Source organism: Danio aesculapii, chromosome 19, assembly GCF_903798145.1.
Source record: "Danio aesculapii chromosome 19, fDanAes4.1, whole genome shotgun sequence".
NCBI classification, from domain to species: Eukaryota; Metazoa; Chordata; class Actinopteri; order Cypriniformes; family Danionidae; genus Danio; species Danio aesculapii.
Window position 1 is genome coordinate 34,168,717 of NC_079453.1, and position 50,818 is coordinate 34,219,534.

A 50,818-nucleotide genomic window follows, 5' to 3' on the forward strand; every position below is an offset into this window, starting at 1 on the left:
GACTCTCTCTCTTGCAACATAATTCTTATATAATATATTTTTAAAAGTAATAAAATTTATTATTTTTACTACTTAAAGTAGTGAAAGTATACCACAGTGCTGTTGAATGCTGGATTCTGATTGGCCGATAAACATTCACAGGCCTGCAATTATCTTAAATGAAGAAGGCTAAAGTAGCTCCAGGCAGATCTTGCCCACATTACAGATCCATATCACTACACTGAATGATTTCAGTTTTTTTATAGGCTACAACTGTCCAATCAAATTAATATAGACGGCGTAAAAAACTAGTTCCACACACATGATCTGTTTGAGACAAACCCTGACAAATGTAAATGATTGAAACACAATCATCTGAACAGCCTACAACAAATGTACAAATAAAATAACACACATATTTGTTCACAAAGTATTTAAAGTTTTAATGTTCATGTATTCATTTCATTTTCAAGATGGTATCAATATGGCATTGTCATTTTCACTATGGCTGTAGTACAGACCACATGGAATGAACATTAAAGCACATAATCGGTACCTGAGATTATCCATGTCAGTTTGCATCCTGCTGTTCCAGGAAATAGAAATCATTTTTTTTATTAAATTCCTACAAAATAATAGATTTTCACACTGAAAAGGTTTAATCCAAAACCTTTTCTAGCCCCAGTTAATGTAATCATGGGTTAGCATCATGCACACACTTAATACTGGCTGCGTTTTAATCTAAAACACCTCTGAAATTTGAAGTTTTACACCTGTCAGATGAAAAACTCATAACAAAACTCATAAAACCAAACCTTAAAAGCTCACTGTCATGTCTCACTTTCAGAACATAATGTAACAGCATCCAATAAATAAATAACATCTTCTAGCTCTTCAGAAATCTGCATCCAGTGTAAATTCACAATCCATCACATTTGACATCACTCCAAGTCGCTGGTATTCGGCCACTCGCTTCTCAAAGAAATTCGTTTTCCCCTCCAATGAAATGGACTCCATGAAGTCGAAGGGGTTTTCTGAACAGTAAGCCTTTGAGACAGAAATGATAAAGCACTGTTATAAAACTATAAAGATTACCAGAGCCAAATCTTTAGCCAATACTGATAAAATACTGACTTTGGGCAATCCTAAGTCGGTCAGCAAGCGGTCAGCAACAAACTCAATGTACTGCTTCATCAGAGAGCAGTTCATCCCGATCAAATTGACTGGTAAAGCTTCAGTGAGAAACTCCTTTAAAGCACAAACAGATGTAATTACAATTGGCCTTGAAATAATATTATTAGAGTACTGAAAAATGTACCTACCTGTTCAATGCTCACAGCTTTAGCGATAATGTCATTCACTCGGTCAACAGAAGGTTTTTTCACTAAGTAACTGTACATTAAACAGGCAAAATTGCAGTGTAGGCCCTGTGAAGGTTCAAAAGCCACAATCAATGCATGGATGATTAGTTTTTTACTTAATCTCGACATTTTTATCACTACGCAAGAGGATAAACCTTGATCAAAACATGACCTATGGGTTCTACTGATAACAATAGCATATTTCCTAACCTCGTCTCTGCTGATGAGCTCATTGGAGTAGGTGAGTCCAGGCATTAGGCCTCTTTTCTTTAACCAATAGATGGCAGCAAATGATCCTGAGAAGAAAATCCCTTCCACTGCTGCAAAAGCTACTAACCGCTCACCTGAAAACCACAACAGAACACAAACACTGCTGTTAACAGGTGTGGTAATAAATAATCTATCATTATTATAGGGAAAATAACCTTTTCTACATACCGAAAGTTGAGTTTGTGTCTGAAATCCACTGTAAGGCCCAATCTGCTTTCCGCCTTACACAAGGCATGGTCTGAATTGCATTAAACAAATAGTCCCTGTAGAAAAAGAGGGTTGGATTTAGAAAGAATCATTACTAAACTGAACTGAATCAGCTAAACTGAACTGAACTTAAACACTGAAAACTGAACTGACACTGTTTCAATTTACTATGATCTTCTATGTGAAGCTGCTTTGACACAATATACGTTGTAAAAGCGCTATACAAATAAAAGTAAATTGAATTGAATTACATCAGAATGCATAAAAATAAAAACCAATAGTAGTTCGTTTTAGGCCAAAAATAATTCAAGCATTTCCAGTCATTCTAAATATAATTATCACAAAAAATGTGACTTTATTTCACAATAAATGGCAGATTTAGTCTCCTGAATGAAAATTGTAGAAACCAAAAGGTTAACTGTTTATTTAAACTACCTTTTCATTTTCAGAAAATAACAAAACACCAGATGAACATTTTACAAATCCGATGCACAACTTTTTTGTATTAAAAAAGCTTCTTTCTTGACTTTGAAGACAAAATGTAGATGTAAATGTATGTTTAGTAAAACAAGAGCATCTGTATGCTGTGGTTGCGTTTAAATATTGAATGATTAATTTGATAAAAAAATTAAATTTTGTCAAATAATATCATAGATTTAGATGCGCAAATGCTCTAGCTTAACAACAATTACTGTGATTACATGTCATCATTACTGCTGTATACTTTAGGTCATGATTTACTCATTTGTACACTGTAAAAGAAAAAAAAGATTTTACTGTCCTAAATTGTTGAGTTGAATCAAATGAAATTTTCTAGTCATTCTAACTTACATTAGTCAAACTGACTAAAATATTAAGTTTGGTGAAACCTCATCAACTTATGGGCTGCGCAGTGGCACAGTGGGTAGCGCTGTTGCTTTACAGCAAGAAGGTTGCTTGTTCAAGCCTCGGCTGGGTCAGTTGGCATTTCTGTGTGGAGTTTGCATGTTCTCCCCGTGTTCGCATGGGTTTCCTCCGGGTGCTCCCCCACAAGTCCAGAGACATGCACTATAGGTGAATTGAATAAACTAAATTGGCTGTAGTGTATGAGTGTGAATGAGTGTGTACTGATGTTTCCCAGTACTGGTTTGCAGCTAGAAGGGCATCCGCTGCGTAAAAAATATGCTGGATAAGTTGGAGGTTCATTCCCCTGTGGCGACCCCTGATAAATAAAGGGACTAAGCCGAAAAGAAAATGAATGATCAACTTATTAAAATAAGTTTAAGTAATATAAAAACATTTGTGACGTGACTTTTTTTTATCAATTCATTTTTTACAGTGCATGTAAACAGACCTTAACTGGACTGCGCTGCTATTGAGCGTAATTCATGCTAACAGATAAATGGACATTTTGATGCAATTGAGAACAGTTTAGTTTAGCTTTAAACATTAACACTATATCAAACATTTATCACAAATATGTGATCATTTTATTAAAGGGAAATTACATTGTGACAATTATCATATTCAATTTACCGCCAAGCCCATTTTGGTGCATCAATAAAGACTTTTTCATTTCAGATGCTCTAATAAAACATCAACATTTATTTATTGAGTATGATGATGTGCTTCCAACTGATAAGGAATACTGAGTAAGGGCGGGGATTAACTTGCAGCTCTCCTCTCATCTTTCACTGGCAGCAAACTAATGGTTGGAGGGGCGTCCCTTAGCATGATTCACTCAATCAGTCAAATTTCATTCCAACCCCCATCCTTAAAAGGGTGGCAGAATATTATTAGGGAAATGATTCCCTTAGAATTTCCTACCTGTGTCATTCATATGTCCTCTGAGGCTTTTCATCAAGTCTGGACTCCTTACTTAGACATTATTGATGTTTCTTTAAGCTGCATTTTAAGTTATGGTATGACATAATTGAATTTATGTATTGTATTTCATTATTATTTTATCTTTATATGTTTTTTTTTCATTTTGTTTGTTTTTTATTTTCTTCTTATTATTATTGCTTTTATTTATTTATTGTAATTTTATTATTAGGCATGTATATACGTATTCTGTTTATTAATTAATTAATTTATTTTTTCTTTAGCTTTGCATTGTTAAAATGGGCATTGTCTGTTGGTGTGTTTCCATGTGTTTTGTGATTAATAGTTAAAATGTTAATAAAAATATGCAATAAAAAAATTCATTCCAGAGCGGAAGCAAATGGTCAGATTTTCATTTACAGATTTTCATTTACAAAGATTTTTAGTTGATTAAAATTTTAACTGTTCACCCTAAAGGCCGGTGCACACCAGGATGCTTTTCGCTTACGCTTTTTGCCAACGTTTAGCGCCTCATGGCTAATCAAAAGCACGCCAATGTGATCGTGCACACCACCACTTGGCAGGCGTAAGGGCCTGAAGAAACACTTCATGCTTGTTTTTTGTGCTTTGACGTGCCGCAACAAAAACTTCTCCACCAATCACACTGAGAGGGGTCTGGATGCAGACCTGGTGCAGGGCAATCTGTGCTGCATCCAATGTTTTTTTAAATGGCTCACCTAACTCCACCCCTAACCCTACCCCTCACAGTGACGTCACTCGCTCCATTAAGTGCATTGTGTCTGACATTGCATCGCTGAGTGATGCAATCTCAGCTTGCATTCGTAAAGGCTGCATCCAGATACTTTTGGCACTTCAGTTAAGGTGCCTGGAGCTGCTGAAGTTACAGTAAACACCACTTGGAGGCGCTCAAACGCAAAACAGTTATAGTGAGTCCAGTTTCACTTGCTTTTTTCATTGGTTAACACAAAGAGCTGTTTGATAAACACAACGGCACCTACAATAATGTCAGCAGGAGTTATTATGGAGAAATAAATAGCAAATAGGAATCAATGGTGAGTTTCATTTAATTTTTCTTTCATGACTTGATAGGTCCCATGAAATTAAAATATATTTTTTTAGATGTTAGATGTTTCTGTCTGTTAGTTTTAAGGATATCTATTAGCTAGTGTGCTCTAAAACAGTGACAAAATTTGCATTTAGAAAACATAACTCTGATATAACCATCCAAAGCTTGCAGTTTGTCACTTTTGGCTAAATGGATCAACAATTTTTTTCACGTCACCTCATACTTCAGTTTCTCATCAAATCATCTGACCTATCAAATGCTCTCTAGTATCTGACATGCCCCGCCCCCTTCAAGGTGCTTCTCATTTGCGTTTCATTTGATGCGCTTGATCTCAATCCCTCTCACTGGCAGAGCTGCCTGAAAAACTAAACGTTATTGGCTGTTTTTTTTAGGGGAGGAGCTACGTTATCTCCCACCCGGTCTCCATTTTTCAGTTGAGATTACATCAAACATCGAATAAAAAAAAAATCCTATTTCAAAGCACTTTAGGGGACCTTTAATCTCCATTTAACGTCAAAGGGGTGATTTTGGCATTCACTCTGCTTAAGGCTGATGAAAATCGCTTGGTTTGAATGCATAAAAATGTCTCAAAAGATGCTGACGATAAGTGTGAGTGGAAAGCAACCCTGTGTTTACAAGCGTTAAGACTTAGAATGTGCACTAACAAAATAAACATTGTAAAATTTGATTTCATAAAGACATTTAAGTGTATTTTTATACACTTTTATGCATATTGTGCATATTTCTGTGGCTGAATAAAAACACACGTCTTGCCGTGTTTGCTCATAAACCACATAAGAAAGATGTTAGCAAACACTGTGCAACTGAATCTTGCACCTGCCACCTGTGTGAAAACAATTACAGTTGAAGTCAGAATGTTTCTCCTTCTGTTAATCCTTTTTAAAATATTTCCCAAATGATGTTTAACAGAGAAGGAAATTTTCACAGTAGGTCTGATAATATTTTTTCTTCTGGAGAAAGTCTTATTTGTTTTATTTCGGCTAGAATAAAAGCAGTTTTTAATTAAAAAACATTTTATGGTCAATATTATTAGTCCCTTTAAGCTATATTTTTTGATTCTCTACAGAACAAACCATCATTATACAATGATTTACCTAATTACCCTAACTTGACTAATCAACCTAATTAACCTAGTTAAGCCTTTAAATTGCACTTTAAGCTGATTACTAATTTCTTGAAAAAATATCTAATAAAATATTATTTACTGTCATCATGGCAAAGATAAAAGAAATCAGTTATAATAAATTGTTTATTAAAACTATTACATTTAGAAATGTGCTTAAAAAAACTTCTTATTTACTTTAAATAGAAATTGGGGGGCTATATATACAGGGGGGCTAACAATTCAGGAGGGCTACTAATTCTGACTTCAACTGTATTACAAGCCATATCTGACACTGCTTTCTTTATGTTCATCTCACCTCTCTTTCAGATCCCTGATGTAGGTGTTAATGAGCATGCTGTACATCTCTGAGTGAACGTTCTCAATTAGGATCTGAAAGCCGTAGAAGGAACGAGCCTCGGGGAGCTGCACCTCCTGACTGAACCTCTGGACCTGTCAGAAGATAAGATGTTTACAGAAAAACACTGATCTAGTCAACAATCAAAATTCCTGAGGTTTCACATTGATGAATGAAGGTTAGAAGGAGATGCACTTACCAGGTTCTCATTGACTATCCCATCACTCGCTGCAAAGAAAGCCAATACATGTGATATGAAGTGTTTCTCTTCAGACTTCAGGCCGTCCCAGTGAGTTAAATCCTTTGATAAATCCACCTTTAGAAAACCATTACAGGGATTTGAGTTTTACTCAGCAGAAGAGCTGCATGATATTGGAAAAATCTGATAATGCAGTTTTATTTTTCTGTGATAAATACAGCTATATGAATAGAGTTTCACAAGATGGTTTGAATAGCCCTGTTTGACATCTAACAGTATTCAGGTACAGAAATTGAATAATCAAAATGCAAAAAAAGCCTTTCTTTGTTGCTTCGTCTCATTTCTTGCCAAAATGATCTGCCAATGGGCTTAAGTAAAATAATCTTGTTATAGCTTTGAGTTGAAGATATTTGGACTAGAAACAAGACAAAAATTCAAAGTAAGAAAAACATTTTGTTTTACACAAATCATATCAATTCTTTATAAATAATTAAATACAATAAATCTTTGTTACACCTCCAAACATTATAATTTTTGGCTCGAAATGTTCTAAACTCTCCTGAAATGCTCATTCACAGGCCTTAAAAACAAATGCAAATGATAGACCTTCACCCTATTATGGTTGAACTTGTGTTCTGTAGCTCCTGGGGTCTGTTCTTCATACGTGGATTACTTAATTAGCCAGATTTGGTTATTTACAATCCAAGATTGTTTTGTTCTTCAAAACTCTACTGAGAGTTGTTGTCATAGCAACAGGTCTGGAAGCTCAAACCTACACGGGAGCGGCAGCTTATTTCATATAAACAGGATTAGATCGGGTCATTTTAAGCAATGATAATACTGAAAGTATGTAGCAAATGCTGATATTTTCTTACAGTAGTTATTATTTATTACATATTTATTGCCACATCAGCAACTTATGGCTATTTCGTGGCCAAATGGATATACATTAAACTATTACATGATTAAAAAAAAAAAAATCGTATTATATAAAAAATAAATAAATAAATAAATTACTTAGACAAATATATAAAATATAAATTCAAAGTTAAATATGGTTTTTCAGTTCTATTTTTGATAAAAAATGTAAAACTCTTCCTGGTGGTACGTTTTTAAAAATGTCCATCAAAGCACTCTCCTTATAAAAATCCTGTCTAACGGAATTTAAACTTCTACATTCCAACAAAATATTTCTTACAGTAGTAACCTATAGGCTAAATACACTGGAGAAAATAGTAAAAGAGTTAAAAAAAACTCTGAAATAAAAGAATTTTATTGTAACTGTACTGAATTTAACTGTAACTTGGACTTTTAGATACAAACACGTACTATTATAAGGTATCGAACAGCTTTATTACAATTTGTGTATAATAATAGACATGCACACTATTCAACTGTTTTTTTTTTTTTTAGGAATAACAATTTATGCAGGTGTGCATCCTTTTTTGATGCAAAAATAATTTAAGCCATTATAAGTTATTTCTTACGCCAATTAGGAACTTGAAAAGGCTACTATAATAAAGAAAATATGCTCTAAATATAAAACTAAACAAATTGCTAAATGACAGTGTAAAGCCTGCAGCCCACAATAAATGCTGAAATGTATTGCGTATCATATTTAACAAACCGTGTACTACGAATTTGATGTAATTTTGCTCACATGGATAATTGAACATTAATTAGATGATGTCATTAAACTGCTGTGCCATTAGCCAATAGTTGCATTGCTGATAATAATTTCAAGGATTGATTGATCTGTCCTTCACAGCACACACAGCGATCTCAGATCAGTTCATCCAGACAATTTATTATGATTCACAAAATTGTTTGAAGAACCAAATTAGCCAGAGATCAGTTATCAAGATTTAAAGATCCAGGACCTGCCAAATCATCTTAGATCATGTAAGTGAGGTACGAAGAACAGACCCCTGGTCAACTATAATTCAGATTCAACCTGTGATGTGACCATGGGCATTGCTAGGCCTATTTGGCTGTGGCCCCCCTATATTTCTACTCAGCCCCCTTAAAACTTTCACCAACCAGTTTTACAGTCAACAGTTTTGTTTCATCTGTGATGTAGATTTTCCTGTTTTTGCAGAATTAGAACTAATGATACAACTTTGTATTTATGGTTGTGAATTTGTCAGAATTTAACATTTTGGGTTGATTTTTGAAGTATAAGAGTTATTACAAAACACGTAAGAGCTTTTAATTGTTTGTTTGTTTATTTTACAACAAACAGTTGGCAAACTAATATTCCTAACATTAAATCAAATGTCAATCAAATGTAATGTTTACCTCCTCAACCGTCCAGAAAGAAGCCTGTGCTTGTTTGTACATTTTCCAGATGTCTGGATACTGAATAGGGAAAATGACAAATCGCTTGGGATTTTCTCTGAGCAGAGGTTCATCTTCAACACTGTTTCGGTCAACATCCTTGTGACCGTTCTGCAGAGGAAAAGTGTTATTAGATAAATTGTAATAAAAAAGGATAGATACAAAAACGAATAAAGGAAAAAGTAAAACTAAATTAAATACAAATATATGTATAAACAATTTATACAGTGAGACAAAATATATATATATATATATATATATATATATATATATATATATATATATATATATACAGTTGAAGTCAGAATTATCAGCCCCCTCATTGATTTTTTTTCTTCCTTTTTTAAATATTTCCCAATTTATGTTTAACAGAGCAAGTAAATTTTCACTTCACAGTATATCTGATATATATATATATATTTCTTTCTTCTAGAAATGGTCTTATTTGTTTTATTTTGGCTAGAATAAAAGCAGTTTTTATTATTATTTTTTTTAATACTTATTCATTTTTTTTTTTTTAACATTTAAGGTCAAAATTATAAGCCCCTTTAAGCTATATTTATTTTCTATAGTCTACAGAACAAACCATCGTTTTACAATAACTTGCCTAATTACCCTAACCTGCCTAGTTAACCTAATTAACCTAGTTAAGCCTTTAAATGTCACTTTAAGCTGAATAGAAGTGTCCTGAAAAATATCTAGTCAAATATTATTTACTGTCAAGATAAAATAAACCAGTTATTAGAGATGAGTTATTAAAACTGTTATATTTTGAATGTGTTGAAAAAGTCTTCTCTCTATTAAACAGAAATTGGGGTAAAAATAAACAAGAGGGGCTAATAATTCAGGGGGGTTAATAATTCTGACTTCAACTGTATGAAGTGTTCAGATGCAAAATCCTCTAAACATTTCAGATGGCATTTAGAGGTTTTTGCATCTGAACTCTTCAAGTCATTTTTCTGGTCTTTAAAGTAAAATAAATTAACATAAACAAAGGAGGCTGAGAAAAATGTACATTTTCGATGGAAATTTGAGACAGCACTTAGAGGTTTTTGCATCTGAATATATATATATATATATATATATATATATATATATATATATATATATATATATATATATATATATATATACACACATATACACACACACACACACACACACATTTATATATATATATACACATTTAGAAATAAAGTTGTTAAAATGTAAAAAAAAATAAAGACTCCAGATTGTTTTACAATAACAACAATTCAAATTACCATTAACAAATTTCGAGGTCACTGGTCGGGTATATATTTTATGTAAAACTTTTATTTCTCAAATTTTATTTGGGATGCAGAAGAACCGCATCTTTTTAATTAATGTACTCTATAAAAAATGTAAAAATACAGGGAAACAGGGAAAGTGTATATCATTATTTACTATTATTGTTATCTTTTAGGTCACAAAAATCATAATAAGAAAATACATTCCTATCTAAATCCAGCAGATGGATGAGAAACGGTTGAGTAACGTGAAGCAAAGTGATGACGAATCTGCTTACGAAAAATTTAAAGGACACTTTTTATCTCAGGTGATTTAAAGGACAAGATTCTAATTTTCAGCTATATTATAATACATTTATCTTAAAAAAACTTATACAAATACTCATGCATTCACTTTATCCAGACCTAATATTATTATTTTTAGCTTTAATTTCAAATATCGTGATACGTAACATATGTTGTCAAGTATTTTACTTATACGTTACTGTCAGGCATTACACACACGATACATTCGACTATTTTTATTAACAGACACGTTATTTATTGCGTTATTAACTGTCTTTTTTATGTAATACGCAGGGCTCTTTGTTATGAAAGCTAGCAATCGTAAAATAATCACTCAGGCAGATTCAACATGTACTCGCAGGCCTCAAACTCGTGCTTAAACGCAGTAAATGTGTGTATTTTTACCTGATATCCCGTAATAACCGTCGGAGTGTTGCTTGTGCAGGAGTTCATGTTTATAATGGTGTTTGGTCAGCAGCAGTGAAGCTGCGGTGTCTGCTCGTCGACTGTCATTGAAAATTACATACTGAGACTGAAGCTCCTCCTACACGGTTCCTCTCAAGATAGATATTAACCCTTTCATTCTCGCCTCACAATAAAGCGAATATATTTATTTAGAACCACTCATTGACTCCAATGACCCGCAACTATAATCAAACTCGTAGCCCCATTCTAAAATATGGTTAAATAAAATTGTAAGAAAATATTTAATTGTTTCAATTCGTTTTTATATTTATTATATATATTTATTAATATAAATAATAACAAGTGTCTAGAAATCTGTATTTATTTTAAATCGTTTGGCTGACGTTATATTCCGAGAACAATTTAAGTTGCATCATTAGTTTTTTTTCATTATTGTACTGTAAAGCACATTTAAGTATATTTGGATTATTTTTATACTTTTATTCTACACATTTCTTCTCTAGCACTCCCTTGTGGCCAGAGGTTTCAAAACTGATCTGGTTCAATAAAAATAAAATACTCACCGGCCACTTTATTACGTACAATTGACATTGACTTACTCGTATCAAGCTGGACCCTATTTTGCCTTCTGAACTGCCTTAATTCTTTGTGACGTAGATTCAACATGGTACTGGATAAAATTCCTTAGAGATTTTGGTCCATATTCACATGATAGCATCACACAGTTGCTGCAGATTTGTCAGCTGCACATCCATGATGCAAATCTCCCATTCCACCACATCCCAAAGGATGTACTCTATTGGATTGAGATTTGGTGACGGTGGAGGCCATTTCAGTACAGTGAACTCATTGTCATATTCAAGAAACTGAACTGAGATGATTCACGCTTTATGACATGGTGTGTTATCCTGATGGAAGTAGCCATCAGTAGCTGGGTGCACTGTGGTCATAAAGGGATGGACATGGTAAGCAACAATACTCAGGTAGGCTGTGGCGCTGACATGATGCTAAGTTGATACCAATGGGCCCAAAGTGTGCCAAGAAAATATCCCCCACACCATTACACCACCACCACCACCAGCATGAACTGCTAATACGAGGCAGGATGGATCTATGCTTTCATGTTGTTGATGCCAAATTCTGACCCTACCATCTGAATGTCGCAGCAGAAATCGAGACTCATTAGACCAGGCAACGTTTTTCTTTCCAATCTTCCATTGTCCAATTTTGGTGAGCCTGTGAGAATTGTAGCCTCAGTTTCCTGTTCTTAGCTGACAGGAGTGGCACCCGGTGTAGTCTTCTGCTGCTGTAGCCCATCCGCCTCAAGGTTGGATGTGTTGTGTGTTCAGAGATGCTCTTCTGCATACCTTGGTTGTAACGAGTGGTTATTTGAGTTACTGTTGCCTTTCTGTCAGCTCAAACCAGTCTGGCCATTCTCCTCTGAACTCTGGCATCAACAAGGCATTTGTGCCCACAGAACTGCTGCTGAATTTTCACTTTTTCAGACCATTCTCTGTAAACCCTAGAGTTGGTTGTGCGTGAAAATCCCTGTAGATCAGCAGTTTCAGAAATACTCAGACCAGCCCATCTGGCACCAACAGCCATGCTGTTCAAAGTCACTAAAATCACCTTTCTTCCCCATTCTGATGCTCAGTTTGAGCTGCAGCAGATCGTCTTGACCATGTCTACATGCATTGAGTTGCCGCCATGTGATTGGCTGATTAGAAATTTGCGTTAACAAGCAGTGTATGTATATTTATATATACTGTATATGAACAGTCAGCAGTCTTGTGCAGCTTGTATATTAATTTATGAATTCAGTCCTAATCTAAGCTTCAATGCTTTTAATTTCACATTTCTCTCACTCTCTCACTCACACACCAAAAAGCAGTAGGATGTGCACAGACATGTATTAAATTAAGATTTAATTACTTTTACAAGCACAATTTTACAGTCAAAAACAGGCAATGGTCCATTAGTGCCTCAGACAAAAGGTGTATTTCATCACTAAGGGGCATGATCTTATAAAACAGCTGTTATAATCAAACTCAGACGACATGCTAGACACACTAGAGGTAAAACATGGATCTGAAATAATACACACTGTTTGATTTGACTGTTTTAGATTGAGAGCAAGTGCCTTGCAGCATTTAATCCGATTGCGGTGAAATGTCCTTAAGTTAAATGTCTAAAAACTCAGAGCAGATTTCGGTTTTTAGTTTTAAAAAATATACAATAGAGAAACCAATTCACACCTGCCAATCTTTTAAAAGGGACACTGCAAATTATTACAGCACACTCAACCATAGAGCACTATGAAATATATATATATATAACCTTTGGAAATACTGTCACGTGACGCACCACATGTAATGAGGAAACCATAATTTGGCATGAGGAGCGACATGAAAGCCCCCTACTTCTAGAAAACCATGTAAAATGCGAAAGAGAAAAAGGACAGATTGCAAAACCAATTGTCACTTGTTCACACACTAATAAGGGTCCTATTTGTGCATCTAACGCTATCCTGATTTGAGACAAATGCATCTTTGTTGAACAGACAACTCATTTACAAGACTTTTAGTAGGTCATCTATATCTATATATGTATACATAATAAAATTAAATTAGTTGAACATCTGTGTAAACTGTGTTTGATTAAGAAACCCAAGGATTTGGGTGCCATCTCCACAGTCATCCATTTTGTTGCATATGTTATTTTATATGTTGTTTTGTTTGTCATTCTTTTTGAGCAATAAGCAAAGTGAGCCTTTTTGTGAGAAACTGAGGTAACAATGTCAATCGGTTAGGTTTTGACCAGTAACATCAAGCTATTTTTGTTTTTTCCTCCCCCACACCAAAACGAACATCATTTTTCCACCCATGACTGTTGGAATGTTGACTCTATTCACATGTCCAGTGGTTAGTGGACGGAGACTGGCTGTGTTACAGGCCAAACTGGACCAATGAGAGGTTTTTCATGGTGTCGTCAAGAGAAATTCCAGCCTCCTGCATCTCAAACCTGGAAAAAAGGGGGAAAAAAACAGACTGTTATTAAATCTGCAGGTATCAGTCAAATTTAAGAGAATGTTTACATTTCCTAGCATGCAAGTCTGAGAATAAAAACTGATAACATGCAACAACTACATGTTATAAAGTCAGAAATGTGAGATATAAAGTCATTTTGAAGACAATTATGAATTAAATTTAAAATATTAAGAGTTATGTTTGTCAAATATTTAGTTATAATCCAATTATATTTGGACTAGTGAAAGAAAAACTACAATGCCACTTATGCCATTTGAGGTTTCTGCAGGTTAGAGTAGAGGTCTGCAGAAATTTGTGAATAAAACGCGGTAGCGGTCGGTAATGCGGTAGCGTTTGGTAATTGGTGTAATTTGAATGGGAGCAGGCTGTCTAACAACAGCGTTCCCGATTGAGATAGAGCGAGTGCGCATCTGCCGTGGTGCTGTATGTGTGTGTGAATGAGAGAGAGCGTGTGCATCCGCTGTGGTGCTGTGTTGCTTGTTATAGGCTGTCTAGACTCTGTAGCATCCAGCTTGGTGTTTTTTGGGAGGCATTTTTAAAAATCACTATATAAATTACATTCTTCCTTGGCTTAATATGTACCTGCTATGTGTATAATAAGAAATAATGCTGATATGATATATGAAACACAATCTGTAGTAGGCAAATATATTGAATGGATATGGTTTGTAAACCTGACTTTGAAAGAGTCAGTGCCTCACCAGTCACAAACCTCAGCGCACGTCACTGTTTAAGGCGGCACTCATGTCTCATCACAAAGGGGCAAACAAAACTGACATTTAGCCTTCAATCCTTGCACAACCTACACTTTTATCTGTTATCTGTCTCTTTTGGTAGTACCCAATTTTAACGTGAGATTTTGAAAACCAGATCTAAACTCAGCGGGAACTGTCAAGTCAGGCAGCGGGTGAACAAAGGCTGAATATACAGTGGGAGCGGTCAGGTGTGGAATAAAACCTGGAGTGAGCGGGACTAAAAATTCAGTCCCGCGCAGATCTCCCAAGTCAAACGTACAAAAACGTCTCGGTGTGCACAGGCCTTAAGACATTATTTGAATAAAAATTTTTGATTTATACAGGGATAAACATTAAGGACTTTTACTAATAGGCCAGTGGAAATTTCTGCACTTGCCCCACTGAAAACATTCAACTTAGTAATATCTTAGCCATTATAAATATTGCGTCAAAAGTTAAGAACTTGTTCTAATAATAAAATGAATGCACAACTTTTAACAAATGTTATTGTAAGAAGGATAATTAAACCATATCGATAAATGGAGTTACATTGAGATAAATTGTTAGTAATTGGATGGGTGTTGGGGGTAGCAAGGTGGCTCAGTGGTTAGCACTGTCGCCTGACAGCAAGAAGGTCGCTGGTTTGAGTCCTGGCTGGGCCAGTTGGCATTTCTGTGTGGAGTTTGCATGTTCTCCCCGTGTTCACGTGGGTTTCCTCCGGGTGCTCCGTTTTCCCCCACAGTCCAGAGACATGCAGTATGATGCCTCATTCACACCATGTCTCTGGGTGGTAACCTGCTGGAAACGCAGGTCTGTGTAGGTCTACAGCACGGAGAATACAACCAGCCTCTGAGTGATCTGAAAGAAGATCACGCGAACTCTCTTGAGCAACAGCCAATAGGAGCACCAGTAAAGTTGCTCTTCATTTGCATAAAGTTGAAGGATTTTTAACCTTGTCACCAACGGTCGCTGTCGCTCACTTAGACGGAGGGCACCGAAAGACACTAACACTTCATTGAAATGAACGAACACTTGTCGCTTTGCCGCTGCTAGTCCCTCATAGTGTGAATGAGGCTTAAGTAAATTGGGTAAGCTAAATTGTCCATAGTTTACGAGTACGAGTGTGTGCATGTGAATGAGTGTTGCTGAAATGCTGGGTTGCAGCTAGAAGGGCATCTGCTGTGTAAAACATATGCTGCAATAGTTGGCGGTTCATTTCACTGTGGCAGGCTATGAAATAGAGGCTAAGCCGAAGGAAAATTAATGAATGAGTATATATGGGTATTGTCCTGATTGTGTAGCTATACAAGGACATAAAATAATTAAGACCTGATAAAATGAATTAAGACCTACAACACAAAATGTAAGTAATTGTAAGCCTTCTTCAGGTCTAAATTTTTGCTTTTGAAATTTAAAACATTTGAAGACACCTTGGCCATTACAAGGACATAAGCCATTAAATCAAGACTTTTAAAATATTATTTAAAGTATTGTGTTCACTAAAGAAATTTGTTTTAGGAAAAAAAAAATGTTTAAATATTAGACTTTTATAAGACCTCACAGAAATGCTTTAACTTTCAACATCACTCTATGGAATTGGTGAAAGGAAAATAGGAAGACAATAACAGTGTGTGAAAAGCACAAAAGGTCAAATGCAGAGCATTCTTAATCACCAGTCATCTGTGGAGATGGTGTAATACACAGGTGGTTGGTCTGTGTCGCTGAAGCTTGCTGGCCCGTCCTGACCGCTTGCCCCCATGTTGCTGAAAATGAGCCAGTCCCCAACAGCGAGCTCTGGGAGAAGGCAACGCTCCACCACCTGGTCCAGTGGGTCACACGATGGGCCCCACAAGCTGCTGGAGAACACTGGCTCATCTAGGGTGAGCGATATCTGAAAAACACAACACATCCAGTTTGAGATTCTCAGGCAACTGGTGTAAATGTGATGCATGTGTATAAACGTATGATTGGAAGGTTGCCTCTCAAAAATATCAAGAAAAATATTAGCGATTTTTTTTCTGAATCTTTTTTTTTTCATGCAATTGAGAATTTGCATCTCAGAATTTTTAGAATTGGGATTTTAAAAATCACAATTCTGACATTATTACTCAGAACTGCGGGATGTAAACACTTAGATATCAGACTTTTTTCAGAACTGCATGACAAATTCACAACTCAGAGAACAAAGAATTGCAAATTCTCAGAATTATTTAGATTTTTCCTAACACACAATTGCAAGTTACAAAGTCAGCAATGAGAAAATTTCATATAAGAAATTAACCACGTTTTTCACCATATAATTGGTAGTCAAAAATTCAGAATCGCAAGTTTTATTCTCAATTATTTCTTATTACCAAGACTCTCCCCCCCACAATTGTACATATATAAATTAATTTTTTTTTAAAAATATCACAATTCTGTTTTTCCTCGCAAATGCAAGTTCATATCATTCAAGTTTAAGGTAAAATCCTGAATTGTGAGATTTAAAATTGTAATGACACATTATAAAGTTAGAGTTGAGGGTTTTGAATTTATTGCCATATCAGCTTCTTCTGGCTATTATTTCATTCCAAAACCAGATCAAATTTACAACATTTTCTAAATATCACATTTTATAATTAAAAAAAAGTTCTATAATTAAAAAATGACAATGAATAAACATCAAAAGCAATAAATAATACACAAGATAAAAATCTAAGACTTTTGTAAGGTTTACTTTGGATAAAAAAAAATCTATCATTTTTAAGGATCTTGTGTACACAAATTCATCATGTCTTGAGTTTAAAAAAAAAAGAAGAAAAGTTCGATTTTATTTTTAAGTTTTATTTTATTTTTTCATTCTGCTTGCCATTGGTTAAGGACAAAACATTTTATTAGTGGCTTTAAATCTGAAAGTGTCAGAGTTGAGATATATACTTGCAATTGTAAAAACAATAGTCATCAGAAATGGACTTTATAACTTGCGAATTGCACGTTTATATCTCAATTCAGAGCAAAATAGTCAGAATTGAGGGTCAAACAGTCAGGAACAGAGTTTACATCTGCCAAATCTGACTTTGTTTTGTCATTTTTACTAATGGGTTAATATAAAGAAATTCTGAGAAAAAGAAAGTTAGAATTGTGAGATATAAACTTGAACTTATGTGCTTCTATATGTGCGACATTGACCTTGTGGACAGAAGGAGTGGAGATAATATTTCCAAACAGCTTCCCCATGAAAGATCCATAAACACCATCGTTCATGTAATACACAAATTCTGGTGCATCGCTAGAGGTCAGCTCATCTAGAATGGCAAAAAACACAATACAAGACCATTTACACCTAATGTTAGGATTGTTTGTTCATTTATGTTTTCCCACATCAGCAACTTATAGCTATTTCATGACAAAATCCACATAAATAAAAACATATTACATCCATATGATGCTTTTTCATAAATCTGTTCAAAAGTGAAGTAGAAAACAAATTTTCCACTGTCTACCATGAAAATACATTCATTCAGATTGCATTCATAGTGTAAATGCTCATGTGGTTGAATGTGTTCAAATAGACCCAACAAACAATCTTTAGTAAACAGTAGTAGCCACCAGTTCCATTTAACTAGTTTGATTTTCAGTCGGCTTAGAAGCAGAACATGGGTTAATTTATTTAATAGTAATCATGTCACACCGTGTGCTCCCTTAAAAGTGATGCAGGGTGTGTTGAAAGATAAAAACAAGGTCACAGGAGATACATCTGAACACATTAATAATAGGTGGACAATGTAATGCTTAACAACTGACCACTTGTGAACGGATCCCTAATAACCTGTTAATAACCGTTATATAGTGCCACATACAGTGCTCAGGGTAAATGAGTACACCCCTCACAGATCCCTTTCAATTGAATATTTTATATAGGATGCTTTACATTAATAAATTTGTGCATATTGACCTTATTCTTCAATGCGGAAGTGCGCGCGTTTTAGCGATTGTTTTGGAACTTCCAATTCAGCTGCCTATGGGAGATATGACTAGGAATAATAAAATGGCAGAAAACGGTCAAACTACTTACTCTACAAACAAGTGTTTGCATGACAATACAGACAAAGTAGAATAAAATAATAAGAAAATATCAGTTTGCAACCCCAAGCAGCAAAACGAGCTGTTTTTAACGTTTAAAAATGAATAGAATTGAATGAGACCGGAAGTCTCGAGCCAAAATGATTCAAATGGCTGCGCCCACTCATACGCGGAGAATAAGGTGAATACATTAGATTGGTCAGTATCAAAATCAAAATGGGAACTAATTTAACAAAATAAATCAGTCCAAAAATAACACCTAAATTAATATTGAGGGAAAATATCAAATAAAATGAATAAATAGGAAAGATCAAAAGAAACATAAAAAATATTTAACATTGTAGGTTTTTTGCAATAACTCATTTAAATTTAAATATTTAATTTTTCCATTCTTAAAGATGTTAGGTAACCAAACTCTTATTTTAATGGATGTAACTGCTTAATAAATAAATTTTTAGAAGCACCAATTTCAATTTTTTTGTCTATATTACCTGAGAAATGGATAAAAATACTCATTTTCGAAATGGGATTTATGCTGAGCACTGTATATGAAATATGATGGGACTCACCGTGAGTGCTGGTATGGAGATCCTGGTATGCTGCTTTTTTGCCAATAACATTGACAGCCAGGGTGAAGCAGGAAAACACAAAGAAATTTCCTGGTTCAGCAATGACGCTCACTCCAGATTCTGAGGGGAAATAAGCCTCAAGCAAGGGCTTGATGACCGAATGTACCTGAGCAAACAGACATGAAATAAAACTTTCAAATAACATTTACATCAATTAATATACATATACAAACAAACAAACAAACAAACATACATACATACATACATCTCCATATCAAAATTACAAATACAACATGCACCTGTTTCAGCTGGAACTCTGAACCACTGAATCCTCCACCAATATCCAAGATGTTCATGTCAAAGCCGAATTCCTTCTGCAGAGAGAGGAAAGATTCAGCACCCAACAGAGATGACATCAATTTCTTAATAACCGCTAAATTCAATCAAATAACCACTCACCCCCATGTCAAATATGCAGCGGGCGTCTGAAAGTGCATGGGTGTATGCTTGGGGATCTTTGCATGATGCTGGTACCTGGAACCTGTTAAAAAAAAAAAACACTTCATTATATGTAATGAAAAGCCACAGTGCATAATTGGGAAGTTGATCAGCAGACTTACGTGACTCCAGCCACACTGACATTCAACTCCTTGGCCAATTCTAGAAGGTGTCTACAGCCCTTCAGTGAGCAACCGATGGTCACACTCGCTTCTTCAATCTGTGCTTCAGTAGACACTTGAAGCAGAAGCCTGTCAAGACAACAGTTTCAGAAATAATTAATTAACAATATAAAAATAATTATACAGTGTTCTCTCGCCACGACGCGGTTTAATTCTGCCTATTATTCTCTGAAAATGTGATGTGCCATTTTGAATAAAAACCTTAAAAAACAGCAACTTACTTGGCCTCAGGATGTGCACGGGCAATTTTTCGAAGCTCTGCCTCATTTTCACACAACAAAAAATTGATGCCAGTCTTAGCTGCATGTTTAATCAGTGATAGCTGCTTGCAAACTCCAGACAGGATGATGTTTTCAGGAGGGACATCATGACTGAGTACCAATGTAGTTTCAGCCTGAAAGAAGAAAACACATCTCTATTAGATGATGTGCCTCAAAATTCAAAAGGATACTTCCGTATACACACACATATATAAAGTGGCTATAGAAAAATCATCATACCCCTTTGAAATAATTACTTTATTTGCCATACAGCCTGAAACCAAAACCACACTCCAAATAACCTTTCCAGCCTTTGAAACGTTTTTGTAGCGTTCTCCTAACCTGCGTCTCTCTACAAATTTATTTTGAAGGTCTTTTGAAAGCATAATGTGAGTAAAGGTATAGATCACATGTGTCAAACACAGTTTCTGGAGGGCCGCAGCTCTGCACAGTTTAGTTGCACATACAATTAAACACATCTGATCAAACTAATTGAGTGCTTTAGACTTGTTTGATACCTACAGATAGGTGTGTTGAAGCAAGGCTGGAACTGAACGCTGCAGGACTGTGTGTGACAGCCCTGGTAAAGATGTTCACAGGGTATGATGATTATATATATATATATATATATATATATATATATATATATATATATATATATATATATATATATATATATATATATATATATATATATATATATATATATATATATATATATATATATATATATATATATATATATATATATATATATATATATATATATATTAGATAGATAGATGTTTTATTTTATATATATATAAATAAAACACAATTCAAAAGCTATCTAATAGCTTTAAATAGCAATAAAATAAAATGCTACCTTATTTGCACAGACAAATCCCACACCAAGTGCAGACAGAAGTTCAATGACTACAGGGCTGCTGTTACAACTGACTGGGTAGAAGGGTCGAACGAGAGGCATGGTGGTCTTCCAGACAACATGCTGTCGCATTAGGGCCCCAAGGTCGGCCACAACAAATGCATTCTTTTCAGCCTGACGACAAAAAATAAATGAATTAAAATCAGTTTAAAAATCAATTGAAGAAAACAAAATCATAATAATTGAACATGGTGGTCAAGTGACAGTTTAGCTTACCAGATTTTGTTCATATATGTGGTTGTCAATAACATTTTCAAGGGTCGTTCCTCCCTCAAGTAGTTCAATGAAGTAGTTTGGTGCATCAACGAATCCTTTCATCTCAACCGTATTCCGCAAATCCGACAATCATAGAGAGTTTACTGAGCCGCTGGGGTATTCTGGGTATGCAACAAACTGTTCAGGTGAAAACAAATGCACAGTAATTTAATCCAACATATTGCATAACAAATAAATACGAGCTCCACAAAATCCTCGTTTCTTAACACTGGATTATATATTTGAATGTTTCTGGACTCTTGTTTAATCACTACATTAAATTCTGTTGTGCCATTTATTTATTGATGTTTTGATGCCTTATCAGCAGAATTGGCTATATTAATGGCAGCACTTACACTAAATATTCAATATATAACTTATAGTCATAACTGTTTCTTAATCATTCATTGTACAAAAATTTACTAGTAACAACAACACTGAAAACTTATAACTTATTAATAAGATATAAAACTTATACAAGTAGTTTCAGTTTGATCAATGATAAATATTCTAAAATTACTTCAGAAGACTCAGTTGTGTAATTAAAATAATAAAAAATAATTACGTTTTACAAGTACATTTATACAATTTAACAAATAAATTACATTAAGGAACTCAAACATTGTTACCATTAAAATTAAGGTTAATTTTTTAAATATTTTTGTTTACAATTTATTAAAAGTGAATCTATTATTATCATTAATAATAATAATAATAATAATAATAATAATAATACCACCACATTGAGAAGTACAATTGACTATGTTTTTTTTTTCTTAATTGAATTTATTATTATTATTATTTTATTTATTATTCTTAATACTACCACTCTGTAAAATACACTTTACTATATAATAATTATAATATTTTCTTTTATTAATTGAATTTATTATTATTATTATTATTATCATCATCATCATCATCATCAATATTACCACTTTCAGAAGTACACTTGACTGCATAATAATTATAATATTTTTATTTTATTAATTGAATGCATTATTATTATTATTATTATTATTATTATTATTATCACTTTGATAAGTACACTATACTGTATAATTATAATATATTTCTTTTATTGATTGAATTATTATTATTATTATATTTTTTATGATTAATACTACCACCAAGTACACTTTACTGTATAATAATTATAATATTTTTCTGTTAGAATTTCTTCAAGTTATACCAAACTTTTAATTTAACAGGTTGTAGTGAAAATCAAAAGGTCCTCATTCAAACATTCTTATATATTTACAGACAAACCTTCACATCAAGCCATAAAACCGCAACGCCAACTCGCATATTTCAAAACATCTATTTTTATGATCAAACTTTGTACAGGAAGTTCAAAGTCACCATAAGGGCATCAATGATCTAAATGTGGTTACTACAGGGTTCACAAGGCTAATAAGCACAAGAGGCAGGGAAAACGAATCACATAACTAGAAAAGACATCACATGAGTCCATCTTTAGAGATGACTGCAGCACAGAGGCTTCAAGAATGTGGCCCTTTTTTATTTTGTTAACTCACAACCAATCAAGATAAATCTCTACAGCTTTGAAGCACAATAGAGCATTTGATGGTATTACCAATGGATTTGTGTGGTTTAAATGGGGGACAAAGGTGTTGCATATAAGCCACCGATAGAGTTATGTAAAACTAAAAACAATCCTTAGATGAGTGCAGAATTTAGTTTTAATGTGCAATTAAATAAATGATGTTATTACATAATTGTCTACAACCAGTGATTTAGAAGTTACGTGTTTAATATTTATAGACTCACATGGACAACGTGGGAGATGGTCCTCTCCCGCTATCAACTAGGATCCCAAGGCGGCTCAGCGTTGAAGTCGAACAGCTCGCGGTAGAGGGCCTCCCCTAGGCCTTCTGGGTAGCGCTTATACACTCGCAGAGAGAGTGGGGAGCCCTGTGGAGTCACAAAAACAGGTGTAGATTTCAGGATCTGATTTACAAGAGCAGCTGATCAATTTAATAATGTTATATAACAACAAAAATGTAGGCAGACAGGTTGGTGCATTTTTTAAATAACTATAGAGATGTAACCACTTTCCCTTACCAGGTGCTTTATATTGGATTATAGTAGACTACAATGCTTTTTAATCAAGTAACTACTTATATGCTGTTGTACTTTGCACTTGACCAGTTAAACAGACCTGGGAAATCTGTTACTCCATGTTCTCGTTTTTAAGCATTAAACAACATTGTCTTATCTGGATCTTCCCGAATGGGATCAATAAATGAAGTAACTTGTTGAACATTTATCAGAGGTCATGGTGTTTGTTTTCAACACCAGCTTAACTCTGTAAAGCCTACAGTTTTTAGTATTGATTAATTAATTCCTATTGGAGTCAAAATTATCAACAAGACCGAAAATATTTAATACATTCTTCAATCTCACAGATGTTTCAAACTTTTTAGAAAGCATATTATTTTTTTATTAGAACGTAACACTCAGAGATGCATCTCATATGCTTATCGTTTAAACAATGTGGCTGTTTACTAAATCTATGTTGTATGTTTAAAGTAAGTTATGTATAATTCTTAAGAATTGGATTCCACCTTGCTTCAAATATATTCATCTGGAGTCTAAGGCAATAAGTTATTCGTTCCATTTCATAAATGTATCTGATTGTTTTGACCCATTGTTCGCCAAGATAACAACAATCATTATATCTCTCATTAAACATTGGATTATGTTTTCATCTTTTTTGAACCTAAATTAAGATATTTCTTTTAAATTTTACATAAAATGCAATTTAGAGCATGTTAATTAAATGACAAAAATGTTGCCATGTTTTATACATGTTTTTTTACAACTTCAGAATAATTAATCAAGATTTACAATAGCAACAAACAAAACATGTTTTTCTGACCAATTGCCATTTTCTGTAAAAATTAAATAAAGAAGCAGTTCTAAATACCGTTACAGTATTAGTATTTAAGATTTGGAAAAAAATATAACTGTTCCATTCAAAACTGTACCCAGTAAATCCAGAAAAACGAATGTTTTCAAGTGATCTCATATCTTAAATGAGAAAAGTATCTTATACGTCAGGCTCTAGGGGGATTAAGTTTAGCTGGTCAATTAAAAAAAAAAAGTTATTATTTTAAAAAGAGAATATTTCCCAATATTTACTAACGCCATGTTACTATGGTACAATAAACATTGATATTGCATGTTAATTCGAGTTTTGGCATGGATTAACGTATCACGAATACAATTGTTCTCAAAGAAGAAAACAAAATCGTAAAATACATAACTAGTCCTATCATAATGTAGGTCGTGACCACATATAAATGTCTTATCTGATAACACCACGCAGTAAATCAGTATATATTTAATAATGTATAACACATTCGTCATTCAATAACCTGATAGGACATGTCGTAAGCGCTTGGGTTTGGTCCACTGTATTAGCTCACTAACTATTTACCCAACTACACCCGTCATTCTCAGACAGTTCGTTATTTTGTATCAATTAACAGGTTTAATTCGGATAATTTGTGAGTTCAAAATCCATTTCTCGTTGTCCTTCACGCAGCATTGCCGTTGCCTGTATAACAAGCGCCACTACAACTAACCGCCATGTTGTGTCACAGCAGACGGCGGATTTTTCCGGGAAGAAGACTAGAACAAAAAACGCGGTACTTACGTGAGATAACGGCCTGAATGATTTGGAAAATCGTCTTCTCTTTTTCGGCGGAATTTTTAAAGAGTTGTGGGGACACAAAAAGAAGAAAGAAAGGAGGCTGAATGTGCCATATGCCTGGGTGAAGAAGGCTCGGTAGAACACGAGAGCGCCCCTGACTGTCGGACTCACGCAGAAATGGTCGGAAGAGGAAGGCGGGCGGTTTGTTTGAGAACAAGGGGCGGGGCCTAACGGTACAAATCCTAGCGTGAAAGCCTGCTTATGATTATTAATCAGGTTACCTGACTGGCTTAACGTCTGGCTCCGGTCCTGAGGAGGAGCCTAGTTTGAATAATATTCATGAGATTAGCTTGTCGCTCAGAGCAGGGGGCGTGGTCAAATGTACTAGAAGAAATTATGTTTTTCTTAGATTCATTAGCAAATTCCTTTAGGTAAAGTACACTCCTTCGAACATGTACGGGCCAACGTGGAGTCTGTTTATATATATACGCTAAACAACTGCCTTATCTTTCCTTTGTTTTCTATTATAGGCACTTTAGCTAGGTTATTCAGCCCAAATTTGGGAAAAAATAGGGACAAACTCAAATAATGGGTTCAATTTTTAAACAAGAACTTCAACCCAACGGTTGGGTTTGTCCATCTTTTAACCACACATGTATTAAAACAACCCAGCGTTTTTGTACTTTTAAGCAAATTTTTGTGGACACATTATGGATATTTTCACAGAATGAAAAGGAGAAATGTAGGTAAATACACCAATATATTTAGATATTTAAATTAGTATTTTGTCACATGAAATAGGTATATTGTACACTATATTTACGGTGAATAATACAGATATACTAAATGTAATTTAAAATGTTTTGTTCTTGCACTTTGTCAGGAGACTGCATTTGTCCTCGAAAATCGGTTGTGTTGTGTCTGATTCATAAAGTACAGGTGCGCAGTTGGCAAAGCTGTCATAACAAACACACCGAATAATACATAAACAAACAAAACACTGTAAGGTGCGATTATTTCCATGGCTGTTTGCTGGGTGAAAGGTTATTATTTTTAGGTTTTTGGTTCTAGCTTTTCTGCCAAAGAATGATAATTCCCTAAACAGACTAAAAAGCTTAATTTTAGACAAATAGCTTGTTATAATGCACATGCTTATTCCTAAGGTCTTGTTTCAGTAAACTTTTTATCTTCAGTTAACTGTTTATCTTCTATATTAAAGCAATAGTTCACCCCAAAATTAAACTTACTCACCATATAGTGACCCTTGGGTGGTATAGCTTCATGAGTTTCTTTTTCTGTTTTATATATATATATATATATATATATATATATATATATATATATATATATATATATATATATATATATATATATATATATATATATATATATATATATATATATATTATATATTTTTTTTATTTTATTTTATTATTATTTTTTTTTTTTTGTCAAAAATGTTGGACATGCTAGCAACTGACTTTCATAAGAAATAAATGGCTATGGAAGCATAGTACCCCATGGACAAAAAACACATCAAATAAACATATCTATATTGTACATTCAAAAGACATCTACTAAGAATAATTAACTTTTTTAAACTTGGTATATAAATGCTCATTTTTTAAAATTATGGTGCAGAACAATAGAATTTAATTCAGTGCTTCTTGACTGGTCTGAGACCCACTTTATATCGTATAGTCTATCAATCAGGCAGAATAAATTTTTAAAGAAACCAGATCTAAAATGCAGTAATTTTGTAAAGGAATGAATTGAGTATAAGCACTTGAGCTGGCTTATTGAATATTAAAAGTCCCCATACCCCATTGGAGCTTTTCTGAATTACCATCTTTGTTTCATTTCTAAAAATCACATTCTGACAAACCACTAAATAGTTAATAAATTAATACTCTTAAACAAAACTGTGCAGCACACATGTAAAAATGTAAATATGTAAAATATGTAAAAAAAAAAAAAAAAAGTAAAAAATTCTCACAACTCACACACCTAAGCTCAATTGAATACAGATATAAAAATTGTTACTCTCTCTCTGTATCCTCCGATGACAGATGAGGACATCATTCAAATTTTGTGAGTACAGCCATACTTTATTGGCTGTGCACCATATTTCTGTTTTGTTTGGCTGTGTGTGCATGCATGTCTATCATAGTTGAGATACTATAATTGTCTTTGGAATCTGTCCAAAAGTAGTCCACAAACACAAATATACATAATTTAATTTATTATAACACAACCTCCCCAGAATAAAGGCACTTTCTCTCAAAAAAGGGCATCGGCTCAATTTTCTAAAATACTCAGCTGCATGTTGATTATAAACTTCCTTCTCATAATTTGTATTTTATAGATATTTTTTGTAAACATATTAAATAAATGATTGTTTCTGCATTAAATGACAAAAAAAAAAAGGTTTAGATGCCTACACGAAAAGCAAATTAAATTTGTGATTTCTTTTAAATAGCTTGTGTAAAAAAAATGGCAAAATAGTGAAGAAATACTGAAAATATTGCGTAACAGCCATAATTATGCAAAAATCAATACCTGTTGATCAAACATGTATTATTGTAACTTTATTTAATTTCTAAAGTAATTAGCAATCAAACTGAAATTTATTTCAATAATTTAAAAAAGACTTGCTGATGATTGCTGATAAGGTTTGAAATAGCGGCAAAGTATAAAGATTTAAAATGACAATTTTCTTTAGTCACTGCACTGTTGTAAATATGCCTGACCATATACTGTAAATCATGGAATATATGCTATCACAATTATATTATTTCACGTTTAAATCATTTAAAAAAACATTTCCGTCTCTGACCCATATAACCCGTGTGTTATTTGAAGATTAAATAGTGGCTTAGCAAGCAAATTTCAACGGACTATAGGCAATGTGTATGCAGTTCAACTGGAAGAACCGTCCGCTCTGCGCATCCTGAACGCAGCTGTCAACTGAACGAAACACAAACCGCCTCCGATCAGCTGACTAGGAGTGTGATGCTGTTTGACGGGTTTTCAGCACAGCGGCTCAATTAACTGTGCTTTCAACGATGTTTGTATAAAATACTTTGCAGGTTTAGCTGATTATCTTGTAGTGTACTTGGCTGACTCATCACATCGGTAAGTAACGCCAAAAATGACCTAAATATCATAGTCGTGACAGTCGTAAACGCTGCTCATTCAATATTTACAGACTTAAAGAAACGCATTTAATTTGTCACGTATACATATACCATGCCAATGATCAGAAATGTTGTCTGTAAAATGTAAATGTGTATATACTATTTAAAGCAGGACATGATGGAGCTATGAGTTATATTGCTCGTGACTGGATATTTAATGGAATGAAATGGAGAAGTGTGAATTTGGTCATATGACCAACCTTCAAAGGACCTCCACAATGTATTTACCATTATAGTTAACCCCCCACGATACATTAATAATGTGTGTGCATGTACGATAAGGTATATACCATGTTTTGACAAATTTAATTATTTTTACTGTATTTGGGATTTACCATTTTTAGGGTTTAATTAAAAGGACAAGAAACTATTTGAAATATCAAACTACAAAAGTGTAATTGTAAATATTTATTCTAATAATAACCAGTATTAACCTCACTGAAATTAATGGAATTTAATTTAACTTTTTTAAATGTACAACTCATGATTGCCTGACAGTTGTCCAGTTTAATGAAATACAATAATTGTGGAACAATTGCATAAACTTTTTTTTAAATGACGAATTATAAGTCTTTCACACAGGGGTTCGTCAACAAAATTCTGAAGGCTAACAATAATTAATAAAAGTTTTCTGACACCAATATAACTTAATAATAGATCATTTAACAATATATATATTTTGACATTTACAAGTACTACACACACACACACACACATGCAGGTTTCAGAGGAAAATGAATAAAAAAATAAATTTAACACTTAAATAAACTGAATATTTAAAAATGCAAAATGAGAAGTTTTTCATACAGTGGATCATCAACAAAATTCAAAAGCCTAAAACATTTTGTAAAAGTTTTTTTTTTTTTACACCTAAGTACTGTGAGGAAAATAAGTATTGAACATGTCGTGTTTTTTCCTGGAATAATATTTCTAAAGGAGCTGTTGACATGGAATTGAACCAGATTTTGGAAAAAACTCAAACTATACGAACATAATAATAAAACAAAACCAAAAAAATCTAAAAAACGAGTTACATGTAATAACAATGTAAAGACCAAAGGAGAAAGTTCTGAACTACTTAACGGTGTTTAATACTTTATATAAAAGGCTATTTTGGTGATGGAAGCTTAAAGACGCCCTCTTTTATGGAGAATGAAGTCACATTAATTGCTCAGGTGTGAGTTTTTTTACAGACTTTAACTGAGTGTAAAATTGATGATGGTTCTGTGGGTCTCGTCTATCAAATCTGATCTTTATTTTTTATTTTATATTGGATTAAAGTCAGGTTATTGATTAGGCCATTCTCCAGCTGGATTTTCTTTCTCCTGAAAGCATTTGAGAGTTTCCTTGGTTGTGTTTTGGATCATTGTCTTGCTGAAATGTCCACCCTGATTTCATCTTTATCATCCTGATAATGTAGATGTTGGACTGAAGCAGCTAATATTAATTTAAGAAGACGAAGGGCAGAGGGTTGCTGAAGGACTACTGAGATATTTCAGTTGTTGTCTAGGCTTTCACTGCCTTTCTACACCTCCCTTTCTTAATGTGTTCAATACTGTTTTCCTTTGTCATTTCATTTTATTACACATAAATTAATTTGTAAACTAAATTTAAACTAAATTTTCTTTGCATATATGGATTTCTTTGGTTGTTACCAACATTCAGGGGAACAATTTCAAGTCAACAGCACCTTTAGAAATATGTGTTCTGGGAAAAATGGTGACATGTTCAATACTCATTTTCCCTGCTGTAACTTAATAATATGTAATTTAACATGAATTATTTTTGACAGCTAAAAGTACTCAACACATACCCAGATTCCGGATGACTCAAAATGTTAATTAAGAAAAAGTAGGCTAATTATATCTCCTTGTAAAAAAGTGTATCTTGCGGTCAAAACACTTGCAGAGTTTGCTCCCTTATAAAAAACTGCACTTTTCAGAAGTATCTCTTTCAGGTCAGAACATATTATACAGTGCTCAGCATAACCGAGTACACACTATTTTGAAAATGAATATTTTTATCCATTTCTCAGTGAATATAGGCAATGTATTTTGGTGCATTTAAACAAAACAGATTTATTAAACAGATATATTACAAATTACAAATTAAAAAAATATATATTTTTATTAAAAAATTAGAACCTACAAAATTTCAAAAAAAATTTTTTTTTTAATCTAATATTTTTCTATAACATATAAATTTGCGTGTACTAGTTTTTAAACTGTTATCGTAAGTTATTTTGCTAGATAAGCTCCAGATTTGGCTTCAGTACTGACTAATCTAATGTATATGCACAAATGTAATATTGTATAGCTTCCTATTAAAATATTAATTTAAAAGAGAGATTTGTGAGATGTGTACTTGTATGTTAAGCACTGTATGTGTTGTCAAGATTGTGTCTTTCTCGTCTGCTCGCACAATTCAATCTCCATCTTTTTAGGACCTTTTCTGTGACCATCTGAGCCGTCATCATGACAGAGTTCTGGTTGATCTCTGCTCCTGGAGACAAGACCTGTCAGCAGACATGGGACAAGATGAACATGGCCACAGCTGAGTCCAACAACCTGTCCACTAACAACAAGTTCAACATCCCTGAACTCAAAGTAAATCCCCTTCTTCATTTACAACACTGGTTTATTTACTAGACATATCTGGCATTTCTCATGTCTAATCAGTTTTAGTGTTTCTCAACAGGTTGGAACTCTGGATGTCCTCGTAGGGCTGTCAGATGAGCTTGCCAAATTGGACTCTTTCGTGGAGAGGTTCCATTTTTTTATTTTTGTCTTGTGTTTTGTTTACAATCAACGACACAACCTCATAGTACATTCTTAAAGTTCATAAAAGTCCCTTCATGCTGTTTTTAAGCTTGTCACAAATTATACAATCTTAAAAATAATGGTTCTTTTATTAAACAAAACAAACCAGCTATGATGAACCTTAAACATGGAAAGAAACTTTCCATTCCACAAATGATTTTTTATAGTGCAAAAATGCACTTTAGATCCTTCATTTTCTTCTCACTTAGAAAAAAAATGGTAATTTGAAGAAGTGTACGCTGGAAAGTTCTTTCGGGAACCAAAATGGTTCTTCTATGGCATCACTGCAAAACCCCCTTTTAACGTTATTATTTTTACATTTACATTTAGTAATTTAGCAGACGCTTTTATCCAAAGCGACTTACAAATGAGGACAAGGAAGCAATTGACACAACTATAAGAGCAGCAGTGAATAAGTGCTATAGACAAGTTTCAGGTGTGTAAAGTCCAGAGAGGCAGTTACAGATTAGGAAGGAAAGTGGAGACTAAACAGTTGAGTTTTTAGTTATTTCTTGAAGACAGCAAGTGACTCTGCTGTTCTGATGTAGTTAGGGAGTTCATTCCACCAACTGGGCAGATTGAATGCGAGAATTCGGGAAAGTGATTTCTTCCCTCTTAGGGATGGAACAACGAGGCGACGTTCATTCACAGAACGCAAGTTTCTGGAGGGCACATAAATCTGCAGAAGTGAGAGCAGATACGAAGGAGCAAAGCCAGAGGTCGCTTCTTTTTAAGAGTGTAGTTCTCTAAATACAGTTTTATATACAGTTGAAGTCACAATTATTAGCCCCCCTGTATATTTCGTCCCAACTTCTGTTTAAGGAAAAAAAAAGGTTTTTCTTAACGCATTTCTAAACATAATAGTTTTATTAACTAATTTCTAATAACTGATTTATTTAATCTTTGCCATGATGACAGTACAGGCCCAGTACAGGGGAGTTCGGGTGGTTTTTTTCTGAGAGTTTAGGAAATACTGTGAAAAATTCCTTGCTCTGTTAAGCAGAATTTGGGAAATATTGGAAAAAGAAAAAAAAATCACAAGAGGGTGAATAAATTTGACTTCAATTGTATATTTATATTTGTGCTGTTGGTGTGTTTTTAATTATTTCTAGTGTGGTGAAGAAAGTTGCCCAGTACATGACCGATGTGTTAGAGGACAGTCGAGATAAAGTCCAGGAGAATCTGTTGGCCAATGGAGGCAAGTGAGAGTAAATACATGCATCACATAAACATTATATTTTATAGGTAGTAATCTAAAACTAACATTTATGGGTCATCGATGAGACATTCCATCAAATTAAATGCACAGAAGTGAATTTAAAAACATTAAAAGCGCATTAAATGCAAATTTATGTTTTATTTTTTCAATGTTTTAATGTATTAAATCTTTTTTGAAAAATAAAATGTCAAACAATGGGTACATAATAATAATAATAATAATATATAAAAATCATGTTACATTGTTATTCAGAACAACAGACATATTTATACAAATGTAAAAAACATGGATAGTTTAACCAATAGTAATTAAAAAATCTAAAATAATAAATGATCATGCTAAGTTTATTATATTTTAAATGATTAAAAATGAGTGCAAAAAGCAGTGTTTTGAAGGAGATTAGCAAAGTGTAAAGTATTAAAAGTATTATTATTTATTAAAACAAATATTTATTTTTCTAAAAATACTTCACAAATTTTTGTTATAAACACTATTTACACTACATTACATATTAATGTGTGTCCTTCCTGAATCATATGTATGATAGTCATCGTTTCTTTTTGTCATTTGCATATTATAATCTATAAAAAAACATAATAAGTAAAGCTTATTACAATTCATTTGATGCTTGTCTTTGACTATATGAAATCCTAGTTGCTCATAGTCTTGTTATTCATAATTTTATGTTCTTGTACGTAATGTTATTTTTATAGTAATATAAATAAAAGTAATTATCATTTCCACAGTTGATCTGGTTACATATATTACCCGGTTCCAGTGGGATATGGCCAAGTATCCCATAAAACAGTCCCTTAAGAGCATCTCGGAGATCATGTCCAAGGTTAGGCATGTTAAAATCTTTATGTTTATAACATGGAGATTGATCTTTCATTAGTTAAATTACATGCTTTGCTTTTGTCATTAGCAAGTGACTCAGATTGACAATGATCTTAAAGCCAGAGCTTCAGCCTATAATAGCCTAAAGGGCAGCCTGCAGAGCCTGGAGAGAAAGAATGTGTAAGTCTGAGGGACTTTTATATTTTCTATTTACTTGCAACATTTAATGATGTTTTAAATCATATCAAGTAATAACATGTCTTGTCCACTAGAGGGAGTCTTTTGACTAGGAGTTTGGCCGATATAGTCAAGAAGGAAGATTTTGTGCTGGACTCTGAATATCTGACTACTCTTCTTGTAATCGTTCCAAAGTAAGTCATTTTACATTTCATTTCAATTCATCTTTATTTCTATAGCGCTTTTACACTTTAGATTGTGTCAAAGCAGCTTAATATAGATGATCTAGTAAATTTAAACTGCATCAGTCCAGTTTTCAGAGTTGAAGTTTAGTTCAGTTCAGTGTAGTTTAAGATTCACTGATGAAAGTCCAAACACTGAAGAGCAAATCCATCGATATTTGAAGATATTTAACATATTTGACTGATATTGACAAGATATTCGACAATAGTTGAAGTCAGAATTATTAGCCCCCCTTTGAATTTTTTCCTGTTTAAATATTTCCCAAATTATGTTTAACAAAGCTAGGAAATTTTCACAGTAGGTCTGATAATATTTTTTTCTTCTGGTGAAAGTTTATTTGTTTTATTTCAGCTAGAAAAAATGAGTTTTTTAAAACTATTTTAAGGTAAAAATTATTAACCTCTTTAAGCCAGATATTTTTTCTGATAGTCTACAGAGCAAACCATCATTATACAATAACTTGCCTATTTACCCTAACCTGGCTAGTTAACCTAATTAACCCTGTTAAGCCTTTAAATGTCACTTTAAGCTGTATAGAAGTGTCTTGAAAAATATCTAATCAAATATTAATATAAGTTATCATGGCAGATAAAATAAATCAGTTATTAGAAATGAGTTATTAGAACTATTATGTTTGGAAATGTGTTGAAAAAATATTCTCTCCATTAAACAGAAATTGGAGAAAAAAATAAACAGGGGTGCTAATAATTCAGGCGGGCTAAAAATTCTGACTTCAACTGCATATCTTGTTTATATTATGAAAGTAAACAGCACCCATCTATTAAATAAAAAAAATAATTAACTGTAAATTTGAACGACTTCAGGTCATCTAAGATGTTTGTGACTTTCCATCACTAGAACATTAAAGAAAAGTTGGTCCTTTGTTGATTCGAGAAATGCAAGTTAATGACTACTGGCACTTTGAGGGTCAAAAAACAATCAAAACACAAATCTAAACAAAATTAGTACTTAAGGCTGTTAATCATACATCGAGATCTTATGAAGTAAAACAATTGGTCTGTACAAGAAACTGGCCATTAATTAAAACATTATCATGACTGTTTCTTTTGTGGAAAATAAAACAACAACAATATTTTGGATAATGTTTGTAATAAAACAGTTTGAAATGCCATTCTTAAGTCGATCCAGACTTTCATAGTGTGGACAGAATACAGTAGTCGATGGGAACTGACTTTGTTGTCTTAGTTTCGTACTAATGTGATTCAAAATACCTTTTTTATATCCCAGAGAGGAAATGAAGTAAGACAGGGTTGGAATTACATTTGGGAGATTCATTTATAGGGTGAACTGTCCCTTTATTTGTTAAACTGCCTTTATACTGTCGTTATTGCCTCTTTTCTCTGTTTTATTACCCCAAAAAGGACAAACTATCCCGAGTGGCAGAAGACGTATGAAACTCTTTCTGAAATGGTCGTTCCAAGATCAACAAAGTGAGTAAACTTGGTGTGTCTGTAACCTAACATCATGCTTGGCTCTTTTGTGCACGTTTGAGCTTGGGCAGACAGTGTTTCTCTTACTGCTGTGACACACTTTTAAAGATAAAGATTAAAAAGTTTTCAGAGCGATGCCATAGTAGAGCCATTTTGGGTTCTCTATAGATACTGTATTAAGTACTCTAAAAGGAACCATTTAGTTGAAGAACATTATTTTGAATGATTTAAAGGTCCTGTGAAGTGCTTTGAAATGTGCATTTTTATTCCATGTTTGACATCATCTCAAGCAAAACACGAAGAGAAGGTGGAATAAAGTGTAGCTCCTCCCCTTTTTATAAAACAGCCAATAGCATTTTGCTTTACCACCGCTCTGCCAGTGAGAGTGGTTGAGCTCAAGCGCATTAAATGTAAAGCGTCTTGTAGGAGGCGGGGCATGTTAGATACTAGAGAGCATTTGATTGGTCAAGATTTAATGAGAAACTGAAGGATGAGGGGACATGAAAAAGACCGTTGATCCATTCAGGTGGGCAAACTACAAACCTTACATGTTTATATCAGTTTTATATCTTCTAAACGTGAATTTTGTCACTGTTTTAAAGCACATTAGCTTATAGATATCCTTAAAATCTACCAATAGTGATACTAACATAAAAAAAAACTAATTTCAATTTTTTATTAAATAACCATTTATTACTGTTCTATGGACGTTAGAGTTTCTGTATGGAACCCTAGATAGCAAAAGGAAGAACCTTTATTTTTTTAAGAGTGCAATACAGGAGTTTAACTGGATTATGAGGTTTCAGAAAACAAAATATTAAACCTATTTGAAATAATCAACTTAACCATGAAAACCAAGAAATCTTCATTCGACATCATTCAGAGCAGAGAATATTTCTAAGACCTTATTAAGAATTGCAATAAATTTGAGAGCAACTCTGAGTATTTCCAGAACTTTTTGCCTTTAAAGGGGTCATGAAATGAGAAATCGGAATTTCCTTGATCTTTTGACTCCTTGACTTATATTAGATCAAAACCATCCTGTCAGTTTCAGAACTCACAACTTTGTATCGAAGTTTAAAAACTACTCATATTGCAGCCACTTTGCCAAATCGACAGGTTAAGGAATGTGTCACTTTATTAATGAATAGTGTGGTTAAACCCCGCCTCTGCAGAAGAAGATCAATGCCTGCTTCCACATCACTGCCTGCTTAGCTCCGCCTACCAATTTACACTTTAATAAGTAACGAGGCAAAACACTGCTCTATATGCAAAAAACCCAAACCATTAAGATGTTCTGAAGACATCTAGAAACATTGCGTTGGCTTCTTTCTCATCCCAGCATTAGAAAATATCTATATAATTGTTTTTAGTGAACATGGTTATCAGCAATGGTTAATTTTTTATATATATAATATATAAAAATATAATTTATATGTAAAATATAATTTTTTATGAATACCGAGACTCTTTCAGTAAGAACTTGGATCTAAAGTAAAATGAATTAAACAATGCACCGTTTATAGACAAGCCACAATTTAATACTTGATTTGGAGAGTTATTAAAAGTAAAAGACAATGTGGTTCTGACTATATTGTATCCTTAAGTAATGTTGCTTCACAAAAGCAACAAGGTTGGTTTTGCTTTGTCTGTCGTTACAGAACGTTCTGACCTCAAAACAGTCACAACATGTTGGCTGTCAAGCATACAGAAGTTTATATCGGTTGGCACACAGTAATGCTTTCGAACTTTGGGATCTAAAATTAGAATCAGTGTTAAAAAGTCGGCGCCAGTGGTGTAGTGGTTAGTGCGTCGACACATGCACTCCGGTGCTTACGGCGACCCGAGTTCGATTCTGCCTCGCGGTCCTATGCCGATCCTTCCCCTCTCTCTACTCCTCATGCTTTCCTGTCAATACTCTCTACTGTCCTCTCAAATAAAGGTGAAAACCCAGAAAAAAAAAGTGTGGCGAAAATTTCATCAGAAAAATGTTGATGACATTATAAGTGAAGAAAACAATTCAGTAAAAATAAGTGGTTCATGACGCCTTTGAAACTCAATAGAGGTATATTAAGTATGGTGAAGAGGCCTATACAAGTTTTAGCTTTTCATTGTCCTCGTTCAGATGTGTTTATATGCCCATAGCAGCTTATTTCTTTGTATTCAGTTGAATGAGAGACAAACGCAGATTTTTCATAATGAGTTTTAATCTGCTTTTCTGTTAGGCTTTTATTCGAAGACCAAGAAAGTGGGTTGTTTAGTGTCACGCTCTTCACGAAGGCCATTGATGACTTCAAACAACAAGCACGAGAGAACAAGTGAGTCTCTGAAGCCTTGCAGTGCTTAAAAGTTCAAATGGAGTTAAAATAAGTTGTAAAACCTTTTTGCTATGAAAGTGTGAGGAAAATGAATGAATGCAATCAATCAATCAACTGGGGAAGTATGGCGATAACAATTAATATCTATTATTTTTAGTATAAACAAAAGAAGGCCTGTCCATTATTCTGATGTCTTTCAGTGAAATCAAAGAGAAACTGACCTGACGTGTCTGATTTATATATTTATTTTCAGGTTCATGGTGCGCGATTTTCTCTACAATGAAGAGGAGATGAAAGCAGACAAAGAGGAGATGACGCGCCTCTCCACCGACAAGAAAAAGCAGTTTGTATGTGTGCAGCTGTCTATGTTGAACATTATATGAAATCTTTCACAATGATGTTGATGAGGAACCTCAAAATCACAGGCAGCTTGAAAGACCCCCGGGAGCCTCGATTAGCTTTCATTTAATGTAAGGGGAAAGAGAAAAAAGTGAGTAATGGTAACCGTGATCAATCTGCTTCTGCACTTCAGGGTCCTTTGGTGCGTTGGCTGAAAGTAAACTTCAGCGAGGCTTTCATCGCATGGATACACATCAAGGCACTGCGGGTTTTCACAGAGTCGGTCTTAAGGTACAGTTTAGAGTATAATTAATTGATACAGTCATGGAAAAAAATATTAAATAGTAAAAATACTTTGTACTTATGATTAAAAGTTTTGTGTTTGAGTACTTCTACTATTACTGATGGCATTTCTTCCGAATTTAAAATTAAATTTTGTCATTCAAAGCATTTTTATTATACTTAAATGGAGTGAGAGCTTTTTTTGTTAGATTAACACAGATTTTTAAAAGAAATCCAAATAAAAACATTTGTTATTCTGCTTAATTGTTTTTTCTTTACAAAAAAAACGAAAAATTACAATATTTTTTTTTTATATTTGGAAAATATTTATAGGATAAGACATATATTATAGGATAGACGTACAATTGAAGTCAAAATTATTACCCCTCCTGAGAATTTTTTTCTTTTTTAAATATTTCCCAAATGATGTTTAACAGAGAAAGGGATTTTTCACAGTATGTCTAATAATATTTTTTCTTCTGGAGAAAGGCTTATTTATTTTATTTTGGCTAGAATGAAAGCAGTTTTTTTAAAAACCATTTTAAGCTCAATATTATTAGCCCACTTAAGCTATGTATTTATTTTTGATTGTCTACAGAACAAACCATTGTTATACAATGACCTGCCTAATTACCCCAACTTACCTAATTAACCTAGTTAAGCCTTTAAATTGCACTTTAAGGCAAGGCAAGTTTATTTAAATAGCATATTTCATAAACAATGGTAATTCAAAGTGCTTCACATAAACAGGAATAAAAGAAACAAGAAAATAAAAATTAAAAGAATTAAAATGAATTAATTTTCTCATTTATTTGATCCTAAAGATCTGAGTGATCTGTTAGGTTTGTATTCAGTGAGCATATCTGTAATGTATTGAGCATGTATTGAATGTATTAAGTGTATTAAGCTGAGTACTAGTGTGTTGAAAAATATTTAGTAAAATATCATGTAGTGTCATCAGGGCAAAGATAAAAGAAATAAGTTAGTAAAACTGTTATGTTTAGGAATGGGTTGAAATTTTTTTTTATTTCTCTTCAACGAATTTAAATAATTCTAATAATTCAGCAAGGCAAATAATTCTGACTTCAACTGTATATTACACACATAACATTTTTTTCAAACTCTTACCTACCTTAATTTTTAACCGAAAAATTCATGTATACTGTTAGAAATATGATGTCCATGTTTATATTTACCAGGTATGGACTGCCAGTCAATTTTCAGGCCATGCTGCTGCAGCCCAACAAGAAGAACGTAAAGAAACTGCGAGAAGTTCTGAAGGATCTTTACAAGCACTTGGACAGCAGTGCTGCTGTTATTGATGTAAGTTACAGTATAGTCAAAAGTCTGAAATAAGTCATATATTTGTGTTACAAGGCAATGTTTATTTGAAAAATATAGTAAAAACTGTGAAATTGGGAGATATTACATTTTGAAGAATACATTTCTGTTTGATTATAGGTGTTCGGTTATAAAATGTTTAGTGCTGGGAAAAAATTTATCGTGATTAATCGCCTCCAAAACAAAAATTTGTTTTGACACAATACAGTATATGTGTGTGTTCTGTGTATATTTATTATGCATATATAAATACGCACATGCATGCATATATTTGGGAAAATGTTTATTTATATTTAGCTAAAAAATATATATGTATATGATACAAATTATTTATACATTTAAATATATTTGCCTAAAATCGGTTTTGTACAGATTTGTATATATTTTTAAATATATTTTTTGTATGTGTGTGTATTACATATACGCAATAAATAAATATAATACACACACACATATCATGTCAAAGCAAACTTTTATTTTGGATGCAATTAATTATGGTGGCTTGAGAAAGTCAACATACTGTTATACTACATCAACTTCTTCTTCTTCTTCTTAGACTATTTTAAGAACGCATCTCCTCCTAGACCATTCAAACTACAAACTACAAACCTCCAAACTATACTGAATTAAGTTGCTATGTCTTTTTCAACTGATCCCACTTACAGTATTTCGAAAACTGACCCGGAAAATTTGGAAAAGTCCCATTGACTTAACATTGGACCAAAATTTCTGTCCTCATAACTTTCCGCCAGACTGTCATAAAGACTTAGGTTTGGGCTCATTTAACTCAGACTAAACTCCATTTAAAAAACTGCCATTGACTTTACATTGGACATACTAACAACATACCAATTCATACTAACAATATACTTATCATGCTAGAAACATGCTAATCATATTAGCAACATACTAATCCATACTAGAATCATACAAATCTATACTAACAATATACTAATCTACACTAGAAACATACTACGACATACTAATACATATTAACAATATAATAATCACACTGGCAACATGCTATTTCATACTAAATTCATGTTAACAACATGCTAATTTATGCTAGAAACATGCTAGCAACAAGCGGTTGTTGCTAGATCGGATATGGATGCAGCCGGAAGTTAACAAGATTTATTTATATTATTTATAAAATTTTCCATTTATTGTATTATATTAACATCTATCCCCACCCCCACCCTAAACCCAACCGTCACAGTACTGTAAAAGTATTAATTATTTATACAATTATACAGTGTCATAAAAAAATGCTGCTATATTAATGTGCATATTGCACTTCAGGCCGGCCGCGTATCCGATCTAGACTTTACCTAATTCATACTAGAACCATGGTAAGTTATGTTAGCAACTGCCTAGCAACCACTGAGAACACCTTAGCAACCGCCTAGCAACATCTTAGTAACCACCTAGAACACCCTAGCAACACCTTAGCAACCACTCAGAACAACCTAGCAACCGCCTAGCAATGCCTTAGCAACCACATAAAACACCCTAGCAACACCTTAGCAACTACTCAGAACACCCTAGCAACCGCATAGCAATGACTTAGCAACCACCTAGCAACACCTTAACAACTACTTGGAACACCCTAGCAACCGCATTGCAACACCTTAGCATCTGCTAATCAACCACTCAGAACACCTTAGCGACCGCGTAGCAACACCTTAGCAATAATTCAGAACACCCAAGCAACTCCTTGGCAATCACTCATAACACCCTAGCAACACTTTAACAATAATTTAGAACACCCTAGCAACACCTTAACCACCACTCAGAACACCCCATCAACAACCTAGCAAGAAAAATGCCAATCCATACTAGAAACCTGCTAGCCTACATGTACAAATCGATCTATGCCGACTGTTTCAAACTTTTTAAAAACTACTTCAATGATTTGTGAAGTTTATTTATAAACTAATTTCGAGAGGATCACGTGCTTATGATTGTTCTCAGCTGCTCCCGCATCAGCTCATGATTGATTCTCCAATCTGATGCTTCCTAACTCACTATAAATAACCAGTTTTCTTATCTCAATATCTTCGTCTTGAAGACCCTCCCCCCCCTTCCCACCCTACTCCCCCTCCTTTCAAGATGGGCGACACGGCAGCCCAGTGATTAGCACTGATGCCTCACAGCAGGAATGTCTCTGGTTAAAGTCCCGACTAAACCAGATGACATTTCTGTGCAGAGTTTGCTCGTACTCCCCGTGTTCGTGTGGGTTTTCTCCGGTTTCTCCGGTTTCCTCCCACAGTCCAAAAACACGCAACCTAAGTAAATTGAACACACAAAATTGATATCATAGCCAAGCTCTTAGCGAGTACACCTCTCCTCAGCCCTCCATATCCGCCATTTAGCTAGAAATAAGCCAGGGGGAGTTCATCAAGATCTACCTGAGCTCAAACTCCCCTTTTGCCCTGCAAACGGGAGGGAGGCTAGGGCTCGAGGATCTCATAAGCTCAGGGCTCTCTTCCAGGACAGCATGCCAAACAAGCTTTATTACAATCATCAGCTAGGTGTGAACTCATTTAAAACTACTTCAAACTTTCAGACGAGGCTTTCTCAAGACACCGTAGAGTTTGTCTACGAACTTTACTTATCTAGTTGCAATTCATCAGCTGCTTTTTGTATTTGTATTGTGTTCTAGGGATCTGTGGACATCCCAGGTCTGAATCTCAGCCAGCAGGAGTACTATCCATACGTTTATTACAAGATCGACGCCAATCTCCTCGAATTAAAATAGACATCAAATTGACCATTTCATCCTTTTTAACCAACACTGACCCTGATAATTTATTAGTAAACACGTATTGTTCGTTCTGTCTTTAGCTACTACTAATCTCTCACTGTCTAATTTATTTATCATTCCAGCAACTTTCAATGAAGGAGTCGGATTTCTCTGTCTGTGTTATTGATTTAATGTGTTTTCAGATGAAGGATTTTCAGGGCTTTAATATTTGTCCTTTTGAGGGCACGTCAGGTCCAACTTTGAACACTCCTCGTTCACTGAGCCAGTAATGGTTGTGCATGGTGTTGTTTTTCATCTTCAGTTGGTGCTCACTCTGTGCCATGCGCGGGTAATGCAGTGATCATGTCTAGTTGTGTTGTGTGAAGAGCTACTGTGTTTGTTTGTGTTTGTGCTACTGTGAGATTAAATGTATTTATATTGTCATTGGGCAAAGGTGAAATACAAGACCACAAGCTGAATGTAAAGACCAATCAAAGTCAATAAACTTAAGTTATAGCACATTATCTGGTGTATTTTATTTTAGAAATAGCCTATCTATCTATCTATCTATCTATCTATCTATCTATCTATCTATCTATCTATCTATCTATCTATCTATCTATCTATCTATCTATCTATCTATCTATCTATCTATCTATCTATCTATCTATCTATCTATCTATCTATCTATCTATCTATCTATCTATCTATCTATCTATCTATCTATCTATCTATCTATCTATCTATCTATCCACTAACTGGTCTCTTTATTAGGTACACCTCTCCAACTGCTTGTTAACGCTAATTTCTAATCAGTCAATCACATGGCAGCAACTTAATGCATATAGACATGTAGACATGGTCAAGACGATCTTCTGCAGTTCAAACAGCATCAGAATAGAGGTGATTTAAGAGACTTTGAATGTGGCATGGCTGTTGGTGGCAGATGGGCTGGTCTGAGTATTTCAGAAACTGCTGATCTAGTGGGATTTTCACGCACAACCAACTCTAGGGTTTACAGAGAATAGTCTGAAAAAGAGAAAATATCCAGTGAGCAGCAGTTCTGTGGGTGCAAATGCCTTGATAATGCCAGAGGTCAGAGGAGAATGGCCAGACTGGTTCGAGCTGACTGAAAGGCAACAGTAAGTCAAATAACCACTCGTTGCAATCGTAGTATGCAGAAAAGCATCTCTGAACACAGAACATGTTCAACCTTGAAGCGGATGGGCTACAGCAGCAAAAGACCACACCGGGTGCCACTCCTGTTGGCTAAGAACAGGAAACAGGCTACAATTCACACAGGCTCACCAAAATCGGAGAATAGAAGATTAGGAAAATGTTGCCTGGTCTAATGAGTCTCGATTTCTGCTGCGACATTCGGATGATAGGGTCAGAATTTGGCTCCAACAACTTGAAAGCATGGATCCATCCTGCCTTGTATCAACAGTTGCTGCTGCTGGTGGTGTAATGATGTGGGGGATATTTTCTTGGCACACTTTGGACCCATTAGTACCAATTGAGCATCGTGTCAACGACACAGTCTACCCGAGTATTGTTGCTGACCATGTCCATCCATTTATGACCACAGTGTACCTATCTTCTGGTGGCTACTTCCATCAGGATGACACGCCATGTCATAAAGTGCGAACCATCTGGTTTCTTGAACATGACAATGAGTTCACTGTACTCAAATGGCCTCCACAGTCACCAGAGCTCAATTCAAGAGCACCTTTGGGATGTGGTTGAACGGGAGATTCGCATCATGGATGTGCAGCCAACAATTCTGCAGCAACTGTGTGATGCTATCATGTCAGTATGGACCAAAATCTCTGAGGAATATTTCCAGTACTTTGTTGAATCTATGCCACAAAGGATTAAGGCAGTTCTGAAGGCAAAGAGGGTCAAACCCGGTACTACTAAGGTATACCTAAAAAAGTGGCCGGTGAGTGTATACATAATGTATAGTGTCATTTTGTGCACTATATGTGTATGGTATAATTTATATTTAAAAATGGCTAAAACGCATTCCTTTCTTGTTTGTTTTGGTGTAAACAATAGACCGGTCTCCACTGACTATCCAGTAAATAAACTGTAACCAGCCCTCAATGACGTAGAGTATGACAAATTTCAAGTTTGGCAAATGCACTCGGCTATTCATGCACAGCTGCGCGCGCGGGACACGCAGATAAAGGCGCGCGCCCGTCTGCATCATTGATTATCGCATGCAGCGTTTCATCATCTTTCAATGGGCTGCGGAGGGAGTCGAGCAGATGCTATTGAGCCGCGATATCAGGAGAGCTGGACCAGAGAGACCGAGTCGACATGGCTCACCAACACTGAGGCTGAAATCCCAAACGACATGATGATGTACAAGAACCGCGCTGTCCGTGGAGAATGTGGCCATCTTATTAAAGACAATGCAAAACTGTCAGGTATGTGTGTTTTTGTGTGCCAAAAGTAATAATATACCATATACTCCGCCTGGCTTAAGTGCAAAAAGTCTTGATTGTTAAAATACTATTAAAAAATACTGTAGTATGCTATAGATTTTTTTTGTAATACTATAATTTTTTGAACACGTGAAGTTAATTGTTTCTGTGGTAATACTACAAATTACCCAATACTATACTACTGTACAGCTATAGGGTATACTACAAGACACCACAGATCACTGTAGTAAAAACTCAAGTATACTTCAGTATTTATTACAGTTTTTTAGATCACTATAGTTAATATTACATTATGATGTAGTATTCATTAACAATATGCAAATGCTGTAACATATACAGTATACTACAGTTTAATATAGTATGATTCAAAACACTGGCTATTTATACTATAACATACTATAGTATTTTTTTATGTGGGGATCCTAAAAAAAGTTTTTTTTTGTCTGCTGGGTCCCAACTTTAATCAAAATATCTTATACACCCACCGGCCACTTTATTAGGTACACCTGTCCAACGCAAATTTTTTATCACATGGCAGCAACTCAGTGCATTTAGGCATGTAGACATGGTCAAGACGATCTGCTGCAGTTCAAACTGAGCATCAGAATGGGGATTTAAATGACAGAGGTATGCAGAAGAGCATCTCTGAATGCACAACACATCTAACCTTGACACGGATGGCTACAGCAGCAGAAGACCACACCGGGTGCCACTTCTGTCAGCTAAGAACAGGAAACTGACGCTACAACTCGCACAGCCTCACCACAATTGGACAATAGAAGATTGGAAAAAAGTTGCCTGGTCTGATGGGTCTCGATGTCTGCTGCAACATTCAGATGGTAGGGTCAGAATTTGGTGTCAACAACATGAAAGCCTGGACCCATCCTGCCTTCTATCAATAGTTCAGGCTGCTGGTGGTGGTGTAATGGTGTGGGGGATATTTTCTTGGCACACTTTGGGCCCATTAGTACCAATTGAGCATCGTGTCAATGCCACAGTCTACCTGAGTATTGTTGCTGACCATGTCCATCTCTTTATGACCACAGTGTACCCATCTTCTGATGGCTACTTCCAGCAGGATAATGCACCATATCACAAAGTATGAATCATCTCAGACTGGTTTCTTAAACATGACAATGAGTTCACTGGATTCAAATGGGCTCCACAGTCACCAGAGCTTAATCCAAAACAGCACCGTTGGGATGTGGTGGAACGGGATATTCGCATCATGGAAGTGCAGCTGACAAATCTACAGCAACTGCGTGATGCTATCATGTCAATATGGACCAAAATCTCTGAGGAATATTTCCAGTACCTTGTTGAATCTATGCCACGAAGGATTAAGGCAGTTCTGAAGGCAAAAGTTGGTCCAACCCGGTACTAGTAAGGTATACCTAATAAAGTGGCTGGTGAGTGTAGGTTCAACAGAAAAAAAAAACAAACTCATAAAGATTTGGAACCACTTCAGGGTGAATAAAGTTACATTTTTCTGAGTGAACTATCCATTTAAATGGTTCACATTCCAGAGGACATCCATTTGTAATATTATGCATCGTTAAATCCATAGACTTTTGGTTCATGAAACTGATGATGTCAATCAGAGCCTAAATAAAGCTATATAATAGCTATAATGCAGTGATGATTCTGACTAGTCAACGTTTTTATTCAATCATCCTCTGATTTGAGGGATTTTTACCATCATCCTTGGTGTGAATGTTCTTTTAAAGAAGCTTCCAGAATTATCACAATATGCTGTGAATTTTGTTATCTGCCCATTGTGAAATAAGATTGTCATCTCCTCCTCAGGTAGAGGATTGGAGGTCAGAGGCAGACGGATGGTTAATGCAGGAACTCAGTGTGTGAAGCAGATTTCCAGCACCAGCACGAACCATCAAAGAGCATCCTGCAGTCATGAGGTGTGAGTCACTGAATAGTAAACCTGGCATATATTCAGGAAACATGACACACTCAAAAGCCTCAGCTGCTTATTGCTTTAAACATCAGGGTTTTGCTAATGGAGCCATTGCTAACAGCTGGGCCAATGTCTGAATAACATCTCTGCTGAAGAAAACTTTAGAAACCATCATAGAATTTGCAAAGGCTTTTGTGAATATAAGGGAAATTATGATGGTAAGTTTTTGCTATCTACACTCACCGGCCACTTTATTAGGTACTAGACCCACTTTTGCCTTCAGAATTGCCTTAATCTTTTGTGGCATAGATTCAACAAGGTACTGGAAATAATTCTCAGAGATTTTGGTCCATATTGACTTGATGACTTGATAGCATCACACAGTTGCTGCAGATTTGTCGGCTGCATATCTATGATGTGAATCTCCCATTCCACCACATCCCAAAGGTGCTCTATTGGATTGAGGTCTGGTGACGGTGGAGGCCATTTGAGTACAGTGAACTCATTGTCATGTTCAAGAAACCAGTCTGAGATGATTCACGCTTTATGATATGGTGCGTTATCCTGCGGGAAGTAGCCATCAGAAGATTGGTACACTGGTCATAAAGAGATGGACATTGTCATCAACAATACTCAGGTAGGCTGTGGCGTTGACATGATGCCCAATTGGTACTAATGGGTCCAAAGTGTGCCAAGAAAATATCCCCCACATCATTACACCACCACCACCAGCCTGAACCGTTAATACAAGTCAGGACAGGATAGATCCATGCTTTTATGTTGTTGACGACAAATTCTGACCCTACCATTGGAAATCGAGACTCACCAGAACAGGCAACATTTTTCCAATCTTCTATTGTCCAATTTTGGTGAGCCTGTGAGAATTGTAGCCTCAGTTTCCTGTTCTTAGCTGACAGGAGTGGCACCCAGTGTGGCCTTCTACTGCTGTAGCCTATCTGCCTCAAAGTTGGACATGTTGTGTGTTCAGAGATGCTCTTCTGCAGACCTCGGTTGTAACGAGTGGTTATTTGAGTTACTGTTGCCTTTCTGTTAGCTCAGTCTGGCAATTCTCCTTTGACCTCTTGCATCAACAAGGCATATGCCCCCACAGAACTGCCAGTCACTGGATATTTTCTCTTTTTCGGATTGTTCTCTGTAACCCCGAAAGATGGTTGTTTGGGAAAATTCCAGTATATCAGCAGTTTATGAAATACTCAGACCAGCCCGTCTGGCACCAACAACCATGCCACATTCAAAGTCACTTAAATCACCTTTCCTACACATTCTGATGCCCAGTTTTGAACTGCAGCAGATCGTCTTGACCGTGTCTACATGCTTAAGCTGCGGTCACACTAGACTTTTCCTCCCATAGACTTCCATTCATACACACGCGAATGTGTCAGACCGGAAACACAGGGTCATGCGTTAAGTTTCGCAGTTCGCTGCGGTGTAAAGTTCAAGCTTGGTGAACTCTGACCTGCGAAATCGCATCACTTGACTGAGGAGACCAATCGAGGATCAAAACAGGACCTCTCTGGACAGAAATTAAAAAACTTAGAGCAATCGCTCGCTTTTTTTTTATATCTAATAATCTTGTTTAATCCCGCCTCTTTTCGCAGCACCTTACGACAGAATTTCACACACACAAAGCCCAGTGTGACCGCAACTTCAAATGCATTGAGTTTCTGCCATGTGATTTGCGTTAACGAGCAGTTGGACAGGTGTGTCTAATAAAGTAGCCGGTGAGTGTATTTGCATGTTAGCATGTTCAATAAATCCTAACCAATAAATCCTAATGGAAAATGTGCCAAAAATACATAGCAGAGTTGAGACTATTAAAATGTAGTTTTTTCCAGTAGGGAAAATATATTATAGAAATATTTTTTCCCAAGTATAAAAGAAAACTCTACTTTAGTTTTTTTAAAGAAATAAGCTCATTTTACAAGTCCGATAGAGTTAAATGGTTGAGTTTTAATTAAGTTTTAAGTTTTAATAAATCATTGAATCAGATTGAGTTTAAATCATTTTCCTATTTAAAACTTGACTTTCACATTGTGTAAGACCGACAGAAAATGAAAAGTTGTTATTTGGTTGTTACATAGAAAAGTTGTTTTCTTTTCACAAGGTGGGGCTAATGCATTTAACAGTCATCAGCATCTTAAAAGTGATTCGGCTCATTAGACAGAATTTTGCATACCTAACATGACCATAGATTAAGGCTTAAGGCACAGGTATTTTCAAAACGGCAGTATTGAAGTGGCACTGGTATTTTAAAAACGCGGTTTGGCTGTTTGTCCACACAAAAATGCATTGTCAAAACCAAACTTTTCTGAAAACTCCAGCCAGGATAAAGATTTTCCAAAACTCTACATACAGCGGAGATTTTGCCTCATGACATCAGCGTGTGTGCTGTTTCTCTTATCTGATTGGCCAACACAGCTTGGTTCACATCAAACACTGAAAATGAGGCAAAATTCCACAAATTCGCAGAAAACGCATAGCATAATTTGTGTCGTTCACCCATGGGACACTAATCCACCTCTGTTCTCATGATTGCATTGATTTTTGTGCAATTTACTGGTGTAAATGCTTAATTCCCCGTATGGTGTGTACCTAACATAAAAATATCATTATCACTACCTGTTGGTTCGGCTTGCCCTTAATATGCATCACAATGTGTTTTTGCATTTTCCTCTGAAAAGTTTTTAAATGAAAGCCGGGAAAACGGTTTATAAAACTACCAATGAACGTCTGGACATGACCTAAAACGAAACTCTCTGAAACCTCTACAACCAGAGTTTTTGCCTCATGACATCAGAGTGCGCGCTGTTTTCTCCTTTCTGATTGGCCAACATGGCTGGGTTGACACCTGGGTTCCATACGTTCTCTGCAAATACATTACATATTCCTCGTCATTCACACAGCGGGATGGAAATCTGCCTCGGTTCTCACATTTGCATTAACTTGAAATGTACCGGAATGTACTTGCGCAAATACTAAATTCCGCGTTTGGTGTGAACCCAGCATAAAAGTCTTTTATCTTCGCCTTTAGGTTCGGCTTGCCATTAAAGTCTGCATGAACAGGAAGCTGCGACTGATTTTTATTTATTTTCTTTGGATTGTGACGCAGTTCCTAGTGAAACAGAATATTAAATAAGAAAATAGTGGGTGTGGCTTGTTTTTTCCTACCGCAAGCTGATTGGATGTAGTAAAGTAGGCATTTCATTGATCGGGAAAAGTGTTTCGTGAAAGTTATTACAAACTAACAGACACCTCCTCCTCACCATTTCTGTTTCTTGTCAAAATTGACAGTTGGAGGGGTGTGGTTAAGTATGTTAGCCCTGCCCAATACGCTCAGACAGACATAATCTGAGAATTTAACTGAAAACAAACAGGAAGTGCATTTTCAGATTTCAATTTTATACAAGGGCAAACTTTTTTTTCTTAATGACATGTACAGATGAATAGTTCACCACAAATATAACAATGTGAGCTAACCAAATCAATGTGGTTAGTTTTGATTTCATGTGTACTTAACATGCGTTACATTGTGTTTTTGAGTTTTCATGTCGATGTTTTTTTGCTGATGACATTTTGTCTGCGTAAGATTCACTTGTTTTGTTGTTTCTGGAATGTCAGAATTGGATGTAAAGGCTACACCCTCTTATGGAAAGCAGCACCTCATTTGTATTTAAACAGACATGCCAATAAAGTAGTTTTGGCATGTTTTTCCTCAGACCCAAATATAATCGGTTCAAAATTTGACAAACTATAATTAATAGTCTGATGGGTATTTCTATATGAAGCTGAAACTTCACACACTTTCAGGGGACACACCAGAGATTTATTTGACATTTTATGAAAGGGACCATAATACATCCTGTTTTTCCTTTGAAATGGTAACAGCTTGTTTGTGTTTGCCAGCAGATCAGTGACTCAAAGAGCACAACACAGAAGGAGGGAACAGCTCTTTTAGAGGGGGTTTCATCTAACACTGCATCTCACTCAAGGAAACCGTGGAGGAAAGAATCTGCTGCGGAGGATACACTCTGAAACCCAGAGGAGAATTACGGGCTTAATAAGACATCACAGGCTGCAGAGAGAAATTAGAACATGTCATCTTAATAATATATGCTTAGACTATAGCTGCATCTGATCATTAGCATGGCAAAACTAGATTATAGGCTGTAGTGACACCTAGAAATCCTCATACCAGTTAATTAATAATAGCTTTTAGAATTACACTGCAATTTGAATACTGATAGCATTGATTTTTTAAAAGACGGGCTCCTATAGATTTGCCATCAAAAATGTATCTGGTTGTTAATATTATAGCAGCATTAATCTTATTTTTTAAAAATATATTTTCTAAATATGCATTTACGCATTAAGTATTTGCAGTATGCATTTTAAATATGCACTTTGCTATTAAATGAAACAATATTTATTTTTAAGATAATCATTGGCTCGGCATGGTATAATTTTAGTGTCACTTAGCTATTACTTATAATATTGTTTTAATTAGTATTTATTCAAATGTTAGTATTTATTAGTATTTGTTTCTGTGTCTGTC

General features: G+C 34.8%; 4 protein-coding genes across 4 annotated transcripts; 2 read left to right on the forward strand and 2 right to left on the reverse strand.

The window, feature by feature from the left end:
* Positions 1-397: 397 nt before the first annotated feature.
* On the reverse strand, positions 398-10,809 carry rrm2b (ribonucleotide reductase M2 b). Its single transcript, XM_056479749.1, has 9 exons — positions 10,683-10,809; positions 8,686-8,835; positions 6,388-6,504; positions 6,150-6,283; positions 1,779-1,873; positions 1,551-1,684; positions 1,302-1,406; positions 1,114-1,227; positions 398-1,026 (listed from the first exon to the last, which is right to left on the reverse strand). The coding sequence occupies exons 1-9, from the start codon at positions 10,728-10,730 to the stop codon at positions 874-876; spliced, it is 1,050 nt and encodes a 349-aa protein (XP_056335724.1). The 5' UTR covers positions 10,731-10,809; the 3' UTR covers positions 398-873.
* Positions 10,810-12,611: 1,802 nt separating this feature from the next.
* azin1b (antizyme inhibitor 1b) lies at positions 12,612-25,104 on the reverse strand. Its single transcript, XM_056479611.1, has 12 exons — positions 24,918-25,104; positions 23,027-23,170; positions 21,197-21,373; positions 20,921-21,094; positions 20,017-20,189; positions 19,736-19,864; positions 19,575-19,656; positions 19,415-19,489; positions 19,116-19,281; positions 17,653-17,768; positions 16,158-16,375; positions 12,612-13,724 (listed from the first exon to the last, which is right to left on the reverse strand). Exons 3-12 carry the CDS (start codon positions 21,296-21,298, stop codon positions 13,649-13,651), a joined length of 1,311 nt encoding a protein of 436 aa, XP_056335586.1. The 5' UTR covers positions 21,299-21,373; positions 23,027-23,170; positions 24,918-25,104; the 3' UTR covers positions 12,612-13,648.
* A 2,781-nt stretch (positions 25,105-27,885) lies between these two features.
* On the forward strand, positions 27,886-42,407 carry atp6v1c1b (ATPase H+ transporting V1 subunit C1b). The gene is made up of 13 exons (XM_056480395.1): positions 27,886-28,049; positions 30,555-30,717; positions 30,809-30,876; positions 32,043-32,128; positions 32,896-32,990; positions 33,075-33,166; positions 33,259-33,357; positions 34,789-34,857; positions 37,083-37,175; positions 37,429-37,522; positions 37,708-37,805; positions 38,996-39,119; positions 41,803-42,407. The coding sequence occupies exons 2-13, from the start codon at positions 30,586-30,588 to the stop codon at positions 41,896-41,898; spliced, it is 1,146 nt and encodes a 381-aa protein (XP_056336370.1). The 5' UTR covers positions 27,886-28,049; positions 30,555-30,585; the 3' UTR covers positions 41,899-42,407.
* A 1,622-nt stretch (positions 42,408-44,029) lies between these two features.
* si:ch211-215i13.3 (brain and acute leukemia cytoplasmic protein) lies at positions 44,030-50,577 on the forward strand. The gene is made up of 3 exons (XM_056480375.1): positions 44,030-44,315; positions 46,140-46,249; positions 50,173-50,577. The coding sequence occupies exons 1-3, from the start codon at positions 44,129-44,131 to the stop codon at positions 50,296-50,298; spliced, it is 423 nt and encodes a 140-aa protein (XP_056336350.1). The 5' UTR covers positions 44,030-44,128; the 3' UTR covers positions 50,299-50,577.
* Positions 50,578-50,818: the final 241 nt, after the last annotated feature.

Coding starts and splice junctions, on each gene's coding strand:
- rrm2b (XM_056479749.1), bottom strand. CDS start 10,730: ATGAACTCCTGCACAAGCAACACTCCGACGGTTATTACGGGATATCAG. Junction 8,836..10,682: donor CGGTTATTACGGGATATCAG/GTAAAAATACAC, acceptor TTTCCTCTGCAG/AACGGTCACAAGGATGTTGA. Junction 6,505..8,685: donor CTTTCTGGACGGTTGAGGAG/GTAAACATTACA, acceptor GGTTTTCTAAAG/GTGGATTTATCAAAGGATTT.
- si:ch211-215i13.3 (XM_056480375.1), top strand. CDS start 44,129: ATGGGCTGCGGAGGGAGTCGAGCAGATGCTATTGAGCCGCGATATCAG. Junction 44,316..46,139: donor AGACAATGCAAAACTGTCAG/GTATGTGTGTTT, acceptor TCTCCTCCTCAG/GTAGAGGATTGGAGGTCAGA. Junction 46,250..50,172: donor GAGCATCCTGCAGTCATGAG/GTGTGAGTCACT, acceptor GTTTGCCAGCAG/ATCAGTGACTCAAAGAGCAC.
- azin1b (XM_056479611.1), bottom strand. CDS start 21,298: ATGAAAGGATTCGTTGATGCACCAAACTACTTCATTGAACTACTTGAG. Junction 17,769..19,115: donor TCTCCATACCAGCACTCACG/GTGAGTCCCATC, acceptor TTGCCATTCTAG/ATGAGCTGACCTCTAGCGAT. Junction 13,725..16,157: donor ACCATCTCCACAGATGACTG/GTGATTAAGAAT, acceptor CCTTTTTTCCAG/GTTTGAGATGCAGGAGGCTG.
- atp6v1c1b (XM_056480395.1), top strand. CDS start 30,586: ATGACAGAGTTCTGGTTGATCTCTGCTCCTGGAGACAAGACCTGTCAG. Junction 32,129..32,895: donor GAATCTGTTGGCCAATGGAG/GCAAGTGAGAGT, acceptor TCATTTCCACAG/TTGATCTGGTTACATATATT. Junction 34,858..37,082: donor GTCGTTCCAAGATCAACAAA/GTGAGTAAACTT, acceptor CTTTTCTGTTAG/GCTTTTATTCGAAGACCAAG.